Source organism: Notamacropus eugenii, chromosome 5 (genome assembly GCF_028372415.1).
Source record: "Notamacropus eugenii isolate mMacEug1 chromosome 5, mMacEug1.pri_v2, whole genome shotgun sequence".
Taxonomy (NCBI): domain Eukaryota; kingdom Metazoa; phylum Chordata; class Mammalia; order Diprotodontia; family Macropodidae; genus Notamacropus; species Notamacropus eugenii.
Window position 1 is genome coordinate 19,091,251 of NC_092876.1, and position 65,761 is coordinate 19,157,011.

General features: G+C 42.3%; 1 protein-coding gene and 1 pseudogene across 1 annotated transcript; both read left to right on the forward strand.

The window, feature by feature from the left end:
- The first annotated feature begins 4,741 nt into the window (after positions 1 to 4,741).
- LOC140508284 (uncharacterized) lies at positions 4,742 to 20,986 on the forward strand. The gene is made up of 3 exons (XM_072616083.1): positions 4,742 to 4,818; positions 15,558 to 15,684; positions 16,458 to 20,986. Exons 1-3 carry the CDS (start codon positions 4,786 to 4,788, stop codon positions 19,589 to 19,591), a joined length of 3,294 nt encoding a protein of 1,097 aa, XP_072472184.1. The 5' UTR covers positions 4,742 to 4,785; the 3' UTR covers positions 19,592 to 20,986.
- Positions 20,987 to 27,515: 6,529 nt separating this feature from the next.
- On the forward strand, positions 27,516 to 57,008 carry LOC140508311 (L-lactate dehydrogenase B chain pseudogene; annotated as a pseudogene).
- The last annotated feature ends 8,753 nt before the right edge of the window (positions 57,009 to 65,761 follow it).

Below are 65,761 nucleotides of genomic sequence, written 5' to 3' on the forward strand. Positions count from 1 at the left end.
CCCATTTACACAGCTCATAGTGTAAGAAGGGATATTGTGGTATCTTGTTTTCTTCCTAGAAACGTTCTTGAAAAAGAGTAAAACTCCTGAGCTGCTGGGAGCTTGTGATAAGGTAAGCATGGGTAACCAGCTTTGAAAGTGTGATGGTCAAGTACATCCTGGCTTGGGGGGGGAGGGGGTGACAAACAGCCCAGGCCCTAGAGGTCATGCCCAGGTCACAAGTGTCCTCACTACCATGCCTTTCCAGTGCATAAGGAGGGAATGTAGGGAAATAAAGAGGGAGGAATTTAAACTAACCCTAATTCTGAGAGGAAGGACAGAACTGTCACCTCACTCCTGATTCTGTATCAGCATTCCTAATGACTCCTGAGAAGCTTAAAAAAAAAAAGTAAGGCTTCCTCTGCTCACTGTCTCTGACTTCTTTCAGTGAGAATGGGTCTATCCCATGGATCTTAACAGAGGGCACTCTGGGAAGGGAAGAAGTGGACAGCACCAGCTCCTCCTGGGCTAAGTCCCTGACCTTGCCTGGAAGGTCCTGTGATTCTCAATCCATTTTTCTCACAATTGGGTTTTTAAAAACATTTTTTCTGGGACAAAGAACATGTCTTTACAGAGGAGTGTGTAACTACTCCAGTACCTTTGCCCAAGAAAACCCCAAATGAGTCAGGAAGAATGAGACCTGACTGAAAAATAACTGAACCTTAAGTTCCTTTCAGCACTCAGTCTACTGAACTGCTAACTCCAAACATGAAATGCCCAGGTCTCCTCCACTTTGAAAAGACCTTCCCTTAACCTCATCCTTCAGCTAGCCTCTTTCCTCCTTGTCACAGATAACTTCTTAGACAAAGCTCCCTCTACTGGATGGTCTCTCCTTTTCCCACCCTCTGCTCCCTTCTCCACTCCCACATATCATTCAGACAGCTAAAAGCAATGTTGTCCTTATTTGCAAAGACCCTAGCCCAGGGGTGGGGAACCTGTGACCTTTGTTACTTTAAAATTAACAAATAGTTTTCATTTATTGAAATTATTCATAGTAGTTAGATTTTTACAAAAGAATGTACTTTTTCAAGTATATCTAATTGAAGTTCCTTGAATGCAGCCTGCTTTGATTATACCCAGGTGTAGCCCCTTCATTGGCTTTTTCCTGACTCCTCTCTAGCAATTATTATTGTCACCGAACCTTACCTGTTGGATAAACACATCCTTGAGGATTCCTGTCCTGGTTCTCCTGCTGCCTGTGGGACTGATACCCAAGGGATCTATAAGTCCTCAGTAAGTCCTTTTCTGATCTGACCTGATCTGCTTTACTTCCTGCCCACCTTCTTCCCTGCTCATGTGGGTGACTTTCCCTCAATCCTGGGCCTGCTATTTTGTTGGTAAGTATGAGTCTTCTGCATGATGCAAACTGGCTGGGTGGAACGGTGGGTTGTGCTGGACCTCAGGTAGACCTGCATTCATACCCTGCCTCAGATACCTGTCAGCTGTGTCAGGTCACGTAGTCTCTTAGTCTCACTTTCCTCATCTGTTTGTTTGAGACACTGCACTGGAGAACAGAGGAGAAACAGTGTCTTGTCTTAAGGAAGTTGAAGTTAGCGTTGGGTTATTTCTCAGCCTACAGGTCCTAAGAACCTCCTAGAGAGAAATAAAAATAATAATTGCTCACCTTTTTATCACACCCATGTGACAGGAACTGCCAAGCACTTGACCAGTGGAATCTGTAGAGCAGCCTTTGAGGGGAGGTGCCATTGTTCTCCCCACTTTGTAATTGAGGAAAGTGAGACAAACAGGTCTAGTGACTTGCCAACAATCACACAGTCTGAGGTCAAATGTGAACCCTTGGTTCTTCTGACTCCAGGCCCAGGCCTCTCTGCCCTGTTCCAACTAGCTGGAATTCCTCCCAGAAGATAAAGTAGCCTCAGCCCCCTGGTAATTACCCTGTGGTTAGAATCTCAAGGGAAGGTCAAATAGAGACATAAATAGGGGTTCTCCCAGCCTCAGTCCATTTGGGGAGGCTGGGCAGCCACTTTCCTCATTGGGGGGTTGGGTAATAGAGACTGGAAGTTAGAGGATTTGGGTTTGGGGAGAAGGTTAACCTTGGTCTCAGAACTTTCAAAGTTTGTTTCAGTGGGGATGTTTTCTCTTTCTCAGAATGTGTGGTGGGGTCAGGGGAGGTAGGTCTCTAGTTAATTCTGTCAGAATATCTTGGTGGGGACTGCCCAGTTATTGGAGGTCTCCTTCAAGATAGAATCAGTGGGGTCATGTTGTGAAAAAAAGCACAACTGAGAGTCTGTCTCTGTTCTCATAACCCTGTAAGGAAGCTCAGTTTCTTTGACATCCAAGGTAACTTTCTGGAGAGAAGCTGTGTCCCCCAAATTCAGTGTGTTTCTTCCACATTAGCAACCTAGAAGCCCTCCCTGATTCTTTCTTCTCTCTTGGCTCCCTTTCCCCATAGAGCATTAGTTACTAAATCTTCTTGATTATCCTTTTAATTTGTCTGAGTCTGAATGTGGTATATTGTTATCTCCAATATTACAGTTTTACTGTCTATTTTTGCTTTTCATTTTCTTCTTTGGAGAACTATCTGTCTCTCTTCCTTCCACTATTTTACTGAACCCCTTTGCAATACTGACTACAGAAAGAATTCTCTCTGATTGGGCCAAGTAAACAAAACTGCCCATGTGAGCCACCTCCACTCAAAAGACCTGTCTATGAACTTAACTGGATTGACTTAACTAACTTAATAGGCACTGGGGAGAAAAATCTGCTTTGAAGGTGACAGATCTCTATATGCCTAAAGTTCAGTCCTTACCACATCATTTCCTCTCAGTAAATTGTAGTGCCTCCTATAAAATCTATGTGCTATTTAAAGATGCATCTGTTTGCTCTTTAAGAGCCCTGCAAAGCTGGGCTCCAGCCCTCTCTCCAAGTTGGTTACACACAGCTCTTCTTAACACAGCACTGAGCTGTCAAACTGGCCTTTTGGCTTCTCCTGCTTGGTGATGCTCCATCCCAGGCATTGTCATTATCCTGTTGGTTCCCAGGATTAGAGGGCATCCCTCTCTTAAAATTCCTAATTTTGTAGAAAAGCTGTAAGAGACCTTTTAATTCCCAACTAAGCAATCAGTTTTGCCACCAAGCCAAGCAGGTTTATAGATATCTGTGAATATATAAATCAGTAGGTAGGTAGATAGACTCCTTTTGGCTTTATTTTTCATCCTCAACCTTCCCTTTCCTCTCCAGTTGAGGAAATGAGACCCTAGGTGCTCTCCCCTTCTGCTCCAGGCCCTGAAGGATGAGTGTCAGTCCTCACTGCCCAGCCCATGGAGCCCCTCCCTACCCACCACTGCCCATTGCCAGATAAGGTCCCTGAGGATGGAGACTGGCTTTACTTATGTAAAAAACAAAAAGAAAACAAAAAAAAGACCTGAAGAATCATTGAGGATTCAGTGCTGGGATAATGTGCTCCCCTCATCCCAAACTGCAATCCCAGTTCCGTCCCTCTCTGGTCTCCTTCCTAATTTCCAGCCATCCTTGTGCCCCAGGAACAACATGTCCTGCTTCCTGCCCCTCTCCCTTTACTATTAGAATTCAGGTTTTGAGCAGAGGAAGAGAAAGAGTCAGGCCTCCCAGGGCATGGAATCAAATTACTAAATCAGGTCACAGCCAAACCCCTAGACTTAGAGGGAGGTGAGAAGGTTTATATCAGTAGATAAAGTTTATAAAGTGAGCTGTAACAGGAGTTGGGACCCAGGGGTCCTGATGTCCTGGCCTCAGCTCCCCATTAGTATCTACCTATATTCCCATGAGGGAAGGTCTCTTGGTAAATAAAAAGAAGACAGAGGGAATGGGCTCCTCAGTGTTAGGATTGGGGTATAGAAGGTCAGGAATGGAGATGGGCCAAGGTGGCAAATGTCTCCAGTTTCGAGGAGAGCTCAGTGGAGGTGGTCAGCTCTGGGCCCAGGCTGTGGAGAAAAAAGGGGTTGTTAGAGGGCAGGGAATCAGGGGAGGGGAATGGCTGGTAGAATCAGGAGGGATTTAGGCTGAGCATATCCTTGTGTAGAAGATAGGTGTATTGGGGGGAGAGCTGAAAGTCCAGGAGATTCTGAGCAGGAAATCTTTAGTCTCAGAGAAAGGTAAGGGATGGAGGGAGGGAAATGGTAGAGAAATGGTTGAAGGAAGCTCACATATGACCAGACAGGTGGGTGGGGGCCCTGGTGGAATTCTCTTCCTGGGGTGATGTTTGGAACCCTGGGAGGCGGGCAGGGGAGAAGAGGGGTTAGTCTAGAAGATGGATAGCAGGGCTGGGCAGGACTCTTGGGATTAGACCAGAGCAGATTGGCTGGGTACAGAAACAGTAGGTGGTGAGATCTCTGCCTTCTTTGGAGCTAAAGTCTCTCTGCACTCTTCCTTTGTCGCTAAGGTCTCTATGCATTCATTCAGAACAGAGAACCCTTCATGTTCCCTGGACCTGAGGTCTCTCTGACCTCTTCCTTTGGAAGGGAGATGTCTCTGCCCTATTGTCTTGGTGGTGAAAACTATTTGCCTTTTACTTTGGAAAAAAAAACTCCCTGCTGCCCTCCTCCTGAGGTGGAGTCTCTCCCCTGAGGGCAGAGCAGGGCCTTTGTAACCATTCTGAGAGCTCCCCCTCCAGCATTCTTGGCAAGTCAGCATCCACCCTGAGAGGAGAAGTCAAAGTCAAAGTCTCTCCCACTCTGAGGTTTCTCTCCCTCCCCAGGTCACCCTGAAGAGGACCGCAGCCTATTCCTAGGCCAGAGACCAAGGAGAATGATTCCTATGGCCCAGAAACCCTCATCCCAGGTGAGTGCAGTCCATTCACAGGCCTGACCAGCATCAGCAAGGTATAATCCAAGAGAGCCAAGGAAGCTTTATCCCCTTTTACAGAAGGGGAAACTGAGTACTCGGAATGAAATGAATTGCCCGGGTTTGCACAGCCAGTCAGTGCCTGATGCCCTCATGGACCCCAGGTTTTCCTGGTTCCATCCAAGTTCCCCTTCCAGTGATTCAGATGAAGGCCCTGTGATCTTGAACCCTATCCTGCTGGTGCCCCAGGAGCTGGCCCACAGTGAATATGAGTTTAACCTTAGCAAAGGAATGTTAAATTAGTAAAGCTTGCCACATGGCTTGGGGTCCTAGCAGGGCCTTCCTGCCACCGCAGCTGAGGCCTGGGCAATGACAGTGTGTGGATTCTGGTAACAGTGGTGATAAATGGCAGGGATGGAATCTGAACCCAAAACTCAGGTGGCTAAGACCAGTGGGGAGTGGGTTTGCTTCCCCTTGCTCCGTGCTGCCTCCTACCCACACATGTATGTCCTTGGACATGGGTGTGCATGCTGAGGGAAAGCACAAACCAAGGTAGAGAAATAAAGCCTCTGTCCTTGGGAAAGATCCATTTTGAGGTGGGGTAGAGGGCAGGTGCGCAGAGAGGTCTTAGCAGAAGACAGAGGATTTTACTGAGCCAGTATCTAACCTGAGAATGACAAAGACAAAGTGTTATTAGTCAGGTAGCCAACTAATTAATTTCATTATGTGGCACAGATTGGCAAATCATAATTTCCTTCTGAAATGACAGGGTCAAGGAGGGAAGGATTTTAGGTGTCCAGAAGACCCACTCAGGGTAGATTGGCAGAAAGCAGAAACACTTGGAGCTGAAATATTTCTGCCTTCTTCCCTTGGAGCTTAGATCTCATTGCTTTCTGTCTTGAAACCAAGGTCTTTCTGCCATCTTCCCTCAATGCTGAGATCTCTCTGTCTTCTGGGAGTCAGCTCTGCACATGCAGGTGCCACTTAGGACTGAACAAGGGCCCCTCCCCACACCTCACTTCTGCTGGCTTCCCTTTCCATTGGGCCTCTTTCCCTCTCTGACCTCTTGGTGACTGTCCTCCAGGCTTGCCAGGATAGGGCCTCCTTCCATGGCCTAGCTCTGGGGGTTGCCCCAGCTAGTTCTCCAGGCTCCCTGTCATGTCCTAAAAGTATCATGTGAAGTGCAGTCCATCCACAGACCTGACCAGCATCAGCAAACCTGAAAAGCCAAGGTGGCTTTATCCTGTTAGAGGTGGGTTGTCCTTTGCACTCCTGTCAACAGAGAAGAAATTCTCCTGGTTCTGCTCACGTCCTCCTGCCTCAGGCCACACAAACCTCCCCAGGTTTCTGTGAATCGCTCTCATTGGGCATTTGTTAGGTCAAGTAATTGAGCATTTAGAAAGTGACTCCTGTGTGCCAAACACTGTGCTAAAGTATTGGTACTTCAAAGAAAGTTTAAAAATTAACAGCCCCTGCTCTCCAAGAGCTCGGTCTAATTGGGAGAAAACATGTCAGCATGTGTGTGCAAACACACTCTGTAGGGCAGGGATGGGAGGCACTGTGAGAGGGAAGGGACCAGAAATAGCTGGTTTTCAGGAGGGGAGACGTTCATTGGGATGTGAAGGAAGCCAGGAGGCCCAAGTGAGGGGGGAGGACATCCCCAGAATGAGAGACAGCCATTGGGAAAGCACAGGGTTAGGGGATGGAGTATGGGAATGGGAGATGGGAATATGGGAATGCATGTTACACACAGACACTGTACTGTGGTTTATTTGTCCACTCAAGTGTGACACACTCCCTGATGGACATAGGTGTCTCCCAGATCCTGAGGACATAGAGATCAGCTCTCCTCCTGAAGTACATGACCCATCCTGTGAGTAGGATCTCTGAAGTCTTGTAGGCAAGCTTACCAAGATGTTTTGGGTCAGATCAGGTTAGGAGACAAGAGAGAAGAAAAGAATATTTTTAGGAAAAGAAACAAAGTGTGGATTTAGAGTTAGAGTTAGGAAGGGTCTTTACCATAGCTACTAATACCAGTCCAAAGAAAATGGTAGCTGCTTGATTAGTCAGGAAGGTAATCAACATTTGCTAAGCCCTTTGTGCTTTCTTAGGCAGGACAGGAAGTGGGTCCTGAGTTTTCTTTCTTTCTTTTTAACATTTTCACCCTAGTCATGTTGTATAGAGGAATTAAAATGAATGGGAAAAGTCATATAACAAACGAAAACGTAATACAAAAGAAAATGATCTGCTACAATCTGTGATTGAATTCCATAGTTCTGTCTCTGGATGTGGAAGGCATTTTGCCTAAAAGATCATTGGGAATTTTTTAAATCCCTGCATTGCAATGAAGTTCTAAGACTACCAGAAAAAATCCTCGCACACTGTGGTTGTTGCTGTGTACAAAGTTCTCCTGGTTCTGCTCCTTTCCCTCAGCATCAGATCATATGTCTTTCCAGGTATCTCTGAAGTCTTCCTGTTCATCATTTCTTATAGTGCAGTAGTATTCCATTACATTCATATGCCATAATTTATTCACCCATTCCCCAGTTGATGGGGATCCCCTTGACTTCCACCACAAAGAGAGCTGCTATAAATATTTTTGTACATGTGGGACCCTTTCCCATTTTTATGATCTCCTAGGGATACAGTCCTAGAAGCGATATTGCTGGGTCAAAGGGTATGCACATTTTTGTAGCCCTTTGGGTCTAGTTCCAAATTGCTCTCCAGAATGGTTGGATCAGCTCACAGCTCCACCAACAATGAATTAGTGTTCCAACTCTCCCACATCTTCTCCAACATATATCATCTTCCTGTTCTGTTGGGGCCCAGCTCTGGACCGTGGCCTCCTGTATGGAAAGTTGAGACACCTGGAGGTGTTAACCTGCTTACGTAGCTTGCTAGCTGGTCTAGTAAGCTACGAGGTACTGGGAACGCCTCAGTAACAGGGTAGGCTCCACCTACAGGGAGGAACATGGGAAGAGCTCGGGTGCCTAAAGATATACTGGAGCATTGAGGGGATCCCGGGGGGAGTGAATGAACAATTAAAGAGTGAACTGCTGCCAACTTGGGTGTTCTGTCTAGTTATTCCCCTCCCCCACGGGAAGGGCCAGGGATGCCTGAGGACCAACAAAGACTTAGATCTTGAGGTAAGATTCCAAGCAAAGCCCAGGGAGGGAAAGTTAGTGTAGGGAGCCCGGGAGATTTAAATTAGTGTAGAAAGCCCTGGACACTGTTCTGTCATGTTAGCCAGTCTGATAGGTGTGACGTGGTATCTCAGAATTGTTTTGATTTGCATCTCTCTAATCAATAGTGATTTAGAGCATTTATTCATATGACTATCAATAGCTTTAATTTCTTCCTCTGAAAACTGCCTGTTTATATCCTTTAACCATGTATCAATTGGGGAATGACTTGTATTCTTGTACATTTGACTCAGTTCTCTATATATTTTAGAAATGAGGCCTTTATCACAGACGTTAGTTGCAAAAATTCTTTCCCAGTTTTCTGCTTCCCTCCTCAATTTTGGTTGCATTAGATTTGGTTGTACAAAAACTTTTCAGTTTAATGCAATTAAAATTATCCATTTTACATTTCGTAATGCTTTCTATCTCCTCTTTAGTCAAAAATTTCTTCCCTTCTCCTTAAATCTGATAAATACACTATTCCTTGCTCCACCTGTTTGATTATAGTATCAGTCTTTGTACCTAGATCATGTACCCATTTGGACTTTATTCTTGTGTCAGGCATTGGTCTATGCCTAGTTTCTGAAGGAGAAAATACTACAGGCAGCCAGAAAGAAACCATTCAAATATCGAGAAACTACAGTCAGGATCACACAGGACTTTTGCACCTTCTGCATTAAAAGATCGAAAGAACTGGAATATGATATCCTGTGAGGCAAAGGAGCTGGGACTACAGCCAAGGATCAATTACCTAGCAAAGTTGAGCATAATATTTCAGGCAAGGAGATGGACATCAATGAAATAAGGGATTTCCAAACCTTCCTTATAAAAAGTCAGAGCTCAATAGAAAATTCAGTCGTCAAATAGAAGTCTCAAGAGAGGCATTAAAAGGTAAACAGGGAAAAAAACGTGTTATTCAGTCTTGAGAATTGTATATTTATTATGAAATATAAAAAGGATATAGATAGAGGGAGCAAGTATAAAGTAAATGATGTGATGATAAAAATGTGATTTAAGGGTGCAAAGGGATTGTAACAGGAGATGTGAAAAGGAGGAAGCAGAAAATGGTAAACTACATCACAGAAAGAGGCACAAAATTATATTACAGTAGAGGGAAAGAGGGGAGGGAGATGAGCATCGCTTGGTATTTACTCTCATCTGATTTGGTTCAAGGAGGGAACAACAAACTTAAGTATATAATTCTAACTAGCTCTGTAGGCAGTAGGAGGGGAAGGGGGAAAGAAAAGGGAAGGGAGGGAAGAGATAGTAAGGGTAAAGGGGATTAAAAGGGAGGGCAGCTGAAAGAAGGAAGGGAAGACTACAGGAGCTGGTGGTCAAAAATTAAAACTTGTGGAGAGGAAGGGAGAAGGGAGAACTAAAAGCCTAAACAGTGGGAAAGAGGATGGAGGGAAAGACACAGATAGTAATCATAGCTGTGAATGTAAATGGGATGAATCCTCCCATAAAACTGGGATGAATAGAATGTATTAAAAACTACAATCCAACAATATTTTGTTTATAAGAAACACATTTGAAACGGGGGGATACACAGGGTAAAGGTGAAAGGTTGGAGCAGAATATATTGTGCTTCAGCTGATGTAAGAAAAGCAGGGATACCAATCCTAATCTCAGACAAAGCAAAAGCAGAAATAGATCTAATCTAAAGAGATAGGGAAGAAGCTATATCCTGCTAAAAGGCACCATAGAAAATGAAGCAATATCATTACTAAACATATACTCCAAGTGGTATAGCATCCAGATTCTTAGAGGAGGAGTTAAAGGAGTTATAGGAAGAAATAGCAAAAGTATACTAATGGGGGACCTCAACCTCCCTCTCTGAACTTGATTACTCTTAAACAAGAAAGAAGTTAATGAGGTGAATAAAACTCTGGATAAGGTAAATATGATAGATCTTTGGAGAAAATTGAATGGGGATAGAAAGGAATATACCTTTTTCTCTGTTGTGCATGGCGCATATACAAAAATTGACCACATACTAGGGCATAAAAACCTCACAATCCAGTGCAGAAAGGCAGAGATAGTCAATGCATCCTTCTCGGATCCCAATGTAATAAAAATAGTATGTAATAAAAGGCCATGGAAAGATAGACCAAAAATTAATTGGAAACTAAATAATCTACTCCTAAAGAATGAGTGGTTACCACAGTGTGTGAGAGTTTTTTCTGGTAGACTTGGAACTTTGTAATAACGCACAAACTTAAAAAAAAAAAAATCCCAATGGTTTTCTAAGGCAAAATGCCTTCCACGCTCAGAGAAAGAAATATGGAAGTCATTCACAGAATGTAGCAGATCATGTTTGTGTATGTGTGTGATTTGTGTATTATGTTTTGATTTGTTATATGATTCCTTCCATTTATTTTAGTTCATCTACATAGCATGACTATAGTGAAAACGTATTCAATAGGAAAGTATAGATGTGGGGGGATTAAAATCTAAATTTTACGGTAGTGATTGTAGAACATTAAAAAAAAAATAAAATTTAAAAAACAATTAACAACTTCATTCAAGAGAATGACCGTAATGAGACAACCTACCAAATCTTATGGGATACTGCAAAAGCACTACTTAGGAGAAGTTTTATATCTTTGAATGCCTACATGAATAAAATAGAGAACGAGGAGATCGGTAAATTGGGCATGCAGCTGAAAAAGCACAAATTGAAAATCCCCAAGTAAATGCCAAATTAGAAATACTGAAAACCAAAGGAGAGATTAACAAAATTCAAATTAAGAAAACTATTGAACTAAAAGAAAAGAGTTGGTTTTATGAAAAAACCAATAAAATTGATAAACCTTTGATTAAAAAAAAGAAAGAAGAAAACCACATTACCAATATCAAAAATGAAAGGGGTGAACTCACCTCCAGGGAGGAGGAAATTAAAACAATAATTAGAAATTACTTTGCCCAACTTTATGCCCATAAATTCCACAATCTAAATGAGATAGATGATTATTTTTAAAAATATAAATTGCCAAGATTAACAGAAGAGGAAGTTGAATACTTAACCCCATCTCAGAAAAAGAAATTGAACAAGCCATCAGTGAACTCCCTAGGAGTTCGTTCTCTTCTTGGTGGATGAACCATCATGGTGATGTCATCTCAGTCCTCTTGGAGAAGGAGGGACAACCACCAACCAGCCAGGCTGGACTAGAAGGGTTTGGGGCTACTCCTGACCGCTGAGATTCCCCCAGGTCCTTGGGCTGCCTCCAACATGCACCCAAGTTCTTTCTAGCCCAGATTCCCTCTCATCTTTAACCCCTCTTCTTCCTTGACCCTAGCTTGTGCACCCACTTCCTCTCCAAGGCTCACATTGTCCCTGGGCCAAAATGTAAAACACTGGCTCCTCCTGAGAGCTCCTGTTCCCTCATCTGTCCATCAACTCCCATTCTCCCTCCTTCACCCTATTTTGGGACTGAGTCCCTTCTGCTTCTGAGGGAAAAGGCTGCCACATTAAAACTTTGGCAGTAGACTAATCCAAAGAAGTAAGCCCTATTCTTTGAAGTCCTGGCTGCAAGAGTGTGTCCTAAACTAAATTATGATATGGTCTCCTCTGAAGTCACATGGATACTTGTGATGTTTTACCCTCCATCAGTGGGTCATACCTTCATGAAACATACTCTTAACATTTGGTATAAAGGGCATATGTTCAGAAATTATAAGGAAAAGAGTGAAGAACATCATTGCATTGAAGTGACACTATCCTGGTATCTGAATGTAATCCGTCTACAGCAGGGGTGGGGAAACTGCAGCATTCAAGGCCACTTGTGACTTCTGGATCCATAAGTGCAGCTTTTCACCTAAATCCAATTTTTCAGGACAAATTTGTCAGATTTGGCAATTAAAGCATCAATTTGCAAGAGGCCTTTTCTGGAAAGGAAAGATGAAAGCTAAGTCAGGTAAAGGGTTAAGGAGTGAGTAGAGGGCAGCAAGGTGGCTCAGTGCATAGAACCTTGGGCTTGGAATCAGGAAGATTCATGTGGATGAGTTCTAATCAGACATCAAACACTTACTAGCAGTGTGATGCTGAGTCACTTAGGTCACTTAACTGTGTTTGCCTCAGTTCATCATTTTTAGCATGAGCAGGAAATAACAAACCTCTCCTGTATCTTTGCCCAGAAAATCTCAGCTGAGGTCTAGAAAAGTCAGACACAAGTGAAACAAGTGAATAATGCCATGCAATGTGTTAAGGCCTGGGGATTCAAACAGAAAAGAAGAACAACTATCTGGTCCACATAAAGTTTACACTTTCATGGAAAGGGCAACACACCAAAGGAAGATATTTTGGTCAAAGGACACTGAGACATGGTGGCAAAGTCAGTGAGAAGCTCCACCACGGTGCAAATGTGGAGATGTGTGAGCTGACCCTCTTCTTATGTAGGTGTTTAGAGGACATGAGCTGACCCCACTGTGGGGAAGAGAGAATGTGGAAGGATGGGGAAGGAAAGAGATGTGCATGAGCTTCTGATAAGAACAAGAACAAGTTAGGGATTCCAGAGATGAATTATCAGTGAAGAAAAGCATGGCCTTCCTCTAGTGATTGTTCACATTATGAATGAATAGAATGCAATGAAGCCATGACTAAGATCACCTAATGAAAAGAAAAGAATTGTAAATTCTTGAGAATCTACAAAAATCAGAAAAAGACTAAAAAATTCGTTAATTGCTCAGAAGTTCAATAACAGAAATGAAAGAGGCCATAAGTGAAATATACAAACAGAAGACCAATCAGATGTTTTCAATGAAATCAAAATGATAAAAGGTTGAAGAGATTTTTATCTACAAGAAAGAGAATTGCTCCACAGTAATACAACTTCTTAACCACTGAATCATACCATTCTGCTAGAAATGAGAAGCATCAAATACCAAGTGCATGTACTAGATTGTGACAATAGATGGGCCCTCCCAAGCATCAAAGGATTTGAAGAAGCAGTCACTTTCTTGTACATCACTCTGCTTCTTGACTCATTCTTTTTTAAAAAATTTATTTACTTATTTTTAGTTTTCAGTGTTCATTTCCACAAGATTTTGAGTTCCAAACTTTCTCCCCATCTCTCTCTTCTCTCCACTTCAAAAGACTGTGCATTCTCATTACACCTTCCCCCAATCTGCCCTCCCTTCTATCACACCCCTCCCTTCCCTTATCCCCATCTTCTCTCTTTTTGTAGGACATGATAGATTTCTATACTCCATTACTTGTATTTCCTGAATTTCCCAGTTGCATGTAAAAACAATTAACATTCATTCCTAAAACTTTGAGTTCCAACTTCTCTCCCTTCCTCCCTCCCCACTTATCCCCACTGAGAAGGCAAGCAATTCAGTATAGGCTATATATATGTAGTTATGCAAAAGACTTCCATAATACTCATTGTGAAAGACTAACTATATTTCCCCCCCATCCTGTCCTGCACCCCATTTATTCTATTCTCTTTTGACCTTATCTTTCCTTTAAAGTGTTTACTTCTAATTATTCCCTACTCCTATTTGACCTCCCTTCTGTCATCCCCCTTACACCTCACTTATCCCCTTCTCCCCTACTTTGCTGTAGTGTAAGATAGATTTTCATACCAAATTGAGTGTGTGTGTTATTCCCTAAGCCAAATGTGATGAGAGTAAGCTTCACTTTTTTCCTCTCACCTCCCTCCTTTTCCCCTCCATTGAAAAGCTTTTTCTTGTCACTTTTATGAGAGATAATTTGCCCCATTCCATTTCTTCCTTTCTTCTCCCAATATCTTCCTTTCTCACCTCTTAATTTTATTTCTTGTAGGTATCATTCTTTCATTAGGAAGGAATTATAATAGGAACTCACCCTGTGCCCTCTGTCTATATATGTGTGTATGTGTGTTTGTCCTTCATTGCTGAAGAAGACCATGCCATCAGAGAAATGATGACATGACTCGCACTTGACTTTGTTTTGAGGGAGGGAGCGCTGTGCAGGTCACCAACCTCACTTCTCCTCCAGAGCCATCTGAATCCAGTGACCATCAATGAATGAGTCCAGTGATTCATCAGGATGATTGGAGATGACCCACAATAAGGCAATTGGGGTTAAGTGACTTGCCCAAGGTCACACAGCTAGTGAGTGTCAAGTGTCTGAGGTGATATTTGAACTCAGGTCCTCCTGACTCCTGCACTAGTGCTCTATCCATTGCACCACCTAGCTGCCCAAAAATATATATGTGTATATTTCCTCCAACTACCCAAATATTGAGAAAAGTGTCAGGAGTTACAAATATTATCTTTCCATGTAGGAATGTAAACAGTTCAGATTTGTCAGCCTCTTATGATTTCTCTTTCCTGTTTACCTTTTCATGCTTCTCTTGATTCTTGTGTTTGAAAGTCAAATTTTCTATTCAGTTCTGATCTTTTCATCAAGAATGTTTGAAATTCCTCTATTTCATTGAATGACCATTTTTCCCCCTGAAATTATACTTAGTTTTGCTGGGTAGGTAGTTCTTGGTTTTAATCCTAGTTCCTTTGACTTCTGGAATATCATATTCCAAGCCCTTTGATTCCTCATTGTAGAAGCTGCTAGCTCTTGTCATCCTGATTGTATTTCTACAGTACCTGAATTGTTTCTTTCTGGCTGCTTGCAATATTCTTGACTCGTTCTTTTGGCTTTCTAAGCCTAATACTAATGGTCTAGTGTTGTAGCAGTATGATGAAATAATTTATTTTCCATAAATTTGCACTGTCTTCCTTGTACTAATATATAATTTCTAACCCCACTTGATAAAATTTTATATTTTTAATGAAGGAAGGAACCCTCTTTTCCCAATATACTTACTCTGGTTTCTCTATAATTGAATATTAAAATGAATGAATATATTCATTTCATGAACAATTGTAACCAAACATAAAGCAAAGACAGATTTTTAAGTATAACTCATCATACCCAGGTCCATCTCAACCCTTCAGTATAAAAATAGAGAACTCTTCTTCATTTGGCTGGAGTTAGTCTCATACTATTCAGGTGAGGCCATATTGTAATAATCTCTCCTAAGAACTCTTTTTATACTTTTCTCTACTTCATACTTTATTACAGACTTTTAGCAAATTGACTTGATTTCTTAGTTGACTCCTGAGAAATCACTGTTGTTTTTCTCTCCTCCCAGAATACACAGTCCTAACCAACTTCTAACAAACTCTTCATAGAATATACTTAATATGTCTCTTAGGACAGAGGAGAAATGATACATGACTTCACTATCTTCTGTACAGATTTTTGTGTATCAATAACAGAGCACATATCTTGTTCCTAATTCCATCAGGAGAAACATTGTCTAGTGAAACATTTTTCTAGTTTTGATTATTCCGTCATGATTCTCACTTCAAATGTAAAATGCTTTTCTCCATATTCCATTGTGGTCTTAATAACTGATTGCAAGGGTTGTGTCTGACGCTCATAAAGTTATATGAGTGTTAGGCAAATCCTTTCCCTGGGCTTCAATTTGCTCTTCTGAGTGGATAAGAGTTACACTTGGTGAATTCTGAAATTTCTTTGAGCTCTAAATTATGTGACTTTTGATGGTACAGGTGTTGGTGACATTCAAGGATGTGATAGTGGTCTTCACTAAGGAGGAGTGGGGTCTCTTGGACCATTCTCAGAAAGAGCTATACAAGGAGGTCATGCTGGAGAATATCCAGAACCTGCTGTCCCTGGGTAAGAATCTTTTCTGTTCTTTTCTTGATGTTAATTTTCAGGCTAAAATTTTCACAAGTGGCAGAGAATGGATCCATATTCTGGTGCATCTGAGCCTCAGGAGCTTCACTGAGTGCACACTCTTTTGTGTATACCAACTTTCCATTGGTCTTGGCTTGTCACCTTTTCAGGTTAAATAATTTACCACCTGTCAGGTGTTATATCTAAATGCCATATTCCTCCTCCATAAAGATTCCTAACAACTTCACTGAAAATGTCATGCCAAAAAGAGTGGAAGGGGATTCTGGCAAGGTGGCAAAATAGGACAGGAAATTCTTAGCTCTCTAAGAATCTCCTTAATGGAAGAAAACAAATTGTCTTAAACTCTGGAAAGTATAAAATACCTGGGAGTCCATCTCCCAGAACATAATCAGAAACTGTATGAACTGTTCTCCCATGGAGAATCATTCTAATCTGTTGATATTAAGTCTGGTCGCCATCTTGAGTTGTGGCTGTTGCTTTTGTTGGATGTGAATGTTTAGCTTTGAGTAAATGAGTCTTTGATGGGTCCAGCACTCTGTGGTGTACACCTGCTTTGTCACTCTCACAGCTTTTCTGTCCCTCCTCCTTACACTTGCACAGTCTTTTGAATGCCAGTGTAGTACTCAGAATTTTGTTGCATTTCAGCTGGTAATGACAAGGTCATGAGCCACAAGTCTCCAGTAATCATTGCTATTGCATATCCTTATAAGTGTATATCTTTTAGTATATATATGTTTGATTGTTTTTTTCAGATTTAGAGAACAGGTTGGAAGAAAATGAGGTAACTAGAAATCTTGGAATTTTTCTGGAAAAACATGATCTGCGCAGATTCATGAATGATGGTCCCTGGGACTTCAAGTTGAGAGAAATGCATGACTCTAATATCAAGTTAGATAAAAGTCCCAAGAGTGACTATGAATTTGATGAAACTGGAAAGAGATTCAGACAGTTTTGTATCCTAAATCACTGTAAGAACATGGCCTCAGGGAATGGCTGCATTCAGGATAGTGAATGTAGCAGATGCTTTACTGAAGAAATAAAGCTTTTTCAGTCCCATGAGAAGGCTCTTGAAATGCCAATGTATTTAGGTAATCTATGGGAAATGGCCTGGAACTGGACTTCAGACCTTATGAGAGATCAGAAAAGTGATACAGAAGAAATGCTTTGTGTAAGTAATGAAGGTGGGAAGGTCTTGAGTGGTAACTCTAGGCTCATGAATCATCAGCAAATTCACATTGGAGAGGCGCCTGATGAAAATAATGAATGGGAAGCAAGCTTATCCTATCACTCATCTTTTTCTTGTTATACTAGATTTCAACCTGGAATGAAAAGTTATGCATGTCATCAGTGTGGGAAGTCCTTTACTTGTAACTCAGATCTTAATAGATCTCATAAGATTCATACTGAGGAGAAGTTTTATGAATGTCCTGAGTGTGGGGTGGCTGTCTGCCATAGATCCCTCCCTATTGTTCATCACAAAATCCACAAGAGAGAGAAACACCTTGTGTGTAATCAGTGTGGAAAAGCTTTCACAAGGAGGGAGAGTCTAGTTGCCCATTATAGAATTCACAGTGGAGAAAAACCTTTTGAATGTAGTCAATGTGGAAAGGCTTTCAGAACGAGCTCCCAGCTTGCTGGACATAAGAGAATCCACAGTGGAGAGAAACCTTTTGAATGTAAGCAGTGTGGAATGTCTTTCAGAGACAGGTACAGTTTTGCTAAACATCAGAGAATCCACACTGGAGAGAAACCTTATGAATGTAATCACTGTGGAAAGGCTTTCAGAACATGCTCCCACCTTACTGGACATCAGCGAATCCACACAGGAGAGAAACCTTATGAATGTAATCTATGTGGAAAGGCTTTCAGAGAGAGGAGCATTCTTGCTGCTCATCAGCGAATACACACTGGAGAGAAGCATTTTCAGTGTAATCAATGTGGAAAGGCTTTCACAGAAAGCCGAAGTCTTGTTGTACATCAGAGAATCCACACTGGAGAGAAGCCTTATGAATGTAATCAATGTGGGAAGGCTTTCACAAGGAGGGAGAGTCTTAGTGTCCATCATAGAATCCACAGTGGAGAGAAACCTTTTGAATGTAATCAGTGTGGAAAGACTTTCAGAAGGCGCTCCCAGCTTGCTGGACATCAGAGAATTCACACTGGAGAGAAGCCTTATGAATGTAATCAATGTGGAAAGTCTTTCACAGACAGTAGGACTCTTGCTGTACATCAGAGAATACACACTGGAGAGAAGCCTTATGAATGTAATCAATGTGGAAAGGCTTTCACAAGGAGGCAGAGTCTTTGTGTCCATCATAGAATCCACTCTGGAGAGAAACCTTTTGAATGTAATCAATGTGAAAAGACTTTTAGAACACGCTCCCAGCTTGCTGGACATCAGAGAATTCACACTGGAGAGAAACCTTATGAATGTAATCTCTGTGGAAAGGCTTTCAGAGAGAGGAGCATTCTTGCTGCCCATCAGCGAATACATTCTGGAGAGAAGCCTTATGATTGTAATCAGTGTGAAAAGGCTTTCACGGACAGCAGAAGTCTTGCTGTACACCAGAGAATCCATACTGGAGAGAAGCCTTACGAATGTAATCAATGTGGAAAGACTTTCACAAGGAGGGAGAGTCTTAGTGTCCATCATAGAATCCACAGTGGAGAGAAACCTTTTGAGTGTAATCAATGTGGAAAGACTTTCAGAACGCGTTCCCAGCTTGCTGGACATCAGAGAATTCACACTGGAGAGAAACCTTATGAATGTAATGAATGTGGAAAGGCTTTCATAGATAGCGGAAGTCTTGCTGTACATCAGAGAATCCACACTGGAGAGAAGCCTTATGAATGTAATCAATGTGGAAAGGCTTTCACAAGGAGGGAGAGTCTTAGTGTCCATCACAGAATCCACAGTGGAGAGAAACCTTTTGAATGTAATCAATGTGCAAAGACTTTCAGAACACGTTCCCAGCTTGCTGGACATCAGAGAATTCACACTAGAGAGAAACCTTATGAATGTAATCAATGCGAAAAGGCTTTCACTACCAGGAATAAACTTGGGGCCCATCAGAGAATCCACACTGAAGAGAAACCTTTTGAATGTAATAACTGTGGAAAGGCTTTCAGAGACAGGGGCAGTCTTGTTGCCCATCAGAGAATCCATACTGGAGAGAAACCTTTTGAATGTAATCAGTGTGGAAAGGCTTTCAGAGACAGGTACAGTCTTGCCAAACATCAGAGAATCCACACTGGAGAGAAACCTTATGAATGTAATCACTGTGCAAAGGCTTTCAGAACGCGCTCCCGTCTAGTGACTCATCAGAGAATCCACAGTGGAGAAAAACCTTTTGAATGTAATCAATGTGGGAAGACTTTCAGAACGCGCTCTCAGCTTGCTGGACATCAGAGAATTCACACTGGAGAGAAACCTTATGAATGTAATCAGTGTGGAAAGGCTTTCATTACCAGGAGTAAACTTGGGGCTCATCAGAGAATCCACACTGGAGAGAAACCTTATGAGTGTAATCACTGTGGAAAGGCTTTCAGAGACAGGGGCAATCTTGCTGTGCATCAGAGAATTCACACTGGAGAGAAGCCTTATGAATGTAATCTATGTGGAAAGGCTTTTAGAGAGAGGAGCATTCTTGCTGGCCATCAGAGAATCCACACTGGAGAGAAACCTTTTGAATGTAATCAATGTGGAAAGACTTTCAGGACAAGATCCAGTCTTATGTCACATCAGAGAATCCATACTGGAGAGAAACCATTTGAATGTAATCTCTGTGGAAAGACTTTCAGAGAGAGGAGCTTTCTTGCTGGCCATCAGAGAATCCACAGTGGAGAAAAATCTTTAGAATGTAATCAGTGTGAAAATCTTTCATAATGAGGTAGTATGTTGCTGCACATCAGATAATCTATGCTACATGGTAGCCTTTTGAATGTTGTCTTCATGGAAATGATTTTGCACAGAGATGCTTTCTTGCTTTACAGGGAAGAAGTCATATGAATGTAATCAATGTTGAAAGATTTTTAGATACTCCTCCATTCTTGCTCCTCACCAGAACATGTGTCCTGAGAAGGGACCTTTTGAATATATACAATGTGAAAAATCTTTCACACAGAGCTGACATCTTGCTTTATAGCAGAGAACTGACACTGGGCAGAAACCCCAAAATGTAATTCATCTGGAGAGTCACTCAGAGATCCACTATTATTATATATAAAACAATTGATACTGAAGACAATATAATGTAATGTGGAATGATTTCCCACTGATCTCACATTTAGCTAAACATTAGAAAATCCCCACAAGAGATGAACCCCATGACTGTCATGAATGTGTCAGAGTTTTCATAATCACACTTAACATATGTAACAAGAGCTTCCACTCTTGGGAGAAACTTTATGAATATAATCAAGGTGGTGATGCCTCAAGGCAACAATCATGTCCTTCTCAGAATTTTTGTGACATAGAAATCTGATCATTGTCATGATGAAGGAAAGGCATTCAGATGGAGTTCAGGGGTTTTTAAGGATTAGAGAAAACATTTTGAGGAGCAGTTCCCTGTGGTCTCATTGTGGGAAGGCTTTCAGTTAGAGACCACCTCTTTCTATCAGAAGATTCATTGTGGAGAGGAGCCTCACCAATGTGCCCAGGGGTCATGCTTTTCTCTGGAGGATGGTGATCAGTAGACAACCTTGTTCCTGCTGGAATGAAGGTGAGAAGGGTTTCCCCTAGAGGTTCTATTTGAGTGTACTTTGGAGAAATCATGCTGGAGAAAAAGCTTTGGATCTAATGAACAAGGAAAGGCCTCCTGTTGTAGCACAGACTGCATTAAACTTCCCACCAAAAGAGACCTCATTAAACATCCCCAAATTCCATCCTATACATAAAATCCTATGCATTTAGTGTTTTTGTCTCTGAAATCCTCCTCAGTATTTCATGACATTCATAAACTTCATTTATTCAGCCATTCCTCCATTAATTGGTATTCACAATGTTTCCTATTCTTTGCTGACAGAAAATAAGTGTCTTGGTACCTATTGGACACCTGTTTCTGTAATGTTTTCTTTAAGGGGTTAACTAAATTCCAGTTCAGCCTGTGGTGCTTCCTAGTTGTATATCATTGAACAAGTCATGTTACCCAATCCTGCCTGAGTTTCCCTATCTGTACAATGGGCATAATAAGGGCATCTACCTCCCTCAGTTGAGGTGAGGATTTAATTAAGCTATATTTGTTAAATATTTTGCAAACATTAAATCAACATGGAAATACTGTTTTTATGACATCATTCTTTGGATTCTTAGTCTCATTATGAATAGCTCAACCAAGAAATAGAGGGGGAGATAGAGAGAAATATTCACAGAAAGACAGTGAATCTCTGATCTTAGCCAAGGGAAATTTACTTACATTGCTTAATACCATGGAAGAAACTGATTTCTTTCAGTAAATTGCATTGGATGTTGTAAAACATACTCTTTTATTTGAGACCTATTGATATTTTTTAGTGGCTCATTTTAGAAAAGGAAATGGCAAAATGATCAAAGGCAAATGATAATCCCAAATATTATATGGATGTCATTACTGAGCACCCAGCCAGTGAATGGAGTGGCCCTAGTTAATCAGGTGTTTCCATATCCCTGAGGAAATCAGCAAAATCATCAAACAGGATGCCAAATGAAGCCTCTGGCAAAATGTTCCTTGGAAGTGTCAGACAGCAGTGAACACCAGAGCAACCGCAGTGTGGGCCAGGCACTATACTAAGCACTGGGGATACAAATAGTGGCAAAAATCAGTCCCTGGCTTCAGGCAGTTTACAGTGTAGGGGGAGATAGCCTACAAATCTGTACAAAGTAAGCTGTAGACAGGATACATGTCCCATAATTAGCAGTTAAGACACTGGGATTTAGAGGGCTTGGAGAAGACTTGCTGCCAAAGGCAGGATTTTACCAGGGCCTTAAAGTGGCAGGATAGAATCAACCAAGTGGTTTTGACTTGAGATGTATAACTGTGGCTCAAGATGATGATCTTGATGTTTTTGGTCAACCCAGCTCTAAGTGGTTCACAGCACCTGCTTCAGTGGCCTTCGTGGCCATTTGAACAAATTGTTCTCATCTACCCATTCCACTAGGGGAAGTCTTCACATGTTTAAGGTAGACCACTCCCTAATTCACCAATGGCTTTGAAACCCCTTGGTTATCTTCAAAGTGGTTTAGCCCATCTGCCCAGATGATTTACCAGGGTGTGGCTGCTGCACATGCTACTGCTTCTTGGACCCACAGTTGAGAGATGCAACAGGTCGACTCCAAATATTGCAAACAGCCCTGAGAAGGGCTTGGTAGCCTTTATGCCAGAGCTACTAATCATCCCTGAACACACTTGACACCAATAAATATAATTAAGAGCTGGTTTTCAGAAAAAAAAAAGCAGTAAAATTGATAAGCCTTTGGTTAATGTGATTACAGAAATGAAAACATGACCAGTATCAAAAATGAAAAGGGTGAATATGCCTCCAATGAGGAGGAAATTAAAGCCATAATTAGTATCTGTTTTACCCAACTCTAGAAATCTAGTGAAATGGATGAATATTCACAACAATGTAAACTGGCCAGATTAACTGAGGAAGAAATAAAATCATTAACCCCATTTTAGAAAAAATCAAGCAAGTCATCAATGAACTCCCTTAGAAAAAAATCTCCAAGGCCAGATGGAGTTACAAGTTAATTCTCCCAAACATTTAAAGAACATTTAATTCCAGTACTATGCAAACTATTTGGGAAAACAAGCATAGGAGTCTTCCCAAATTCTTTTTATGACACAAACAATGTGCTGATACCTAAACTGGGAAGAACCGAAACAGAGAAAGAAAATTATACATCAGTTTCCCTAATGAATATTGATGCAAGGATTTTAAATAAAAATTAGCTAAGAGATTACATCAATTTATCACCAGGATATAGACTAAGATCAGGTGAGATTTATACCAGGAATCCAGGGTTGGTTCAATACTAGGCAAACTGTCAGCATAATTGACCATATCAATAACAAAAGAGAAATCATATGATTACCACAATGGATTCAGAAAAAGCTTTTGATAAAATTTGGCAGCAATTCCTATTAAAAACACTAGGGAACATAGGAATGAATGGAGTTTTCCTTAAAGTGAAAAGAAATATAACTAAAACCATTAGCAAGCATTATATGTAAGGGGGATAAGTTAGAAGCATTCCCAGTAATATCAGGGGTAAAAAAAGGATGCCCACTATCACCACTGTTGTCCAGTATTGTACTGGAAATGTTAGCAGTAAGAGAAGAAAAAGGAATTGAAGGAATTAGAATAGGTAGTGAGGAAACAAAGCTGTCACTTTGTAGGTGATATAATTAGAGAATCAACTGAAAACTGACTTGAAATAATAACTTAAGGAAAGTTGCGGGATATTAAATAAACCCACATAAATCATCAGCATTTCTATTATGTTACCAGTAAAGCTCCGCAGCAAGAGATAAGCTGTTTTCCTTGCTTGAGTTAACCAGTCAGAAATGTGCATGTATGCTGTAGCGAATCAGACATGGACATGTGGGTTCTGGCCACTCAGATAGTGAGCAGAACTGTATATAGAGAGCTGATGTTGAGAAAGCAAACCTGAGGAGAGCACCCTTGAAGGAACGAGCCAGCATAGAGAAGAAGAGAATGGAGAGGAGACCTCTGAGCAGGGAGGAGACCTTTGGGCTGACCGAGGAAGCCTCTGATGGGAGAGACTTGGTGAAGGAGCTTCCTAACTTTGAAAGGGAATAGAGCTGTAGGGCACAAGCATGCCCATGAGGATAGCCATTAAAAGTGAACTGAGCTGTTAACAGAGCCTGTTGACTTTGGAGGTGAATTGAGATGGTAGTGCTGGTGGTGTGTCAGTATTGTTGTTGTCTTGTTCAGCCTTGTTTTCCCAGAGACAGATGCTGCCTGAGGCATGATGGTCTACTTGTACTCTGACTAGGCTTCAAAGACCAAGAACTGCTCTTTGAGGCCACATGCCATGATTCCTGCTTTGACTCAGCCCTCTGGAGTGGCCACCCTCCACCCCCTCAGAGGCCCTGTCTCCTGTTTGGACAGTTCACCTCAACCTTCACATCCTATATCCTATGACTACTGCTCTCTGGTAACCCACTCAGCCCCAAATCCCTTTCCCTCTTTAACGCTGGGGAGCCCCCTCACACCTTTGGCACTTATATTCCACAAATCTGATCACTGAGGCTTTCACATAGAAAGCAGGTAATGGTTTTTAAAAGTGAATTTTTGAGAAACCATAACATTGGATGCCATACTGGATGTTCTGATGTCAATGTCTTCAGTGTCCCCTTTAGTACTTCCCTTCCCCCAATCTCTTTGAAAAAAGTCTAGGCCCACTTCCTGTCCTGTTATTCTAAGAAGGCACAAAGGGCTTAGCACATGCTGATTAACCTGCCTAATCAAGCATTTTCTTTGAACTGGTCTAAGTGGCTATGCTAAAAGACCTTTGTAACAGATGTTCCTGACTCTAACTGTAAATGCACATTTTGTTTCTTTTCCTAAAAATGTTCCTTTCTCACTTATCTGTCCCCTAACCTTATCTTACCCAAAACTTCTTTGTAAGCCTGCCCGCAGGACCTCAGGGATCCTACCCAAAGGATGGGTCATGTACCTCAAGAGAGCCTGTCTCTATGTCCTCTATGGAACTGGGAGACACACATGTCCATCAGGGAGTGTGTCACAGTCATGAGTGGATACATAAACCACAGTGTACTGCCTTTGGGTAATCTGTATTCCCTTATTGTGGCTGTCCCTAGCAAGGAACCTGAAAATTCTCACAAATGGATCAAATGAGATAATATTTACATGGTTCCTGGTACGTAGAAGATACAATGTAACCAGCCCCTCAATCCTTTCCAGTCTGTTTGCACCTTGGTCTTCTTGTCTCTGACCCAGAGACACTGGCCTCCTGGCTGGTCCTTGACCAAGACCCTCCATCCCCTGACCTGTGCCTTCCCAATGGCTGTCTCTCATGCTTGGAATGTCCTCCCCCTCACTTGGGCCTTCTGGCTGCCTTCACAGGTAAGATCTTCCCTTCTGAAAACAAGCTCTTCCTGGTACCTACTGTCTCATAGCACCTCTCTTCCTTACTGTACAGAGCTGGTTTCAACACAGATGCTGACATGTTTCTTCCCACTTAGACCGAGCTCATGGAGAGCAGGAACTGTTAATTTTTTAAACTTTCCTTGCACAACCAATACATTAGCACAGAGGAGCCACTTTCTAAATGCTAATGGGCTTGACCTAAGAAATGTTAATTGGGAAGGATTCAGAGAGACCTGGGAAGACTCATGTGGAATGAGGACGTGAGCAGAACCAGGAAGACAATTTCTGTTCTACTGACAGCGCTGCCAAGGACAATCTACGCCTACTAAGATAGAGTTTACTTGGCTCTCTTGGATTCCCCCTTTGCTGATAGTGATCCAGTCTGTGGATAGACTGCACTCCCGTAGTACTTTGGGAACATGACGGGGAACCTGGGGCAGCCCCCAGAGTCAGGACCTGGGGAGGGAGACCTGGTCCTGCTAAGCCTGGAGGATACTCAGTCAGAGGTCAGAGGGGAAGATGAGGCCCAATGGAAAGGGGAGCCTGCAGAAGTGGGGTATGGGGAGGGGCCCTCCTGCAGACCTCCCTGGACCCTGCATGTGCAGAGCTGGCTCCCAGAAGACAGAGAGACCATAACTCCTAGGGAAGAAGGCAGGAAGATTTGAGCTCCAAGGTGTTCTGCTTCCTGCCAATCAACCCTAAGAGGTCTCCTTGATGCCTAGAGTCCTGCCCTTTCAGATGGGAATTATGATTTGCCAGTCTGTGCCTCATAATGAAATTAATTGACTACCTGATTAATGGCACTTTGTCTCTGGCTGGCTGTTTCTGTCATTCTCGGGGTAGGCACTGGCTCAGTAAAGTCCTGTTAACACCTCTGTTTTCTGCTAGGACCCCTCTGCCCACCTGCCCTCTACCCACCTGCCCTCTACCCCACCTGAAAATGGATATTCCCCAAGGACAGAGGCTTTATTTCTCTACCTTTACAAATGGTTTATGCGTTCCCCCATCATGCACACCACATGTATGTGTGGGAGCCAGCATGGAGCAATGGGAGACAAACCCACTACCCATTGACCTTAGAGTGCTGAGTCCTGGGTTCAGATCCTGTTCCTGCCACTGATCACCACTGTCACTGGAATCAAGTCACTGTCACTGCCTGGGCCACAGCTAGGGTGTGCAACAAAATCGTTCTAGGACTCCAAGCACAAGACAACCTTCACTAATTTAACATTCCTTAGCTAAGGCTTCATTCACATCATTCACTGTGGTCCAGACCTGTGGCACCAGCAGGACTGGGTTCAAGGTCACAGGGTCTTTGTCTGAATCCCTGGAAGGGAAATGTGGTTGGAATCAGGAAGATCTGGGGTCCCATCAGGCCTGACAGTTGCTGGCTGTGTGACCTTGGGCAAGTCACTTCATCTCTGGCTCTGTCAGTTTCCCCTGTTGTAAAAGGGAATAAGGCTTCCTTGGCTCCCTTGGATTCCAGGTTTGCTGATACTGATCAGGTCTGTGGATGGACTGCAGTCACCTGGGATGAGGGTCTCTGGATCTCAGGGGCCATTCTTTCTGGTTTTAGGCTCTCTCCTAGGAATACGCTTTGGTCCCCAGCAAGTGAAGCTGGGGAGAGAGATGAATCTCAGGGTGGGAGAGACATTGATTTTGCCTTCTCTATCTAGGGTAGATGCTGGAGTGACAGAGGGTGAGTACTCCAAGGCATTACAAAGGCCCTGCCCTGCCCTCAGGTGAGAGAATCCACCTCAGGAGGAGAGCAGCAGGGAGGGTCAGGTTTGGAATTGAACTTCTGAGCAGGAAGTGGAGTTGCCACTTTCCAGAAGGAAGATGAAGCCCAATGGAAAGGGCAGCCAGCTGAAAGGGGGTGCAGGGAGGGGCCCTCATTCAGACTTATCTGGCATTTGCATGTGCAGAGCTGACTCCCAGAAAACAGAGATCTGAGCTCCAAGAAAAGGCAGAGAGCTTTGCTCAAAACGAGGATGGCAGAGAGATCACAGCGTCAGGGAATGTGGAGAGATCTCTGTTCTGAAGGAAGAATGCAGAGAAACCTTAGTTTTAAAGGAAGAAGGTAGGTCTCAGTTCCAGGGCACGTAGAGAGATCTCTTCTGTTAGAAGAAGGCAGAGATCTCACCACCTATTGCTTCTGTTTCCAGCCAAACTGCTCTGGTCTAATCCCCAGAGTCGTGCCCAGCCCTGCTGTCCATCTTCTAAATTGAACCCCCCTTCTCCCCTGCCCTCCCAGGGTTCCAAACATCACCCCAGGGAGAGAATTCCACCAGGGCCCCCACCCACCTGGCAGTTTGCATCATAACTCCCCTCCCTCATTTCTCTATCTCTTACCTCCCTCCCTTACCTTTCTCTGGGATTCCAGATGTTCTGAGCCGAATCTTTTGGTCTTCCCACTCTCCCCCCAATACACTCATCTTCCCCATAAGGATATGCCCAGCCTAAATCCCTCCTGGTTCTCCCAGCCATTCTCCTCCCCTCTCACACCCCCTTTCTTCTCCACAGCCTGGGCCCAGACCTGCCCACCTGCACTGAACTCTTCTCCAAACTGGAGACATTTGCCACCTTGGCCCATCTCCCTTCCTGACCGTCCATATCGCAATGCTAACACTGAGATACTTTCCCCTCTGTCTTGTTTTTATTTCCCAAGAGATCTGTCCCAGGAAGACAGCTGGATCCTAATGAGGAGCTGAGGCCAGGACATCAGGGTACCTGGTCTCAGTGATGAGGTGGGGGGAGATACAGAAACTCCAAGGCTGGAGCTCCCTTTGTGGGTCATCTGGAGAAGAATTCACGGACTCAAGCATTGTTGAGGTCAGGGTAAAGATTTATTATGCTTTTAAACAGGCAAGAGTTCTTAGGAAATCTGCAACCTTAGAGAGGTACAAGTAAAGTTTATATAGGATATTCTGTAGTATAGCATGTGCCAAATATGCTAACTTGGTGATTTAGGGTGGGATTAGGCAGTGGTTGAGGAGTGGTTAGTTCTTAAAGTAACATGCACTTTTGGTATCTACTGTGCAGGTATTTTGCCCAGAGTTCGTTGGGAATAGCCCAAGGGGTGGCTACATGGAGGTACAGTTTTAGGCCCGAAACATCACTAAGTCAACTAATGGTCAGGACTGAGTCAGAAATAACAGGTTTCTCTCATCAATGGCTTGTTAGACAAGATAAATGTGAGAGTATAAGCATATCTATATATACATATGATTGGTCGGTGAGGAGTAAATGTCCTTATGACCCAGTACACAGCCAGATCAGCCAGTATACAGTTGGTTCAGACTGATAAGTTCTACAGGTGCAGCTGGCTGCTGTTATCAGGAAGGGAGATAATGGTTGTTGCTGGGCCAACCTGTGTCCTTGGGTTAGGGAGAAATTGCCTGGTATAGTGTTTTGAGGCTAGGGAGAAATGTGATTTTAGAATTGGGGTCCAAGCACCCCATCATCGGGGCATATGTTACAGCTCATGTTATAAACTTTTATCTACTGATATAAACTTTCACATCTATCTCTCCGTCTGGGGCTTTGATTATGCAACTGAAATCTGTCCCCTGGGAGGCCTATTTCCCTCAGCCCCTGGAAACCTTGGTTCTCATTTCTTCAACTGAAGAGGAAAGGGAAAATTTGGGTCTGAAAAATAAAGCCAAAGGAAATATAAAGGCTAGCTCTTATTATTTTTATTTCTCTCCAAGTGGTTCTTAGGACCTCTGGGCTGAGGAATTCACCAACACTAGGCAATGTTTCTCCTTTGCACCCCAATGCAGTACCTCAAACTTACACAGGAGAAAACTGAGGCTAAGGAATCACGTGACCTGACACAGCTGATGGGTGTCTGAGGCAGGGTTTGAAGTCGGGTGTAGCTGACTGAGGTCCAGCACTACCCACTGCACCACTTAGCTACTTCCCTTCATGTGGATGACTGATAGTTAGCTACAAAAAAGCAGGTTCAGGACTGGGGGAAAGAAGTGGTCAGGGAGGGAAGGAGACCAGGTCAGATCAGAGGAAGGACTTACTAAAGTCTAATGGATCCCTTGGTTATCAGTATAAGAGGCAGGAGTGTTGAGGTTTAGGGATGCTAGGTCCCTAGAATAATGAAATGCAGGCCCTGCCCAAATAAATCCAACTCAAGTCATTCAGCTATTAACCTGAAAGTTTGGTTAAAGGAGGCAAACAGACTAGGTTGCATATAAATTCATAGTTTATTTCCTTAAAGCCAGTTGAAGCTAGGAAACATGCACAAGGAGCCAAAAATGTGAATTCTGATTGATAAAAGAATTATCAGCCTTAAGTATGTTTTAGAACAATCCCAACACAGGGTCTCTATGTTACTCAAATTTCTGATCTCCATATATGTTTAACCATATTATGAGAAAGGAATTTTCATAATTCAACAGGTAGTAAATACAAGATAAGAGAGTTGACAAAGTGTCAGTTGAAATTACCGCCCAGGATAGCTGTGTTTTCTTTACCATTAACATGCTGTAACAAAATATATGTCCAAAAATATTAAGATAAGAAGAGGTCCCATTATTCAAGATAGTGTCTCAGATTAAGGTACTCATCCTTAATGGCCATAAAAATTCTCTTAAGTCAGCCCCATACGGCCTTGTTGACATAGGAAGAGGTATTCTCTGAGTAGAGGACAAAGGATGTTGGTTAGGTCCAGGCTCTTCTTCTGGTCCTTACTGAGGTTCAAATGATATTAAATGATTACCACAGCCAAAGAAAAACAAAATTTATTAAAAACCCTGTACATTGGATATACTCTTTTAAGAAATCTCAGCTTTGGCTAGACTCTTAAGGACACCGAGCATTTGCGACACTTGTATTGACAGGCAGGCCAGAATGAATCCGAACACTTTCCTGGAAGCAAAATGAATCTTATATATAGAAAGACTGTGGGAGGGATTTAGAGGTGGCCAAGTCTGGGGTGACTGGAGGAGGGGTTCAGAGATAATCCTGATGGGACTGGCCAGTGGACTGGGGAGCCTAGAGGTCAGGCAACGACCAAGAGAAGGGGATTTTGATAGGATCAAGGGTGGGAAGTAGTTGGAGGCAATCTGAAAGTAACAGAGATTTAGGTTTAGCTACAACGAAAGGCTTATGGCCTCAGGTGAACTCCATATCAACTGGGAAGATTCAAAGAGATTTCAGGGGGGTTCCCAGAGCCTGTACCCCATCAGGAGGAGAACCAAGATAGGAGAGGATCTCCAAGCACAAATGTTTATCCAACATGTAGTGATGGTTGACCATAATAATCACTGTAGAAAAGTCAGGAAAAAGTCAATGAAAGGGCTACACCAGGGGTGGGAAAACTGAGGCGTAGAAGCCACATACCCTAGCCTAAAGTCTCTAGAAATAGGAAAACCATTGCTTTTAGCTTCTGGAACAATTTGCAGAAGGTGGAGAAGGGAACAGGGGATGGGGAAAGGAGAGACCATCCAGTAGAGGGAGCTTTTCCTAGGAAATTAGCTGTGAAAAGGAGGAAAGAGGCTAGCTTAAGGATGAAAAGGTCCAGTGAAGGTCTTTTAAAGGTGGAGTACATCTGGGCATTTGGGTGTTCTCAGTTAGCAGTTCAGTTGGCAGAGGTACTGGAGCAGTTTGCCATTTTCTTCTCCAGTTTGATTGACAGATGAGGAGACCAAGGCAAACAGGTTTAAGTGACTCACAGGGCTAGTGTCTGAGGCCAGATTTGAACTCAGGACAATGAGCCTTCCAGTTTCTAGATCTGGTCCTCTGGCCACCCTGCTGATGGGGTGCTTGTGATTGTACTTGGACCCCAATTCCAAGATCACATTTCTCCCTAGCCTCTAAACACTATCCCTGACAATTTTTTCCCAGCCCAAAGACACCATGCCTAACAATAACTCATGAGTGCACCCTAGTAAGACAAGACTACCTTTTTCCATCACAAGAACAAGTTGACCTCTGAAGAAATTCTCTTCTAAAAACAGGACTATCTTGTAACCACAAAATTATCATGTACTGATTCCCAAAGTTACCATATTCAATCCAGTGGTCAGTCTATAGTCATCAACTCTCAAAGCTATCTTCCTACAGAGGTAACAGACCAAAAATACACCCCCAGGAACCCCTTTGTTAAAAACACTCAACACTGAAAACTATCAAGGAAAATATTAAGAGTTCAGAGGAATTAAATGCCTTGGCCAAGGTGAACTCCACCCTTCTTCAAAAAGAGGAAGAGAGAGTGAATTACAGAAGCATTTTTATAATGTTATTTCAAGACAGATCCTCCCATGAGAGGACAGACTGGTTCGTTCTCTTTCAGGTTACAATCTTCTGACACTCCAACAGTATGTCATTAAGCAAGTGCAGTTGGATTTTTAGGTGGCCCTGCCAGTGACCTCAGCTGGTTTAAGCTAGATCAGTTCTATCTTCTTGAGTTTTTATGAAAGCCCCTAACCATTTTCTGATTGGTTGGGGCCACCTGCAGCAAAAACTGGGTAATTCAGTAACCTGAGGGACTAATGATCTTTTAAACCCTGCTCTCTCTTATGAGTTTCTGACTTTCTTTACCCCACTCTGCTAGGTCCCAACTCTGATTAACTATCCCCACTGACAGTTTTAACCCTGTGGAAACAGAACTCCTTCCTGTTTCCCACACCTTCCCCCAGTTTTCAAAGGTTGGAAGTTGTCAACTAATTAGCATCACTGCCAGATAATCCACTGCTTTTCCTATATAAGCTTTAGCAGCATTCCTGTTAAGTGGCCTTCCATTTTGGCATTACAATAAACCTTGGCCACCTTGACTTGAAGAATACTTGAGTGTGAATTCATCAGTACTCCCATCTTGGTGGGGTCCCTAAACCTTTCAAACCACATCATTACCATCTTTTATAACCTCCATTATCTATGTCTCTTCTCCCTGTACCCCCTTGCCTTCTTAACCAAGTATGGTTAAACTTGGCCCCACCTGGAAGCTTGCTTCGCATCCTCCCAGTCCAGGTGTGTGGCGGTGGAGTGGGGGAAGGGCAGAATGGCCAAAGCTCCATTTACCCAGACTGTGTTAGTTGGGTGGCCTGAAGTTAGTACTGCCACCCCTGCCCCAATAATGCAGAGATGTCTCCAGGCAAAGACCTCTCCTTCCTTTGAGCTGGGGGAATCTGATCCCAGGTCCATCTAACCCCAGACTGGATCAGATTTAGGACTCCCTAGAGATCTCAGTTATTCTACTGTTCCTTGGAGGAGGAGATGCCTTCTACCCTCCCCACTTCACCCAGGCCCCTTTCTGCCTAACAAAATAGTGAATTAGAAACATTCACCTTTACACTCCACATGAAGATTTTTTAATCAGCTCCTAACAAAATACCATCACCACACACCAGGGTTATTACAATAGCTGGTGGAGGAGGGGCTCTGCCTGACTCCAGTCTCTCTCCATTTTGGTCCAGCCCCAAAGTCGTTTTCCTGAAGTTCAGGGCTAACGATGTCACTTCTCTCCACCACTCAATAAACTGCAGGGGCTCCCTGCTGTTTCCAGGAGCAAATACAAAATGCTGTGCTTGGCATCCAAAGCCTTGCATAACTTGGCCCTCTCCTACCTTTCTATCTTCTTACTCTTTTCTCCCCCACATTTATTCTTCCTCCAGTGATACGGGTCCCCTGTGTGAGAAATGAAGTTCTTATCAAGAACTCTGCAAACTATTGAAGCCAGGAAAAAGAATTTTATTTATGGCCTTGCAAGATCTGAGTGTCTAAAATTAATAGGTACAACCTGCCATGCAAAAATACAATTTATGACCCCAATGCAAGTCCCTCCCCTAATTCCCCAATTGATTGGGTACTACAGAGTTTACAGCCTATCTGAACTATCTAAACCCCACCTCGTTCCCATGTTGGCCCACACCCCTTCTTACATCTCTTATTTCCACATTTCAATTCCCCCACTCCCTTTTCATCTTCATTTACTTTAATAAAGGTAATGCCAATCCACAAAAATGCCTTGAGTTCCATCCCAGGTTGTCTACATCATCCATAGCATGAGAAAGGAATTTTGTCAATTGCTAAGAGAACTGACAAAAGTGAGTTTAAGATTCTGTCCAGGATGTCCATAAAAAGAGTCCCATTACGTAAGGCACAGACTGGGTGAAAGGACCTCATCCTTGGTGAGCCACACCTGGCCTGGGTTGTTTTTCTTTATACACAGGAAAAAGACCTCAGAAACACAAAGGAGTCTGCCTTTTAGTAAGTCTAAAATTTACCAGTCATCTATTAGTTCATTTTCCAGTCTGGCCACAGTAGCTTTAATATGATGAGTTTCCAGTATTTTTATTAGCATCTTTGACAAGCTGTTGGGTGTGAGATAGAGGTGAATTTTTAAAAATTGCTCAGATTTCTCTAAGTGAACAATCATTTTATTTTAGTAAGGTTACTGATAATGTCCATCTGTTCTTCAAACTGTTCAATTCACTTGGCCACTACTTGGAAATGGCTTTTGGATAGAAATATGTGAGTCAGATCCCAATATATCTGTGATATCAAGCTCTTATCAGGGCATTTTATACAAATTTTTTTTTCTCAATTAGCAGTATGGCTTTTTTTTAAAGCAACTAAGTTAATTTTGTTTCTACAAAAACCTTTTAAAAATTGTATACAATTAAAGCTATCTCTTAGCTTCTATGGTCTTCCTTACTCTTTTATTACTTAAGACTTTTCCCCTAAAAGCCACTTGGAAATGAAAAAAGATGGGAAAGCAGATCAGAGGGACAGATAAAATCAGGATGGATGAGAAACAGCTGAACTAAAAAATTCAATGTTTCATAAACCTGAAAGAAGAAATTGTTTGAAAAACAACTTTTTATCTGATAAAAATTATTGCTAAATCAGTAGGAGAAAATAGGTTCCTACCAGCATCTTACATCACATAGGACAATGAAACCAAAATAAGTCCATGAGAGGGAAAAAAAGTGACATGATCTGAATTCAAGGAATATAATATGGAAAAGGGTCAGATAAGTTCACTTTCACTTCTCTGAGTAAGAAAAGCATGTTCAACCTTGAGAGAAAAGGTGCAAACAATACAGCATTTCAAATTCACCAAACCAAAAAGATTTTACAGTGATAAAAAACAATTCCACAGGATAAGGAGTTTAACAGTCAAATAGACCAAAACAAAAAACAACAAAAAAAACCCAAACCAACAAAAAACAACCCTTTGCATCAAATATTTCGAATAAGGCTCTGCTCTCCAAAAATGTTTAGGGAACAAACAGAAAATCTTAATACCAAAAATCATTCCCCAATAGATAAAGTAGTCAAAGGTTATGCCCAAGATTCCAGGCCCCACCACTTAAATGACTTTCTATCACCCTTCTTGTCAATCACTCACCTGGACAAGGACAACTTGGGATGCATGGTGTTTCTGTTCTCAGCTGTGAGAGGACAGATTCTTTGGGAACTAGAAGGCCTGCTCATGAAAAGAGAAATGGGAAACTGTCAGAGATGCATTTGACACACAAAAGGGCATCAATGAAAATTTAATAAAATAGAGCTCAAAGGAGGGAGGGCCTGCTACATTCATTCCCTTGAATGAAAGGGTAGTTTCTGGTAAGGCTACAGGAAGACTACACTACGTTCAGAATAATGGAAGCTTCTTATAGTGTTCCGAATTTTGGACTTAGCGCCCCAGCATCCCCTGACCATACAATTTCATGTTCTTCTCTCTGATAGGCTATCCTTCCAACAGCTCATCGAACCTGTACACAAGTTTCTGACCTCTACCTGACCGTGCTAGGTCACAACTCTGTGGAAACAGAATTTCCTTGTTTTCCACAAACTCCCCCATTTTGTCTTTATTAAAATTTCTGTTTCCACACCCAAATTAAATCAATCAATACCTCCTCACTTTCTTTCCCCTGTGAATTCTTCCCTTCATCTATGTCCCCTCTATATGAATATGGGAAGGGAGCAAAGTTGAACAACAGATTGACAAATTACAAGGGGGTAGTCCCCTTTCATAAGTACAAATACAGAGATTCAAAATACAAAGGTAGATCAATGAATTATCCATTCAGAGGTTCCATCTCATACAGCAGTTTGGGTTGCAGTTTTCTGATCTGTATGCTCATTCAAGTCATCTTTATCTAGCATCTCAGCATCCTCTTCCCTTTATCTTCTTGTAGAAATCGAGATGTCCACTCTTCTACAAAACTGACCTTAATACAGTTTTAGATTTCCATCCCTAAGCTTTATACTCTTATCACACTTAAAAACTCAAACCTGGAACTTTGACCAGTTGTCATGTTTAATAAATTCACATTAGAACCCAGTTTTTACATTTTGCATTAATTTACTATTCATTTCCCCATCAGGAGGATGATATTTCACTAAGGAATTAATAACAGGCTCTAGAACATACATAAATACAATAAATAAATAATTTTAAACACAATACATATCACGTCATAAAACAATTCCAACTTCTGGTCATGTGGTGCTTTTTTTAAAGCATTTACAAGATAGACCATAAACCATTCTTCTTTTAACATTAGCCAGCTGAGACAAATCATAATGTATGCTAACCTCACAGGTGCTTGACCTGATTGTCTCCTTACTATTACTAAGAATTAAAGGACCGTAACTTGTTGTTGTTGGTCTAAAATCCCAGGCCTAATAGCTTAATTTGTGGAGTTAACCTCAGATGTTCCCCTACTAACAATCTATTATTTAATAGATTTGGTATTCCATTTACAAAACTTTTGATTGTAGGAAATTCTCACTAAGAGTTGGGACATTTCAGTGAAACACATCTCCCTAACTTCATGTCAATTCCAGGCAAGAGTAAACTGTCAACTGGCATTTAGCCAGGCTTAAAGTCTGCCAGGTATCAGTGGGGAAACTGAGTCAGGACCTTAGCTCAGGCTGAACAGCTGCTCTCCCAACCTCCCCATGAGATATCACCCTTTTGTAGTTCATACCAGCATTTCACAGATTTGCTGGCATCATCGATCAGTGGCTCAGATAGCCTTGCTTGCTATCCACACCTGGAGTTAGACTCAGAAGAACAGTCCCATAAAATCTTAAAATAGCAAGTGCCAATAAACAGTCTCAGATATGACTATAAATTTCACATTGGCTGAGGAACATCTTTTGAAGCAAGGCTTAAGTAGCTTGCATCCCTTCCTGATCATATAACAGTCATCATAAGTTATTGCTCTAATAGATTTACATCTGCTTCCCAGGCTTCTCTATCCCTTTCTAACCATGCATGGTCTAAAAGAATGAGTTATACATATAAGTTCGAACACTAACTTCAACTTAAGTTCATGAAATGAATTCAAATCAAAACAGAAATATTTAACTTTTCCATCAGTGCAAAATATTACTAGAGGTTACCTGCCTCGAAGAAACTACATTGAAATTCCTTTCCCCAAACTGAAAATGTCTCTGATTTAGTCTTAGTAATTAATTCAGTCAATTGTTTTAATAGGAATTGCTTTTACATAATTTTGTAGCATGTAAAGACCTTATTCCATGTTGGGAACTTTGTCCCTTGCCCCAAACAAGTTTTAGTCCCATTTGTCTAAAAGGGCCCTGGAAAAACCTCACCTTGAAAGCTTCTTGGATTTCCCACTTGAATTGGCTCTTTTGAGGCCCATGTGCTTCTCCCTAGCACTATGTACAAATCAGTTCTATTTTCCACCCTTGATCCTATCAACTCAACCTCCAGGTTACTGGCCACTCCCATCAACACCATCCCTGGAACCCCCAAATCACCTGGGGTCCCCCCCAACTCCTTCCCCAGTCCCCCTGTAAATCAGATCCATGAAAGTGCTCAGACTGCATTCAATCTGCTTACATTAGCAATACAAATGCTCAGATTCCCTGAAAGTCCACCCAGTATTGAGAAACATTAACAATCTTTAACCTTCTTTAGTTGAAAGATGGCATGGGTTGAACTCATTTGAATAGGACCCACTGTGTTGCTATTTTTGGGTCGCAAGCACCTCTAACCTCAACAATTCCATACCATAACAGTTAACTTTAAATCCCAGTCTTGTTCTATGGAACAGTGATTCAACATCACATTTATACTTTGGTTTCCTTTAATTATTCCTATAACATTCAGAAAGAATGTTCTATTTCAGGGATTTTATCTTTCACAAGATTATACCAGAGTACCCATTTACCCAAATAACTGAAAACAGCAAGATTCCACTCCTTGCATTGTGCTTACATTTTGAACTATCTGCTTTGATTATACAAATATGCCATGAAGATGGAAAGCAAGAACCTAACTAGATATCATGTCCACTTTATAGTTACTTAGAAACAGTCAAGTGGGAAAACATTCCTTTTCAGAAGTACACAATGGGGAAACTGAGACAGAAGGATTCCATCCCAGGCCCACAGGATTGTCCCCTGAGGCAAACTTCTGCCTGTAACAGTCACATTCCTCTGAGTAGTAGAACATAATTAGTAATGGTCCCAGAGGCCTTTGCATCAGATGGCAGGGTTCACTAACCAAAAATTTTACCAGAACTTATATTGTAGATCTTAAATTTGTCCTAAAAACCATATCACTAGAGTATCACCAAAATAAGTTCCTTATTTAGGAACACCATATATAGACTATAGGGGCAGCTAGGTGGTGCAGTGGATAGAGCACCAATGCAGGAGTTCAAATTTCACCTCAAACACTTGACACTGACCAGCTGTGTGATCTTGGGCATATCACATAACCCCAACTGCCTCATCCTGGGTCATCTCCAGTCATCTTGATGAATATCTGGTCACTGGATTGAGATGGCTCTGGAGGAGAAGTGAGGCTGGTGACCTGCACAGCCCTCCCTCACTCAAAACAAAGTCAAGTGCAAGTCATGTCATCATTTCTCTAATGGCATGGGCTTCTTCATCAACAAAGGACGAACACACACACTCAATATAGACTACAACTTTAACAGCATGAGGCTGCCTTAAATATATCACAGAACTTCCCAGAGCCATAAAATTCGTGGTCTTCTTTACCTTGTCCCTTATCTTTCAACTCCCATAAAACCTTTATATAACAATTTCGCTTACAAATATAAATTTGGCAGGCCTTCCAAAAATCACACAAAAGATTTTACAAAATATTTATTTGTACACAAATATTTTCCTCTCTTAAGGACAGTTTACAATTTATCACAAAACCCTCTTGAACCTAAATGACAAAAATTACAAGATCTAAAACCAAGGCCTTTGCATAATTACCAAGTTTCCTTTCACAAACATACTTTTGTAAATGCTTGATTCACAGCAATAACAATTTAAAACTTCCTTTTTAATAGCAGAAATAAACTTTTTAACATACTTAGTACATTCATATATGGAACAGGCTTGAACATCATACCCATATATAAAAACATATATATTCAAGGATTCTCATTTTCTTGATAGGAATTCTGCAACACAAAAACTCTTACACAAAATTCATAGCAGCTTCTTACCCAATTCATCATTAATTTAACAGTGCAATTCCTAATATAACATTTAGATAAATTACTTTTTCAACAATCTGATTACATACTTAAAACATGCTATTATCCATTCAGATGAATGCATTTCCATATCACCTTGCACAGAAATTTATCTCCTGAACACCACGTGGGCACACATGATCGCTTGATAATCATTTAATATACCTTCTTGATTATAGAAATTTACTATAAAATAGAGGGACAATGCCATATATCTTAAAAGAAGGAAAGACCTTCCTTAACTCTGATTCCAGGAATGACAGTCAATCATGTGGTCACTAGGTGCTGAAAGCAGGGCTTAGGAGTAATCAGATGGGGAATTTTCCTTTATCAGAGAGAAAACAATGAAATTGGGAAATAGAGTTAGGAAGATCCTACCCACGCCGTCTTCAAAAACTCTCCCCAAATATCCACCTTTAGTCACTCTTCTAGAGTGACAATTTATTTCTGTAATCAGAGCTTAAAATAATGGCAAATTGTAGCCTCATAGAGTCTTAAATAGCAAACAAATATTGGCTTGGCATGCTTTCAGATAGTCATCTCCAATTTGATTGGGCTATTAACTCTTAAGTTAACCATAAGACAAGATAGCTCATAAGTTATTACTCTGAAACTAACAACTGTCTGCACTAGCACCTTATTCCAGCTCAAAGAAGCAAAGAGGTTAATGGCTAACCTTACAAGCTGATGTTTCACAAGCTTGTTTATTATTCCCTAATTATACTCACTCTGGAAGAATGAGGTACTTCAAGAATTAAATCTTTTTATCCAAGATTTCAAATGGAAAATCTATCATTATGTAGCAAACATCAGCATTATTGCTGATTTATACATTATTGCTTACTTATAAGCAAATGTAAGTTTCAAATGATCAATTTGCTATCACATCCTTTTAAAACCCCAATCTACAAAGAACAAAATCCAAATTTTAAAATTGTGACAATTACATTACATTAACGTTGCATCTAACATACGCCCTTCCTTGTGTCAGGCACTTTACAATCATAAATGCCAAATAGCAATATCTTTTCTGCTGAATCCTGATAGGGAGAGCACAGACATATGCTGCTTTTTATTCCTTCAGGACAGATTTTGACTTGAATCATATCAAATCTGGATTTATAATCACTAATGATAAACATTTTAACCCTCCTTTTTCCTTAATTCAATACTCTTGCTACTTAAAAGAAAACTTTATTCATAACTTCACATCATTAATCCCTTGAAGGAATACGTGTGTTGGGGGACAGCTCTGGACCGGGGTCCCCCCTGAGGACTGTGAGATGCCTGAGGGTCCGAACCTGCTTACGTGGCAGGCTAGCTGGTCTAGCAAGCCACGAGGTACTGGGATGGCCCTGGTAACAGGCTGGCTCCACCCACGGGGAGGCACTTGGGAGGAGCTCGCCCGCCCATGGGAGGTACGGGGGAGGAGACAGGGGATAATAAAAGGGGATGACCACGAGAGCTAGGAGAGAGAGAAAACGGAATAAAGCTTGCTGGCTGCAACTCCTTTCGGGTGCTCTGCCTGTTTATTGCCCTCCCCCAACCAGGAGGAGGGCCGGAGACGTCCGAGGACCGGGGATAGGTGCCAGGCCTAGAGGCCTGTGTGGGCTACCCGAGTCTTCTTACCTCACCTCCGAGGTCTTCGGTTGGCCAAAATCGGATGCTCATATGAGAGAAAGGACGTTCCAGAGTCGAACAAGGGTTGAGCTTTATTTCAGGGTCTAGTTACAAGTGCAGGAGGTCTTCCTTAGGAGGAAGAGGGGGAGATTTCCTAAGGAGGCTAAGATTTTAAGGGATTGGAAGTAGAAGTACAAGCGGGGAGAGAGGGGGAGGGGAGAGAGGAAAGAGAGAAGCGGAGCCTACTGTCCTCTTGGCTCCTCACGTGCTAAGAGAGCTTTCAGGCTTCCTCAATCCTACTTAACCTTCAGCCGCATAGTTTGCATCTCAATACCGTGCTGTTAGGTAACTATAGTGTGCCCAGATCCGGGACGACCTCGAGGGCAGGGAGACTCCACCCATCACGTATCTCCCGGGGAGAGGCGGAAATACTCGAGATAGCTTGGTTCACCTCGATCCCCTGCCGTTTCCTGGGGGGGTCTCGTGAGAGCTCTAAGATTTAGAAGCTCCCACCTTTACCCGCCCGAGACTGTCCACACGGAATTGAGCTTCCAATCCCAACAGATAGGTAAGTAGAAGGCGAAGGCCCGGGAGTCGCCCCAGGCATCTGGCGCCCTGAACAGGGACCGCCGTAGGGAGAGGAGAATCCGCCTTGCCCCGCAGTAGTAGACTTGCTCCGCTACTGCGGGAAGATTCAGGCAGTCTTAATATTGGGAAGTGGCCAGGATGGGTCAGGGAAATAGTTTTCCCAGTTTAAAGCCCGAAGATAAAGGAGTACTTGCTTGTCAGCTGTATAAGCTTTGTAAGATCTATGGGCTTAAGCCCCACATTCGGGACTGTAGAGCATTTGTGGAAAAGATCTGGGATGTCTCCCCTTGGCTAGAGCATTGTGGGTTATGCCCAGCTAAATGGGACATAGTGGGACAACAGATGGTTGCCTATGAGAGGGTGAACCCGGGTGTATTAACAGAGGAGGACTTTACGTTCTTTCAAGTGGTCGCTGCACTTTTGTGCTCGGATCCCCGTCCCCTCTGGCGATCAAATGGCGAGACCCAGTCAGGGCAGTCCCTTCAAGGGACGACAGAAGAAGAAGAGGAATCCGATGAGGATGATCCCAACCCCAAGCCCTTATATCCATGGGGTATGTTAAGAGAATGTGCAGGCAGGGACTCTAGAGCCCCGAGGGGAAGAACAAAAGGGAAAGTTGAAAAGGACTTTGAGGAGAAAATTCAAGAGGGTGTGAAACCGTTGAGAGGTGGCACGAGACCGATAGTTAACAAGTACCGTAAGGGAAAGTCTGATGAGGGAACGCCCAAGAGGGAGTGGAAGGTCCCCTGGAAAGCCCCCGAGACAAAGGGAAAGTCTGATGAGGAGGGAACGCCCAAGAGAGAGGGCTGGGGAACTCGCAGGAAAAAGTTTCAACGGAATTTGGGAACTCCCAGTCCTCCCGAGGTCGGGCTGAATGCCCTCTCCTTCTCCCCAGCCGCCACGTCCTTGTTACAATCATCACAAGGAATGCGGTCATTTACCTACGGGCGGTCTGGGCCCTCGGAGCCTCTGAGTGTACTCACTCAGAGCCTATCCACAGCTTTGGCGGAGGGACAGGAGGTAGATTTAGAGGAGTGGGAGGGGGCTGGCGCTTACCCTGTCATTGTGGAGCGGGATCCGATGGGAAACGAGAACCGTTTCCATCGACCGGTGCCCTTCAAATTACTGAAAGAACTGAAGGAGGCCGTCTCCAAATACGGCCCTTCGTCACCTTATGTGAAACATCTCCTTGCGAATACCACAGCCACTTGGCCGTGGGCCCCAGCTGATTGGAGGGAGGTATCGGGGGCTATCCTTACACCAGGACAGTTAGTGGCTTATGGCACTGCCCTTAGACAAGAGGCACTCAGATATGTCAAGGAACACAATATTGCAGAGACAGAGGACGCTGTGAATATGATAACAGGGGCAGGGCCATACTCGCAGCTTATTGACCAGCTCCAATTCGATCCTCGGGTGATGGCTGCAGTTCAGTATTGTCATATTAGGGGTTTTGCCAAGATTGATGCCCTGGGGACTATGAGGGACAAGTTGGTAGGGCTAAAGCAGAGGGCTAGCGAGTCCCCCACTGATTTTGTGAGTCGGGTCCAGCTTGCGGTCCAGCGGTCTCTTGGCTCGGGACCAGGAACGGATTCCCTGATAACTCAGCTGGTCCGAGATGGCTTGCATCCAGAATGCTCCCAAGCCCTAGCGGGCTTGGGGCCTCTCACCTCCCTTGAAGAGATAGTAGAGAGGCTGTTAGACATTCCACCTAAAGACACCCACCAAGCCATGGTGACGGCGGTGGCCCAAGGGGTGACTCAGGCCCTTCAAGGTATCAAGGCCCAGAAACAATGTTATCGCTGTGGCCAAATGGGGCACTTTAAGAGCCAGTGCCCTGTCGCTAAAATGGGAGCATTGCCCACCTGTTTTCGCTGTGGGAAACCGGGCCATATTGCCAAACATTGCCGTCTAAAGCAGCAGCCTCAACCACCTCGGTCGGGAAACGGGAAAGGGGGCCTCACTCGGGGGGGCCCCCGACCCCAGAAACGATCTTCCCAGTGGAGGCTGTAGGCCCTGTCCCTGCCCCCCAGCCCAGGAATTCTGTACCCCTATCGTTCCCACAGCAGTATCAACAGGCTCTCCAAAAATTGCAACCCTAATATGCACGTCTACCACGGATTCCCCCAATGCCGATTTAGTTATAAGACCTTGGCATACTGAAGGGATCGACGAGCCCCCCGCTCCTTTCCCCCGTCTGGTGGTGGGACCCTCTGGCTATGTGCCATTTATAGTCCATACTCAATTGTTGGCTAGCGGATCCTCTACCATTTATTTGAAACATTCCGGGGCCACTGTGACGGTGAGCAGCCCGCCTATAACATGGAAAACCGAGACCCCTGTGTGGGTTGAGCAGTGGCCCCTAACCCCTCAAAAGCTCACCACCTTACGCTTTATAGTTGCTTCCCTTTTGGAGCAGGGCCGCATTGAGCCCACTACAAGCCCTTACAATTCTCCTGTTTTTGTTATAAAAAAAGAAAAATGGATCTTGGCGCATGCTCATAGACCTTAGAGAGATTAATAAATGCATGCTGCCTATGGGGGCACTACAACCTGGTCTCCCTAGCCCTGCTGCGATCCCCCGAGATTTTAGTATGACAATTATTGACATCAAAGATTGTTTCTATAGCATTCCCTTACATCCACAAGATAGAGTCAAATTTGCCTTTTCCATTCCCTCGGAAAATCGCCAGCAGCCATATGAAAGGTATCATTTTACCGTGCTCCCTCAAGGGATGGCAAACAGTCCTACTATGTGCCAAATGTATGTCCACGCCATCCTCTCCCCACTCAGACAGTGCTTCCCCAAGGCCATTATCATTCATTATATGGATGACATTCTTATTGCCACACCTAGTCAGGATCCCACGATGGCGCTTACTCAACTTATGGTCGATACCTTAGCTGCCCACGGGCTAACTGTGGCTCCAGACAAGGTACAGACTACACCCCCTTTTCAGTATCTTGGCCATGAATTGAAACAAGGATGGATTGCTCGCCGTCCTCCAAGCATTGATCTTTCTCAGCTCACCACTCTCAACGATTTTCAAAAGCTGATTGGCGCTATACAGTGGATGCGGGCAGTTACCCCTATCCCTGATGGTGAATTATACCCGTTGTATGATTTGCTGCGAGGGGATCCCACTCTGCTTTCACCCAGACATTGGACATCCGAGGCCTTAATGGCAGCCAAGAGCATCCTCAACAGATGCTCCACAGTTGTTGTGCGGCAGGAACCCAACCAACCCATCTATGCCACTATATTAAAAGCCAGTACTTTCATTGGGTGCCTCTATCAATCACATGGCATTTTGGAGTGGCTGTACCCCCTCGCAACAAAAAGGTCCTTCCACATAAATGGCGAATGGTCGCCCAATTTTTTCTTTTAGGTGCCGAGCGCTGCCTATTGGCTTTTGGCAGATTTCCCATTTTGAATTTAGAGGCATCAGAGGAAGCCTTAAGGTGCTTCTCCGATGAGATTCCAGAATGGGCCTCTCTTTTATGTATGTGTAATACCATAAAGCTTCCGCTCCCCCCAGTGCTTAGAGGATGGGAAGTCCTTCCTATCCATATGCCTTTTACTATTGTATCTCTACAGCCAGTTACGGGACCCACTGTTTTTACGGATGCTACTAAAAACCACAGGGCTGCGGTTTATATCCCTTCCAGGCAATTCCTTAAGGTGTACACCACCGAGCATTCCTCAGCCCAGAAAAATGAATTGCTGGCAATACAATATGCTCTCTCCATATTACCTAATGAGAGCTTTAATCTTGTTACTGATAGCTTGTATTGTGCAAATGTTATTGCTGCTTTACCTTTTGCCCTCATTAATCCCCGTGCTTCAACTATAGCTCAAATCCTATATGATATTCAAGAGTCCATGTTACAACGCTCTACTCCTCTTTATGTATTGCATATTCGCTCACATATGTCCACCATAGGACCCATTTATCAGGGTAATGATATTGTAGATAAAGCCCTTATATTCCCTCTGCATTTAGAAGCACAGGCAGCCCATGATAAGTATCACCTATCCACCCGATCTTTGCGACGCCTTTATGGATTGTCCAGAGAAAACGCTCGCCAAATAGTCAAACAGTGTATCAATTGTGCTCCATTTCACCCTCTTGCCCGAGACACCGCAATTAACCCCCGTGGTGATCTCCCTAACGATCTTTGGCAAATGGATGTAACACATTTTGGCAAAGTTCTTATACATGTTTGTATTGATACGGCCTCCAATTTTATTATGGCCTCTATACAGCCTAAGGAAACAGCCCATGCAGTGATCGACCACCTCTATGGTTGCTTTGCCATGGTTGGGGTGCCTCGAGCCATAAAGACAGACAATGGGCCAGCTTATATTTCCTCTGCCTTTGCCGCCTTTTGTAGAGAATTTTCTATTATTCATATTACTGGCATCCCATATAATCCCACAGGTCAGGCCATTGTTGAGCGTGCTAACCGCACTATAAAAACTCTTCTGTTAAAACAAAAAGGGGGAGTAAGGGCGGCGGGGCGCCTCTCCCGAGGTGATCTGGCACAAGCCGTCTTCACTCACAATTTTTTGCAAATCCGAGACGATGGCACATGCCCCGCACAAAGATTTTATCTCCACGAGATGGGAGGCAGAAGGGAAAGGCCGTTAAAGGCCCCTACTGCCTGCCTCACCGGAGCTCGAATCCGGTGGAGGGACCAAGAAGGCAAATGGCATGGCCCTGGAGTAGTTATAGCGAGAGGTCAGGGGTATCTTTGCGTCCAACCAGATGGAGCCGACCCAGGGACAGAGATCTGGATCCCCACACGATGGGCAGTTGAGCTGCGAAAAGCCGAAAGCGAGGAGGAGATGAGGGCGGAGAGGAAGGCACCGTCCGAAGCGGGTGTGCAAACAGCGTGAGATAACCATGCTCACACTTCTGATGGACTTACAACAGTTCCTTCCTGGGTCCGAGGCTGTCCAGTCCAAATGGTACAACGCCACCCCCGCAGAGCAGCGAGCCGCGGATCAAAGGGGCGATACCTACTGGACATTAGCACAGGGACTCCCCGCCTTATGCAGACTCAACATTCCTCAACCTTCCCCAATCAATGGCCGGTGGTCCACAAAGCCCTCCAGGGGGCTATGCTGGCTTACAACGCCACAGATGACATCCATCAGTTGGACTTGCTTATTGATCAGCTGAATAACCTTTCCAGAACGTTTGAGGAAAAGCGTGAACAAGAAGAGTGTTCCATCTTCGATTGGTTACAACGAATCCTGGACTTGCATTGGCTGCCAGGCTTGCTCTCCTCTGTTGCAGTTCTTGTCCTTATGTGTCTCGTCTTGCCCTGTCTCCTGAAGTGCCCCCTGCAATTACTAAAACGGGCTCTAGAGAGTCTTAAAGGCGATGTTTTGTCTCTGAGACATCGCAAAGACAGGTCCCCGTGGGGGGAACCACCCAATCTACCCGTGTAAAACAAAAAGGGGGAGATGTTGGGGGACAGCTCTGGACCGGGGTCCCCCCTGAGGACTGTGAGATGCCTGAGGGTCCGAACCTGCTTACGTGGCAGGCTAGCTGGTCTAGCAAGCCACGAGGTACTGGGATGGCCCTGGTAACAGGCTGGCTCCACCCACGGGGAGGCACTTGGGAGGAGCTCGCCCGCCCATGGGAGGTACGGGGGAGGAGACAGGGGATAATAAAAGGGGATGACCATGAGAGCTAGGAGAGAGAGAAACGGAATAAAGCTTGCTGGCAGCAACTCCTTTCGGGTGCTCTACCTGTTTATTCCCCTTCCCCAACAGGGAGAGGGAATTCCCCCCCCCCCCCCCCCCCCCCCCCCCGAGGGCGGAGACGTCCGAGGACCGGGGATAGGTAAGTAGAAGGCGAAGGCCCGGGAGTCGCCCCGGGCACACGTGGTGGTCATTCTCAGCTCTGAATAGCTTTTTATCCCTTTTTACTCTACTTACTTAATGAGCTGAAACTGCACCTTCTGTCTTTCCCCCCCTCCCCACCAGGCTCACCAGACAAGGAGCTTTCCAAATGCAATTCCAGCTTTTGAATCAGACTGGAGTGATAGGGGGTAACTTCCCCTGGTAAAGAGCACATGGATACTCTGCTACTACACCCATATACTTCTCCCTTGGGAATTTCAGGCTATACACTAGGAAAAAGCATATAAAGCTCTATAAAGAATTTGAAATCAAATCTGTTCTCCTCAGATTACCTTAAAATATACTAATATTCTAAGACGAGGCTTTTGATCCAGGCAGAAACCTAAGGATGCTGACAGGGCGTTGCCAGCCTCTTGAGGCAGAAACTTTACTAGTTTTAAAAGATTAAATAATTGACTGCCTAAGTACTCACTCTCCTTGTCTTCATCTTTCAGAATCTGGAGAGACTTAATGCTTCTAAAAGAAATCGCTGAAATTCTAAAGTGAATTTGCCATTTTAAACACATTGGTTTCAGATATATTGACTTAATTTAAACAAAGTGCAGATTTTTGCTTTGAGATCTCATTAAATCAAAACTCAACTTTTCACTGCAGACTGCCTGAGACCTTTTTGTTCTTTTTACTTGCTAATACAAGAGACTCTCCTTGGTTGAGGTAGGGAATGGCCTGTCCCTCCCCTATCTGAGGGGAAAAGATTTTCCTTTACCTGTTTTTTCACACTCAAAAATTTGGTCAGAATTTAGAATGAAGAAAGATTTTTTCTCTCTCTTTCCCACCCCACTGACTCCTCTGAAACTGCTCTGGGTGGAGGGTTGGGGAGAGAAGGGAAAGATAATAGGGAAGCCTTGCTGGCTGGCTGCATTTACAGTTTAACAAAACACTTAACAAACATGCACAGACAAGACATTTAACAAAGCATTATTAATTTTAAATTTGAATTCAGACCTGGCAAAAAAAAACCCCCAAAACTTGAGGTTTTTAGCCAATTTAAGGACTAAATTCCTCCCTAACAAGCTCATTCCAGCTTCTGGGACAAATAAGAACCCAGAGTTCCTTTGTATATCCCCACATCAGATGACTTAGGAAAATGCAGGTCGCTGTTGAGACTAAAGTCCCTAGGCCCCAGCAACTAGCACAGTCTTTTGACCTGGGAATGTCCTCCCAATATTCCCAGGGGCTCTCCTCCCTGCCATTGCTCAAATTCCCAGGATTCTGTCCAAGTTCACTCGTTAGTTTAGGGTCAACAAGGAAACTCCTGGACAGAGATATGACCAACAAAGAGTTTGCCATTACCACACCAAACTTCACTCTGTTAGTAAAAGACTTACCCGGAGTGCAAGTTGTTGGGGAGACCTGATCCTTGCCTAGAATACAGGCTTACCCAGTCAGGTGGCAAATTTTGCTCCCTAATTCCTCTGAAGTCCCTGCCAGTGGTCTGATGTGTGCTTGAACTGGAGTAGATTTAACTTACAGGGCCTGTAAAAAAAATTTTTTACAGGACAGCTCTCCCTGTATTTTCTCAGTCCCTCCAGTCAGTGAGTTGAGCCCCACGTTGCACGCCAAAATTGTTAGAAATGCACATGACACATAAAAGGGTATCAAGGAAAATTTATTAAAATAGTTCAGAGGAGGGAAGGCCTTCTACATTCATTCTCTTGAATGAATGGGTAGCTACCAGTAAGGCTACAGGAAGACTACAGTATGTTCAGAGTAATGGAAGCTCAGTATAGTGTTCCAAATTTTGGACTTAGTACCCCACTGCCCCCTGGCTATGTGACTTCATGTTCTCCTCTATGATAGGCTTTCCCTCCAACAGCTCTTCGAGCCTGTGCACAAGTTTGTGACTTCTACCTGACTGTGCTAGTTCATAAATCTGTGGAAAGAGAACTTCCTTGTTTCCCACAGAAACCATTAGGAAAAAAATTCATCCCAATTTGATCAGTCTCTAACTCACAGATTGTGAACTATAAGTGAAGAAATCAATAGATGAATAAAGATTAATAATTATTACTTTTTAGAGGATAATTTTGACTATACAAAAATATTTTTCTAGGAATAGTCATTGCATTAAGCTGAATACCAGAATGTTTTCTCTAAAGGGTAAATTTCTTTCTTGGAAGTTTCAGTGGGTAAGTTCCCCTTTTCTTTAGCTCCCGAAAGTAAGTTCCTCTTGCCAGCCACTGCAGAAATTGACATGTATCAAAAAAGCAGCATTCCTAAACACAAAAGTCTTTCTGCAGAACAAGGTTTCTAAGGCAATCTCGCTTTGGCAAGAAGGATGGTAGACTCCAGTCATAATCTGATAGAATGCTAGTTTTAACTGTTGTTACACCCTAGAAATATCCTGTATGCCCCAACACATCCACACTCCAAATATTGGTTATGATCCCAAGGCACACTCAACTTGCTTCAGGAAGTACTTAGCCTAACCACAACTCAAGTGATCTGCCTTTTCCAATTGAATTATGTTCAAAACTAATTTCTTAAGATTTTTAAAATTTTTCCATGACTGTAAGTTCCTTTTTTTCCCTATAAAAACAAACTCTGTAAATAATCCATTTCTCTCTGACTTAAGAGGAATCAGTAGATCTCATTAGGTTGCTATTACTAGCATTGCAAATAAATCATACTTGGAAGCTTTGTGTCTCAGACTTTTTTGTTTCAGGCACTAAATTAACAAAAGGGAAAATTGTCCTTACCCAAAGAGATAAGTTCCTCCTAAATCTCCAGCATCACATCCCTATACAGGTCCTTTTTAGCAGGGTTTAAGTGTCTCCATTCTTCCAATGTAATGTCCAAAGTCACATCCATGAATGCCAATTGATGCCAAAACACCAAACACAGTCTTACTCAGCTGGGGGTCATGACTCAAAGTCCAAGAAAGACCCATGCATTTTCTTGGGGGCATAGGGAGAACTTCTCAAATCATTATTAGTTTGGAGTAGTCCATGTTCAATATTTGTGAAAGTGACTTTTGTCAGAGACTACTGTGGAAGGAGGAGGAGGAATGTGGAATAGCTTGAATGAGAAGAAGGAAATGGAGGTCATTTGGAGGCAAGGACTCTGAGGAAAGGAACTCCAAGAAAAAAAAAGGCAAGTAGTATGGTCAGAGAAATATGAAATAGAAAATTAAACAAATGGCAGGAGTAAAAATGCTATAAAATTCTTAAGATTAGGGGTCAATGCCTCGTCCCAGATCTGAAATTGATCAATTACCTTCTCACAGGATAGGCTAGAGAAGAGTTAGGTTGACTGAAATAAATTTGCTTCTGCAAAAGCTTTTTAATTATTGATGATCCAAATTGGTTTTTTACATTCTATGATTTCCCTTATTTCAAAATTTGTTAAAAATTATCCTCCATCAAGTTACTTAACACAGACGAGAAATTAAAAAGCAGAATAGTGTAATAGACAGGAAGAGGACAGATGAGAAAGAGCTGAACTCAACAGTGTCACATAAATCCAAGAGCATCAGTTACTTGAAGAAAAACTTTTTATTGGATTGAAATTGCTGCAAAACTTGGAAAGAAGCTTAGCAGAAATGAGGTTCAGACCAATACATGATGAGGTCAAAATGGGCACTTTTGCCCATAAGATAGATGATCTGAATGTTAGAGAACCCGATAGGAAATGTGGAAAAGGACAAGATGGGGTCATTTTCACAACTGTGGCTGTGAAAATATTACTGACCTTCAAAGAACAGTTTCATAACCTAGATGACTTGGAATGAAAGTTAACAAATGGGGAAACTCTATTGTATCCAATATCCTCTAATAGGGCTCTATTCTCTCCTAGACAAAGGAACCTCTTAGCAGGATGCATTCCAAGAATCATTCCTCAATGGATAAAAAGTCAAAAGGATATATCTAATATCCCAATAATCCTGTCATTTGGATGAACAGATAACAGCACAGCCTGTTTACAATGAATCCCATCAGTTTCCTTGTCCATCCCTTTTCTTTACAGGTACCTCTTGGGACTTTGGTCTCTGGCATTCATGGTGCTTCTTTCCAACTGGGAGATGACATCTAACAGCAACTGAAGACCCTGTACACAGAGAGGAAAAAGAGAAAGCATTCTGAAAGGAATATGACTCATGTTCAATCCCATCCTCTAATCTATGAGGGAGAAGACATTAAGAAGGTGTAGAGAATGGTACAAAGGACTTCTGGAGGATTCTGTCTTGTATTCTGTTAAAGTCTGAGACCAGTCAGACACTAGATTTGCATCCAAAAAAGAAAATACCCATTCCTTATCTACTCTGGAAATTTATCAAGAATCTTTTGAGGGGTTTCCACTCATCCAAAAGAAGGACCTTCCCCTAGAACAAGAAGTAACCAATCTAAAGGTTCCAATGGACTTTTGATTCCTTCCACAAAATGAAAAGGAAAGAATACCCTAAAGACAAACTGTGGATCCTAAAGGAAAGATATTTTCAATCACAGAGACAAGGTTCTCATGGTTATCCAACATCAAATTACAGGTACCTCTGAGCAGGACTGAGGAATTTCCAGTTTTCCTAGGTGAATTCTTATCATGAAATATTACTGCATGCTGAAATGTCAAACATTCCTGCTCCCAAAGTTCAAAAGAGTCTCCTGGTGCTTACAGGATACATGCATATGGGGGTGGGGGATGGCCAGAGGGAGTGGTTCTCAAAGGACTGCTCATTTGGAATATTCCATATTCAATATTTGTTGACTAGTGACTTCTGTGAAAACACAACATGGGCTCAGATTCAATCCAGCTCTGACTGTCTAATTGAGATTCTATGTGGCCCACTTGTCAGTATAAGTGTCACAAATGCTTAGGCTCCTTAAGAGTCAACCCAATATGGTGAATCTTTAATAAACTTTGTTTACTTTCACTGAAAGAAGGCTTGAGAAGGGAAGGGATGGGAAAGGACCACCTGATCTTTCAAGGCTGCTCTGGGGAGAAAATAAGCTTGTTCAATTCATGAACTTCCTAATTAAATTAGATAGAATTTAAGATACTTGAGGACAGGGGTGGAGCCAAAATGACGGAGTAGAAAGATTCATCTGCTCTAGCTCTCCTTCATAGCCCATAAAATACCTGTAACAAATGACTCTAACAAATTCTAGAGCAGCAAAAGCCACAAAACAATAGAGTAAAAGAGATTTCCAGCCCAAGGAATCCTGGAAGGCCTACAGGAAAGGTCTATCATACCAGGCCCAGAGTGGAGCACAGCCCACAGAGTACAGCCCAGCCTTGGTCTTGAACCACAGCAGGGACAGGACTGGAGCAGGCTTCAGGGCATGGAATCATGGGCAGCAGCTGCGGTTCCCAGATTTCTTAACCCAGAAACACCACAGACAGCTTCAAAGGTCAGTGAGAAAGCTCTTTCACCTAAGAACAGGGTCCAGCCCTAGCTCTGGGCCCAGGGTGGTGGCACCCACTGGAGTACAGCCTCCATTTTTGGAGCCCTTGGCCTAAAGACCCTGGGGGAATCGAGCTGCTGATCTGGGTCTCAGCCCTGAGCAGCAGCCCTGGGGTGAGGAGGAGCTGTGGCATGGTGGAGCTGGTAGAGGTTTTGGAGAGGGTCCTGGGTGGAAAAGCTTGTGGTTGCTCCCACTCTAGAGCAGCACCTCTGTGCCATCTTGGAGGAACTGAGAACTTACAGGTTCCCAGAGTATAACCTCCACTTGACAAAGGACTCAAAAGTCAAGTAACAGGCTGGGAAAATGTCCCCAAAAGGGAAAAAAATAAGGCTATAGAAGGTTACTTTCTTGCTGAACAGGTATTTTCTTCCATTCTTTCAGATGAGGAAGAACAATGCATACCATCAGAGGAAGACATAAAAGTCAAGGCTTCTGCATCCAAAACCTCTAAAAAATATGAACAATGGTCTCAGGCCATGGAAGAGCTCAAAAAGAATTTTGAAAATCAAGTAAGAGAGGTGGAGGAAAAATTGGGAAAAGAAATGAGAGTGATGCCATAAAATCACGAAAAATGATTCAACACCTTGCTAACGGAGACCCAAAAAAATGCTGAAGAAAAACAACACCTTTAAAAATAGACTAATTCAAATGGCAAAAGATGTCCAAAAAGCCTATGAGGAGATGAATGATTTAAAAAGCAGAATTAGCCAAATGGAAAAGCTCACTGAAGAAAATAGTTCTTTAAAAATTAGAATAGAGCAGTTGGAAGCTAATGACTTCATGAGACACCAAGAAATTATAAAACAAAACCAAAAGAATGAAAAAATAGAAGACAATGTGAAATATCTCACTGGAAAAACAACTGACCTGGAAAAGCAATCTGGGACAGACAATTTCAAAATTATGGGACTCCCTGAAAGCCATGATAAAAAAAAAAAGAGCCTTGACATCATCTTTCAGGAAATTATCAAAGAAAACTGCCCTGATATTCTAGAACCAGAGGGTAAAATAGAAATGGAAAGAATCCACTGACCACCTCCTGAACGAGATCTGAAAAGAAAACCTCTTAGGAATATTGTAGCCAAACTCCAGAGTTCCCAGGTCAAGAAGAAAATATTGCAAGCAGCCAGAAAGAAACAATTCAAGTATTGTGGAAACACAGTCAGGATAACACAAGAGCTTCTACATTAAGGGATCAAAGGCCTTGGAAAATGATATTTCAGAAGTAAAAGGAACTAGAATTAAAACCAAGAATCACCTACCTAGCAAAACTGAGCATAATACTTCAGGGGGAAAAATGGTCACTCAATGAAACAGAGGACTTTGAAGCATTCTTGATGAAAAGACCAGAGCTGAATAGAAAATGTGACTTTCAAACATAAGAATCAAGAGAAGCATGAAAAGTCAAACAGGAAAGAGAAATCGTAAGGGACTTACTAAAGTTTAACTGTTTACATACCTACATGGAAAGACATTTGTAACTCTTGAAACTTTTCTCTGTATTGGGGGAGTTGGAGGAATTATATACATATATAGACACAAGGTACAGGATGAGTTGAATAGAAAGGGATGATATCTAAAAAAATAAAATTAAGGGGTGAGAGAGGAATATATTGGGAGGAGAAAGGGAGAAATGGAATGGAGCAAATTATCTCTCATAAAAGAAGCAAGAAAAAGCTTTTTCAATGGAGGGGAAAAGAGGGGAGGTGAGAGGGAAAAAGTGAAGCTTACTCTGATCACATTTGGTTTAAGGAAGGGATAACATGCACACTCAATTTGGTATGAAAATCTATCCTACACTACAGGAAAATAGAGGTGAAGGTGATAAGTGGAGTGGGGGGATGACAGAAGAGAAGGCAAATGGGAGGGAGTAATTAGAAGTAAACACTTTAGGGGGAGGACAAGGTCTAAAGAGAGAATAGAACAAATAGGGGGCAGGATAGGATGGAGGGAAATACAGTTAGTCTTTCACAATATGATTATTATGGAAGTCTTTTGCATAACTACACATATATAGCCTATATTGAATTGCTTGCCTTCTCAGTGGGGATGGGTGGGCAGGGAGGAAAGTAGAGAAGTTGGAACTCAAAGTTTTAGAAACAAATGTTGAGAATTGTTTTTTCATGCAACTGGGAAATAAGAAACACAGGTAATTGTATATAGAAATCTATCTTGCTCTACAAGACAAGAGAGAAGATGGGAATAAAAGAAGGGAGGGGTGTGATAGAAGGGAGGACAGATTGGGGGAAGGGGTAATCAGAATGCACAGTGTCTTGGGGTGGTGGGAGGGGAGACACGGGGAGAAAATTTGGAACTCAATTTTGTGGAAATGAATGTTGAAAATTAAAAATAAATAAACAAAAAAAAAAAAAAAAGAAGGCTTAAGTCAAATTCATTCAGCAAGACCCAGTATGTTGGTATTTTGTGGTCCTGAGCACCCCAAACCTCATTATGGTTCCCTGACCCCAATAGTTTGGGGTACTGGGAACCCTAAAATGCAGGAGCATAAGGGATCTGCCTCGATAGAATTCAACCACTCAAGCCTTCTTTCAGTCAAGAGGCAGTTTATGGTATCACCAATTTCTATTGGTGAGATTCTAAGTGAACCTGTGGAATTTAATGGGGGTAAAAGTGGTACTTATATATAAAAAAAAAGAAAATGAGAGGATCTGAATGAGATTAAGGAGAGATTCTGGCAGTTCTTTCCCTGGATGTGGATAGCATTTTCCATCATAAGTCCTTTGGAATTTTCTTGGATCGTTGTATTGCTAAGAAGAGCCATGTCGTTCAGGGTTGATCATCACATAATGTTGCTGATACTGTCTACAATATTTTCCTGGTTCCGTTCTCTTAACTTTGCATCAGTTCATAACAAAAAGGCTACTCTTAAAGAAAAACTGATTGTTCGGTAGCAGAAGAGGAGGCAGCAATCCCAAACAATAAGATTATTGTTGTGGGTGTTGGACAAATTGGTATGGTCTGTGCTATCGGCATACTTACAAAGAGTCTTACTGATGAACTTGCCCTTGTTGATGTTTTGGACAACAAATTCAAAGGAGAAATGATGGATCTGCAGCATGGGAGCTTATTTCTTCAAACTCCTAAAATTGTGGCTGATAAAGATTACTCTGTCACTGCTGGTTCCAAGATAGTTGTAGTCACTGTTGGAGTCCACCAGCAAGAGGGAGAGAGTCGCCTCAATCTGGTACAAAGGAATGTGAATGTCTTCAAATTTATTATTCCCCAGATTGTCAAGTATAGCCCAGACTGTATCATAATTGTGGTTTCCAACTCAGAGGATATCCTTACATATGTCACTTGGAAACTGAGTGGCCTGCCAAAGCACCAGATGATTGGTGGTGGATGCAGTCTGGATTCTGCCAGATTCTGCTACCTTATGTCTGAAAAACTTGGCATCCATTCAAGCTGTTGCCATGGCTAGATCCTTGGAGAACATGGGGACTCAAGTGTGACCATGTAGAGTGGAGTGAATGTGGCAGGCGTTTCCCTCCAAGACCTGAATCCAGAAATGGGAACTGACAATGACAGTGAAAACTGGAAGAAGGTTCATAAGTTGGTGATTGAAAGTGCCTACGAAGTGATCAAATTCAAAGGATACACTAACTATGCTATTGGATTAAGTGTTGCTGATCTAACTGAGACCATGTTAAAAAATCTCTCCAGGATTCATCCTGTATCCACTGTGGTGAAGGGGATGTATGGCATCAAGAATGAAGTATTCCTTAGACTTCCATGTATTCTGAATGCCAGAGGACTGACCAGCATTATCAACCAAAAGCTGAAAGATGATAAGGTAACAACTCAAGAAGCATGTAGATACTTTGTGGGACATCCAAAAAGACCTGAAAGACCTGTAACATTCATAGTAATATTCTGTAGAAACCCAATCAACGTAAGAATCGCTGTGCCCACTCAGTAATTAGCCATCTTGGTGGACAGAATTTTTCTCTTGCACTCAACTCTGGCCACAGCATCAAAGTATATGATTAAAAGGCTTGCTATATGAACCTAAGAACCAATAAATATACTATGGAAGTATGCTTTCTTCTCCCTCCGCCCCTCCCAAATACAACATGGATGAATTTTGTTATCTTTTTAGTTCTGTAAAATGTTTTGGCAGTTTGGTATGGCACTGAATAAGTAAACAAAGAATTATTATTTTTATTGTGCTAGCTTGGCCTACTCATGAGCAACTGATAATTTCCCAGTGATTTAGATCTGACTTTGTGTAGTTTTGCATTCATGTTCATATAATTTCTGGTTTGTCTTGACAAGTAGACTGCCAAACATTTTTGTTGTCTAGTTATTTCAAATGGAATTTCTCTATCTCTTACTGCTGAACTTCACTGGTAATATATAGAAATACTTATGACTTCTGTGGATTTATTTTGTATCCTGCAACTTTATTTAAGTTGTTCATTGTTTCAAGTCAGTTTTCAGCTGATTCTCTAAGTATGTCATCATATCATCTGCAAAGAGCAATAGTTTTGTTTCCTCGTTGCCTATTCTAATTCCTTCCTTCAATTTCTTCTCCTTCTCTTACTGCTAAAGCTAACATTTCTAGTACAATATTCAGTAGTAGTGGCCATAATGGGCATCTTTTTACCACCCCTTATTTTGTTGGGAATACTTGTAGCTTATGCCCTTTACATATAATGCTTGCTGATGGTTTTAGATAGATACTGGTTTTCATTGTAAGAAAAACTCCATTTATTCCTATGTTCTCTAGAGTTTTAATGAGTACTGAATTTTGTCAAAAGCCTTTTCTGAATCTATTGTGGTAATCATATGATTTTTGTTAGTTTTGTCATTGATATGGCCAATTATGCTCATAGTTTTGCTAATACTGAACCAACCCTGTATTCCTGGTATAAATCTCACCTGGTCAGAGTATATACCCTGGTAATAAATTGCTCTAATCTCTTTATTAATATTTTATTTAAAATTTTTGCATTGATATTCATTAGGGAAATTGGTCTGTAATTTTCTTCATTTTGGCTCTTGCCAGTTTAGGTATCAGCACCATATTTGTGTCATAAAAAAAATATGGTAGGATTCTTTCTATGCCTATTTTCCCAAATAGTTTGCATAGTACTGGAGTTAAATGTTCTTTAAATGTTTGGGAGAATTAACTTGTAAGTCTATCTGGCCTTGAGGATTTTGTTCTTAGGGAGTTCACTGAAGGTTTATTTGATTTTTCTAAAATGGAGTTATTTATTTTATTTCCTCTTCTGTTAATCTGGACAATTTACATTTTTGTAAATATCCATTTCATTTAGATTATCAGATTTATTTCCAAAGTTGGGTAAAACAGCTACTAATTATTGCTTTAATTTCCTCTTCATTGGTGGCATATTCACCAGTGCTAATTTAGCTTTCTTTTTTGCAATCAAATTACCCAAAGGTTTAACTATTTTATTGGTTTTTTCCTAAAATCATCTCTTAATTTATGGGTATGTTCAGGGAAGACTAGTACTTCTGGTGTGAAGGATAGCAAGAGCTTCTCAGGGTTGCTTTCCACTTTGGTGTCCACTTGTTTCACCTAACTCTTGCTAGTGGCTCTACAAAGCTGTAGCATGTGCAGCAGCCACACCCTGGTAAATCAATTGGGCAGATGGGCTAAACCAGGTTGAGGGTAACCCAGGGGTCCCAAACCCATGGGTGAATTAGAGAAGTGTCTACCCCAGACATGTGAAGATTTCCCCTGGTGGAATGGGTGGATGAGAACAATTTGTTTCAACGACCATGAAGGCAGCTGAAGCAGATGCTACGGCCCACTTAGAGCTTCGTTAACCATCGAAGACACCAAGATCATTCACTGCATCTCAACCCATCACCAGTCCTCTTGATTCTGTCCTGCCACTGGACTGTGATGATTCTGGAGAAGAGAGTAAGTCCAATGACTTTGTGTAACTCTGCCTCACTTAAATCCAACTTACCCTTAATTCAAAAGACATCCCCCATGTCATTTTACCATTTTTTACCAATCTCAAAGTCCTGTATCAACAAGTGATGAAACAGCAGGTATGGATGCAGTGGGATCTGTAGTCACAATCCTGCACACAAGTGGCCAAGACCACAGGGTCTTCTCATTGGAAGTAGCAGCGAGATTTGGCAGCCCCCTGGGTGGTAGTCCCCTATTAAAGTTCATATTGCTCACTTCCTGATGTGAGGAATGGTTTTAAAAAGTGCCAACATCAGGAAGGAAGCAGAAAAATGGGAATTTTATAACTAGTGCCTCTCATAAAGTCCTCATTTTTTTTAAACTGAATTTCTTTTCAATGTTTGACAATCACTTCCATATATCTCAGATTTTTTTTTACTCCCTCCCTTTCATTCCCCTCTCCCTCTCCACTCCCTCCCTGAGATGGTGTACAATCTTACATAGGTGCTACACATACACTGCTATTAAATGCATGTTGCATAGAAGAATTAAAATGAATGGGAGAAATCATAAAACAAAACAAAATACAAAAGAAAATAGTCTGTTTCTGTCTGTGATCCAATTTCCTCATAGCACAATAGTATTCCATTACATTCATATACCACAACTTGTTCAGCCATCTCCCAGTTGATGGGCATCCCCTTGACTCTCATTTCTAAAATATATACAGAACTGTGTCAAATTTAGAATGTAAATCATTCCACTATTGAAAATGATCAAAGAGTATGAACAGGCAATTTTCAGATGAAAAAATTAAAGCTATCTATAGTCATTTGAAAAAAAGTTTCTAAATCACTATTAATTAGAGAAATGCAAATCAAAACTCTGAGGTACCACATCACACCTATCAGATTGGTTAACATGACAAAACAATACAATGAAAAATGCTGGAGAAGATGAGGAAAAAATGGAACAGTAATGCACTGGTGGTGGAGTTGTGAACTGATCCAACCATTCTGGAGAACAATTTGGATCCACAGGGGAAAGGTTATAAAAATATGCATACCTTTTGACCGAACAATACCACTTCTAGAGCTGTATCCCAAATAGATCACAGAAATGGGGAAAAAACCCCACATATACAAAAATATTAAAAGCAGCTCTTTTAATGATGGCCATGAATTGCAAATTGAGTGGATGGCCATCAATTGGGGAATGCCTAAACAAGTTGTGGTATATGAATATAACGGAATACTACTGTGCTATAAGCAATGATGAGCTCCTGGACTTCAGAAAAACTTGGAAAGACTTAGATGAACTGATGCTGAGTGAAGTGAGCAGTATCTGTACACAGTATCAGCCACATTGTGTGATGACTGACTTTCATGGACTTGGCTCTTTTTAGCAATGGAAGGATCTAAGGCCACTTCAAATGACTTAGAATGGAAAATGCTATCCACATTGAAAGAATGAACTATGTAATCTGAATGCAGACCGAAGCATACTATTGTCTCTCTTTGTTTGTTTTCTCTTTCTCATGGTTCCTCCCGTTGGTTCTAATTACTCTTTACAACATTACTATTATGGAAATATGTTTGATAGGAATGTATCAGATTGCACAATAGGGGAGGGGGGAGATGAAAGAGGAGGAGAAATTTTAAAACTCAAAAGTTTATGGAAATAAACGTTGAAAACTAAAATAAATTTTTAAAAAAAATAAAGAAGAAAAAATAAAGAAAATTTGTCCTAAAAATTGACAGCTGGCCTGATTACTGGGGCAGGCAAGGAATTTCATTCTGTGGTCAAAATACATGCAAAAAATGTACACAACCATCTACAATGATGATTCTACTCACCATCAGTCCATGGAATGTGTGTACCCTTATAGACAACAAATATCCAGTAGACCTGAAAGACAAACAGTTCTTGGTGCAAGAAAACTCAGCAGGTGTTGCATCCAAATAGCAGCCCTGAGTAAAACAAGACTGGTAAATGAAGGTCACCTTACTGAAGTCGGAGCTGGATACACATTTTTCGGGAGTGGTCACAGTGAAGGGGAGCGCCGTGAAGCTGATGCAATCAAAACTAATCTAGTCAACCAACTTGTATGCCTGCCAAAAGGAGTGAATGACAGGCTCATAACAATGAGATTGCCACTTGCAGGAAAATGTCACGCCACCATCATCAGTGCCTATGCTCCCACCATGACAAACCTTGATGAGGTGAAAGAAAAATTTTATGAAGACCTGGAGACCCCTGTCATCAATGTGTCAAAAGAGGACAAGCTTATCATTCTGGGTGACTTTAACGCTAAAGTAGGCTCAGACTACCAGACCTGGCAAGGAGACCTAAGAAGGAATAAAGCTGGAAAAAACAACAATGGTCACTTACTGATGGAAACTTGTGCACCTCACGACCTTCTCATTACCAACATAATGGTCTCCGTTTAACCTAAACTGAATAAAACTTCGTACATGCACCATCATAGCAAGCATTGATATTTAACAGACTATGTGATTGTAAGGAGAAGTGACAGACAGAGTGTGAGAGTATCAAAGGTAACGGGTAGTACAGAATGCTGGACAAATTGTAGACTTATCCTCTCCAAAGTAGACATTCCCATTCAACAAAAGCATCAGCCCCAAGGTAAAATGACTACCAGAAAAATTAATGTCAACAGATTAGAGGTCTTCTCTGAGTTGGAATGATTTGTTGATAACTTGGAGGGGAAATGGAGCTAACACACAGATGGCATCAGTGGAGCAGAAAACGAGTGGGCAGTTTTCAGAGATTTGATGTATAGCACTTCTTTTGCTTATCTGGGTCACAACACTCACAAACACTAAGACTTTTGATGTAAATGATGGGGAAATTCAGAAGTTGCTAAATGATAAAAGAGAACTCCACGGGGTTTGCCAGCAGGATAGTTCAAATCCATCTCTAAGAAGGTGGCATTTAAGTCCATCAAAAGTAAAGCACAAGTGAAGCTTAGAGAGATGTAGGATTCTTGGCTCAGTAAGAAGGCAGATGAAATTCAGTTTTAAGCTGGGAGTAGCTATCCAAGGCACTTTTGTGATTCTCTAAAGGCTGTTTATGGGCCAGAGACCTATGGTGCATCTCAGCTATTCAGTGCTGATGGAGCCACATTGATTAGTAATAAGGACATGACCCTAGAGAGGAGCTGAACATTTCCATAGTGTTCTCAACAGACTATCATCAATCAATGCTGAGACACTCCCCTTTTACCTCAGGTTTAAGGCAATTCCACACTAGCTGAAGTTCCAACTGAAGAATACGTTTTGAATGCCATTAGGCTTCTTTCATGTGGCAAAGCACCTTGCGCTGAATCTACTACAGCTGAGATCTACAAGGAAGGTGGTTCACTGCTCATATGAAGGTTGTCTGAAATTTTCCAGGTTACATGGCAAAAGGAGGTTATCCCCCATAAGTTCATGGACACCTCTGTTGTCCATCTCTATAAAGGTGAATAGACTGTCCTGTGACCGTCACAGTAGGGTTCTTTCTGTTAGCCATTGCAAACAAGATTCTTGCCAGAGTCCTCTTAACAGGATAATCCTTCATCAGTAAGATGGTCACCTACCTGAGAGCCAGTACAGCTTCAGAAAGGGCTGAGAAGTGGTTGATATGGTTGTTTGTTGCCCAGCAACTCTAGGAGAAATGCCAAGAGCAGAACAGAGATCTGTACGCAATGTTTGTACAACTGACCAAAGCCTGTGATATTCTCAGTAGAGAGGACTTAACGGAAAATTATGTCAAAATTTGATTGCCCAGAGAAGTTCATCGGCATTGTATGTCAGTTTTGTAGCAGCATGATTTCCTGGTTTCTGGATAATGGACATTGCTCTCAAACTTTCCCAGTTACATATGGAGTGAAACAAAGCTGTATGTTTACTCCCATGGTTTTTGGCATGATGTTTTCAGCCACGTTGTCAAATGTCTTCCTTGAGGATAAACATTGCATCAAGGTCTGCTACTGCACTGATGGTAAGTTCTTCAACTTGAAAAGGTTACAAGCCAAGATCAAAGGGGAGGGAGTGTTGGTACATGATTTTCTATTTGAAGATGACTGTGCACTCAATGCAGCCTCTGCAGCTGAGATGCTATTGCATGGATCAGTTCTTTGCTACTTGTGCTAATTTTGGCCTAACAATTAACACCAAGAAAACACAGGTGCTCCATCAGCCACCACCTGTAACGCGGAACGCAGTACCCACAGCAGTCACCATGGATATGCATGCGTATTTCCTGAGTAATTTGACAAAATATAAACTCTCTTCCTCAAAGACAAAACCAAAACATTTATTCAGATACCTGAAAGTCAATTCCACAATAACAACAAAGTTTGTACACATTACCAATAAAGGGACCACAGCCATCCTCAAATCTTTCCTCCATCAGGCCTATCCACAAACAAGCTCCTTTAGGCAAAAATCACTCTGTCTCTCACACTTGCTACTCTGCTCTGCCTCCTCTCTCTCTGAGTTTCATCTCATTCTCAGTTGCATCCTTCCTGCTCCACTCGTTGGGCAAGCTCCTCCTATCATGGGCTTCATGTGACTCAGGCTGTGGGCTGTGGGTCAAAGCTCAAAGCAGGTCACATGGGCCTACTAAGGGTCAAGGAAGATCTTCAAATTCCCTTACCATTACTAAACCACAACTTCCATAAGTAGAACCATTGGTTACAGTAAATTTTGAATGCTGTGGATAAGTTCACTTACTTGGGTAGAGTACTTTCCATTGACCTACACGTTGATGCATGCATTGCCAGAGCTAGCTTAGTATTTGGGAAGCTCTGAAAGAAAGTATGACAGAGAAGAGGTACTAGACTGACTAACAAATTCAAGGTCTACAGAGCCCTTGTGCTGGTTTCATTGTTGTGTTGTGTATGAAACCTGTGTAGTCTACCAGTGCCATGTCAGGAAATCGAATTGCTTCTATCTGAACTGTCTTAGGAAGATTCTGAAGATTATCTGGCAGGATAAGATATCAACCACTGAGGTCCTTTCTTGAACTAAACTGCCAAGTATTCAAACTCTGCTTCAGAGAGCACAACTCCGATGGGCTGGCCATGGTGTTCGAATGCAAAATGTATGCTTGCCAAAAAACTATTTTATGGAGAACTCACAAAGGGCTCTTCACATGATGGTTAAAAGGAATGATACAAAGACACTCTCAAGGTTTGTCTGAAGAACTTCGCTATTGTATAACATGGGAAACACTGGCACAGGATAGCTCAGCATGGCGTGCTAACATCAGAGAAGGTGCTGTGCTCTATGAGCAAAGCAAAATTAAAAGTTAAAAGAAAATGCAGGATGTGCAGATTTAGAGAATCCTGCCCAAATGTTCACACGGATTGTATGTGCCCAACCTGTGGTAGAGCATTCTGGGCTCACATTGGTTGGATCTGCCACAGTCAGACACATTGAAACTAGGATAAAAATACTTTGGTCCTCTTCGAGAAAGAAAGACAACAACCAACCAACCAAGCAACACAAAACACAGACACACTATAAAGGAATATAATAACACAAATATACAAAATACAAGCACACAATTACAAGCATTTTATACTTTGCTAGCAATTCACTTGAGTTTCAGAAGTAAAAATTTCTAAACAAGCATGCAATAAAAAAAGGTAATTTCAACTGGTTTGACCCCACACAAAACCAAATGTGCAAGCAATTCTTGTGCAAAAAAATTTTTTTTGCTATGTGCAGAAATAAAACACCACTCAACCAGCATTTATAAGAGAGAAGAGAAAAACTGCAGGTCATAGCTAGCCCTGCATTTTAAGTGGAAAAGACACATGCAAAGCCAAATCTGTGTGCAAAAAAACAAACAAACCTGAGAATGCTCAGAGCCAAACAAAGAAGGCCTAGAAATTGAAGTGCCAGTAATCAAGTAGTTTAATTAATCAGTATCAGTGAGGACTGTTCTCTTAGCTGAAGTAAAAGCACAGGTGTCAACAACCGGGGAAGGAGGAGAGCAGGTGGATTACAAATAATTGTTTCCTGGTTTCCCATGACAAATCCCTAAGTCCCACAATACAACAATTCTGGAATCAAGTCTTTGGGGGTTGTAACAACCTCCCCTAAAGTACAGAACCAGAGTTCCATGAAGGCAATAGGTTCTACAATCTTTGATTCCCTTAGCTTAAGGTTGAGCGATTGTGAGCATTATCAGAGTTTTGATTAATCAGTTCAAGATGCATTGTGAGCTCTGACTCAAAACAGAGGCTCAGTTCGTGAGAAAACAAAATTATTAGTACAGCGAATACATATATTAATATAAAAATTATAATCTCCTTACAAAGGTTGTTGTATTCTGTCAACAAGGTGAAGCCCATCCCTTGAAATGCAGAGAAGTCCAAGCTGCACTGAAACCAGAAAAGTTTTATTAGTAAGAAAATCAGACACTAGTGCTATACAAAAACCCAAGAGCCCAGGAGGGGTAGGGGAGATATATGCCTGAAAACCATAAAGGGGAAGTTCAGAGAGGGGTTGGGGAAAAGGATGGACAATATTTCCCAGGATCAGGTGGACACAGAGGTAGGATGTTTAACAGAAACAGATGAATGCAAGGCTGGTTCGGCCTAGTTTGGGGAGGGAGGTGTGTACAACAGCAAAGTAAGCCAGTGAACACCAGCAAAGGCATCTGGGAGTGAGCAAGACTGTGGCTCACTGCAGACTCCTCAAACACACTTACTCTGTGTCCAGTGTGTGTGCCTGGTGAGGTAACTCATGGAAAATGGACATACTAATCTCAGGGGAACTTCACAGCAGGAAAGTTTAAACTTGATTTCAGCCTACTTGGGTGGCTTCATCTTTGTCCAGGTGTGGGAAAAGTGGGGGGAGGGCGGGATGAAAGTTCAAAGGTCACTTTACCCAGTCTGAGTGACTTAGGTGTCCTGTGTTTACTGCTGCCACCCCTGCCCCAATAATGCAGACATGTTTCCAAGCAGACACTCCTTCCTTTGGGCTTGGGGATCTGATGCCCGATCCACACCAATGCTAGAATAAATCAGATTTAGGACTCCCCAGAGAGATGTTATTTTCTGTGCCTGAGAGGAAACAAAGACTTGTAGCCTGCTCCCCTCCCCATTTATCCAGGCCCACTTCTCCTGTAAAAAATAATAATGAGTTAGAATCATTCACCTTTACAGGTTTCTCAATCTCCTTTCAACAAAACACCATCACTTCACTCTTGGACAACTACAACTGCTGAGGAAGGAGCTCTGCCTGCCTCAAGTCTCTCTCCATTCCAGTCCATCCTCAAAGTCATTTTCCTAAAGTATAGGTCTGACCAAATCATCCCCCTCTCCCACTCAATAACTTGGCTCTCTCCCACCTGTCCAGTTTTCTTACAACTTTCTCCCTCTTCCTCCAAGGATACTGGTCTGCTAGAGGTTTCATTTACAAGACCCTCCAGCTATTAGCTCCCAGCATTCTCTCTTGACTGTCCCCCATGGCTGGAATACTCACTACCCTCTGCTCTGACCACTGACCTGCCTGGCTTCCTTTAAGTCCCTGCTAAAATCCTGCCTTTGGCAGCCAGTCTTCTCAAAGCCCTTTTTATCCTAGTGTCTTCACTGCTCATTATGCCCCATCTATCCTGTCTGTAGCTCACTTTGTACAGATTTGTAGGTTGTCTCCCCTTCCATTGGAAGAGCTCCATTGGAGAGCAGGGGCTGTTGTTTGCCACTTTTTGTATCTCCACGGCTTAGCACAATGCCTGGCACACATAGGGGTTGCTCTGATGTTCAGTTCTGTCTGACATTTCCAAGCAACATTCACCAGAGGGTTCATTTGGCATCTTGTTTGATAACCTTGCTGATGTCCTCTGGGATATGGAAACATTTGATTGACTAGGGCCACCCCCTCCACTGGCTAGGGGTTCAGGAGTTACATTCATATGATAATCATTTGTCTTTGATCATTTCCCAATTTCAAAAAGGCCCATCAGCTTAAAACAATACCAA

What these genes read in the sequence shown, in the direction of transcription:
- LOC140508284 (XM_072616083.1), top strand. Translation starts at nt 4,786, where the DNA reads ATGATTCCTATGGCCCAGAAACCCTCATCCCAG. An exon ending in CCCAGAAACCCTCATCCCAG is followed by an intron (nt 4,819 to 15,557) that starts GTGAGTGCAGTC and finishes TTGATGGTACAG; the next exon opens with GTGTTGGTGACATTCAAGGA. An exon ending in CCAGAACCTGCTGTCCCTGG is followed by an intron (nt 15,685 to 16,457) that starts GTAAGAATCTTT and finishes TGTTTTTTTCAG; the next exon opens with ATTTAGAGAACAGGTTGGAA.